The sequence below is a fragment of the Eretmochelys imbricata genome, chromosome 1 (assembly GCF_965152235.1).
Source record: "Eretmochelys imbricata isolate rEreImb1 chromosome 1, rEreImb1.hap1, whole genome shotgun sequence".
NCBI lineage: Eukaryota > Metazoa > Chordata > Testudines > Cheloniidae > Eretmochelys > Eretmochelys imbricata.
The window spans coordinates 266302938-266373828 of NC_135572.1; the positions used below are offsets into that span (position 1 = coordinate 266302938).

A 70891-nucleotide genomic window follows, 5' to 3' on the forward strand; every position below is an offset into this window, starting at 1 on the left:
CTGCAGATCAGGAGTGAGGTGTGCTGGCAAAGCTGCTTTAGGGGTCCCAGGCTTGTTGCTGTGAGTCAGGAGCAAGGTGGATGGTACAACTGCTTTGGGGAATCCTAGAACTGGAATAATAGAGGATGTTTTGGGTCAGAATTTAGGTACATCATCAATTCTGGGGTGGGGTTCCAGCACTGGAATAGCAAGGGGTGCTGATGTCATGCTAAAGGTGCCATGGAAGAGTTATTCAAGTACCTGCACTATATGATACCTGCCCCTTGCACTACATAGTTTCTGCTGATACTGCACTTTACAGAATGGGACAAGTAGGAATCAGAAGTGTGAGAGAGGAAGCTGCATCTTCACTCCGTTCCAAATGAGCTTGCTAGCAACTTTCTAAGCCAAATGGGTATGGAGGATTTCAATCTTTTTGAAGAGTTCCTTAACCCTGGGAAACCTTCCTGCAGGAAATTCACCTTTCCAGTGATGTATAGCACACAAAGCTGGTTCCATCAGGAAAGCCAAGGAGGTAAATAGAAGGGAGAGCTTCCCGGATTTAACCAACCCTGCAAAGCTTGCAATCACAAACTTAATGCAACAGGCAGTGGGACCCAGACCATCTTGTGGGTGAGAGGCCAGCACTGGGGTACAGGAGTCAAAGAGATGCCAGTTTTCTCTTTTAAATCTTCCTTTCACCTAGGAGATCTGGGGAAAGGAGAATAGATAACTCAGGGGGCTGGGGCTAAGATGTGAAGCCCTTCGTGGCCATGTCAGCAGATCCAACCTGGGCCCAGGTCCAGGGGGCTGGATGGCACCAGTGGGCACACACAGAGCCCCATTTTCTTTACACACATTCCTCTGACTCAGTATCACTTCCCTCCCTTTCACACTTTTCTTTCTAACACAGTCATACATTCTCTAGGACACATGCACACTCTCTTGAACACATACACACAGAGCTGCTGTGGAGAGAACGATGAGTTCTCTGCTTGCTCATGTCCCGTGGTGCAATGGTTGCCTAGTAACGGTCTCCAGCTGACGCTTTCGGCCGCCCCAGATTCTGACAATGCTATATTTCATTCCTTGGCGCTGCAGTAATAACATGGCCGATAGTAAATGCACAGGTCTTATTTCCCCCTTTAGTCTCTGCTAAAGACATTAACTCTTAAGTGCATCCGTGTTCTGGGCTCACATGAGCAGAGCTTTCCAGCAAAATGACTGACTTCAAAGACCTGCTGACCTAGCCAGGCAGCAGGGAGTGGATAAGGCTGAGGGACTGGGGAAGGGCTACAGAGCCCTTCACAGGGCAGCCACTGGTTCCAAGCTGGCCCTGGCCTGGGGGAACAAAGTGGCTCAAAGGGATTGCGGATGGAATACAGACCCATTAGGTTCCTGCTTCCCAAAACCTTTTACCACCATAAGCTATTCAGTGGCTTATGTGAAATGAGTTGGTCACTGCTTTGTGAACGGGGACCCCCCACAACTGAGCAGTGGGGTTATCTCCTATGTCACAGGGCCAGGTCCGAGCTGGGTCGGTGTGTGGGGACCCCACACCTCCCCGGGTCACAGAGCTGGGTTTGGGGTCAGTCTGTGTGCAAGGATCCCATACCCAGCTTGTGGGCTCATCATCATCATCAGTGTATGTGTGGGAGCCTGCCCATTCACAAAGATCCCAGCCTTACACGAGAAGTGTTCAAAACCCTCATCCCTTGTGACAACAGTGAGTTAGTGTCACAGTGGGAAGCAGAAAGGAGGCTGGGCACGGCGCTGGCAACCCTCAGGCTCTGCATCACTTCAATGCCAGCATTAAATATTAACCAAAAGATTTTTCATGGAGTCAGGTCTGAGCCTGCAGCGAAACGAGAGATGGAGCGCTTCAAAGCCAACACTCCTCATCTGGCTGTGTAGCAGTGCATCTGGTTGCCATGACATCATTGCAGGGAAGTGATCAGATTCATGCCTCCCATCCCCTGCCTGCTGGAGTTGAGTCACCCTTGGGGCAGGGAGTCCATGATGGTCATTCCCTCTGCGACCTTTCCAGTGCTTTCAAGGACTCAGGGACTCCCCACCATGCAGTCCAATAGCAGAACGTTATGGATCCCTGCTCCCCTTCGCAGTAAAGTAAGTCACAAATGATTCACTGCTTATAATTGGATTTTGAAGGATTGTGGCCTTTCCCAACTGGCAGATAGGAAGGGTCATGCTGGTTGGTGCCGACACATGCCACCCTGCAGTTTTCCACCTCCCTCCCCACCTGTGACTCAAGCACTGTTTGATGGTAGGATGATGGTAACAGCACATGGACTGGGTGCCAGAAAAGTTACACTAGGACAAACCTCTCCTCTCCCTGCCCCTTAACACAGGAGAAACACACTTGCTGCCAGCCCAATAGGCATCTCCTTGAAACTCCATTGCTGACGCACTCATGGAACACGTTTGTAAGGTACGCACTCCAGCCAATAGTGAAAATGACTGTGGCTACTCCCAGAACAGGGTAGGCCCCAGAAAGGCCCAAGATTGCTGTCTGTAGAGGGAAGTGTTTGTTGGGAAAGGCATAGAAGAAGATGGGAACCTCCCAGATTCCTAAAGCAAGTGCAACTGGGGTAACTGAGGGGTTTTATCTTCCTGATGTGGGGTCTAATTGCTGGGGACCAGCCAACTTCAGCAGAATGTGCTTGTTTTGTGCAGGTCACAGAGACATGGCTGCAGCCACATGACCACTGGCCAGATAACAGATGGCTGGTGGGGCCAAGAGATTGTTTGCTGAGGTAACCCCCCTCCCTCTGTCTGATCTCTACAGGTCAACCTGACCCTAGCATGGGCACCCATGACCAGGATGCGTGTGTGTGTGTGCACACGTGCACAGCTATTAACTATTCATTAGCATGAAAGAAATAAAATTAAAGAAACTAAAGTGTCATTTCAGAAACACCATAACAGCTTGCAAACCCACAAGAGGCAGGGCCTTCCAGAGTCACTTGCCTTACTTACCCTCTGGGCCCTAAGGAACGTAAACATAGCACTGAGGAGGATGGAAGACTTAGAACAAAAGGACCAAGATTTTCATTGGCTAAATGTCTGGATCACCCTGGAGCCCTTTCCAGTAGCACTACGTTTGCTTAAAAAAAGGGGGAGCTGGCTCATTTGTGGGATGCAGCCTGTAATTCCTATGAGGTAAGAGAAACGGGAGTAGATGGCTCAGGGGATATGGGGATTTGGTACTCTAAGTCCCCACTTCCACATTGGCAGGAGGGGAAAATTTATTTCCCATCTGACAGGTGAGGCCTATGTGAAAGGACACAGGGCCTTTGCTCCTACTGCAAGTGGCATAGATAGTCTCATTTAAAAAATAAATTCTGATGGCTTTTGTAATACTAGATTATTTGTTTACAGTAGAACCCATGGTATGCCAAGCATTTTTCAGATGTTCAAGAAAGGATGGGCCCTGTCCTTAGAGCTCACAGTCTAAAGTAAAACAGAGATTAGGGGACAAATGGAGATTTTTTTTTTTAAAATGCAAGTCAATTAGTTCCACTTTTTTCTTTCCAAAGGCCTTGTGGATAGACAAGACCTGGCATGGACTGTAGCATTGTTGGGCTCTCGTCTGAGAATGCCAACAATTCAATGATCCACAGAGACTCAAATCCTCTTTAGAGGTTGCCCCTTTAGATCAGGACTGAGGCAGATTGGCAGAAGGTGTGGAGCGTGAGTAGTTTGCCCTGCTGCTGCTCATATTGAACCTGCTCTAGAGATAAAACAGACGACTTTGCTCTCCAGCATTGTTGATCTGGCAACCTTCCCTCAGCACTGAATCCTTCCACCAGCACAAAACCAAAATTAAAGAGGACAGAACTCCTTCCTCCCACTGCTACAAGTCACCCAGCCAACAGCAGAATAGTGAAGACATATCCCAAGTCTGAACTAAGTCACAGTTGGCTGCCTTCCCTTTGGGCCCCCACCTTGATGGGTTCTAAAGAGAAAACCTCAAACACAAAAGCCACCATTGTAATAAACTTTTTATTGTTAAAAAAAATCCCCATATTCATATAAATAAGCCATATATGTAAAATACAAGTAGGTTCATTTTCTCTCTTAACACCTTCCCCACAGCTTCAAAAAGATAAAACAGACTCAAGAAGAAATGTATATTAAATCTCTGATGACTGACAAACTGGCAGCTCACATGGAGCCCCCCCCACTACCAGCCTCTAAACAAGATATGGAGTGTGCACAATACTGGCACCTATGGTGTGCAAAGAGTTTTTGCCTCTCTTAAGGATGCATTCAAATGCTGTATTGAGTTTTCACCCACTCCCCCGTGTGCCAGAAACTGCAAACATTTTAGAGCTATGCCACTGCTCAGTGGGTGTGAAAAGGAGGGGTCAGTTTGCATAGCAACAACCCACTGGGTTTGGATTTCTAAATTGTCACTTTCTTCTCACACCCAGGCAGCTCAGCTGTCATGTTCTTGTCCCAGAGAGTGGGAGAGAGGTGCAGGACAGCAGACTTAGCCCCCAGCACTGTTTGGGACAGTGGGGGAGGATCCTTCACATGACCTGTTCCAAAAGGTCATCCTAGATAGGGACAGAAAGAAAATGAGAGGGGAGGAATACTATCAACATTGATCATCACCTTTCCGTGCTGTAGGAGGGACTTCAGAGAAGAGAGAAAATAGTGTGGAAAGACAGGAGAAGAAGATGGCATGGCTGGATTAGCACCCTTTTCCCTTTCACACACACTCCTAGCTCTGATGTATGGCTTCATAAACAGCACCCCACGGGATAACCTACCCACCAGATCCCTTCCTGCCTAACCTTATTGTTTAAGCAACGAGACACACAAGATCAAAGTGAGATACCCCTTGAATTTGGATTAGATAGCTCAGCAGATTTACATACGCACAGACACAGCGTATGAAAAAGAATCCCCAAATTTTCCTATTAAAAATAAAGCCCTGCCTCAAGATTGTACAAAAACCTGTGAAAGGAATGAAGAAATCCCTTGTATGTGGTGAGCCTTGGACATGAGGAGATGTGTCAGGAGCACTTCCAGACACAAACAGCCAGGCTGCCGCCAAAGAACATGTACAGCAGGTTCTTCACCTCGTGGGTGATCTCAAAGCCAAAGCCCTCACCAATCACTACATGCCACGAAGAGCCAAACTTCTTGTCCATTGTCTCTTTGATCATCTTAGCAGCACTCTGAGGAATAAAGAGAAAGAGTCCAGGAGTATGCAGAGGGAGCAGCAGGTCAGAGAGATGGGAGGGGTGTGTTTGTGCATACAAATTCCCCACTGTTGCCCTCTCTTTAACATGACTCTCAGGAGGAGGGTGAGAGCTAGGGTGAGGTTACAGTACAGCAGAGCTCCACTGAGGAGTACCCAGACTCCTTTGCTGCAGACTTCTGAAAACCCAGTAGGAGATATTAGAGGTCTGTATTTAGAACCTGATTCTCCTCTCACTCACACTGGTTTGAATCAGGACTTGGCCCATTTAAGTCACACAAGAATGAGTTTGACAGGAGAATCAGATCATTATTCTTTATTGTTTTTGAGGAAATTCCTTTTTCCTTGCAGTGAATCAGCAAGACACAACTTTTGTGACTGGGCCAGGCTGTGAATAGCTCCTTCCCCCCACACCACGCATCAGCTAGAGAATGGATGGGAGATGTGGGGAGATGCTGGAGAGTGGCACAAGGCATTTTTCCCAGCCTGAGGGGCAAATGGAAGATATGAAAAACTCCCCCACTCTCCCTTCTAGTTCTTACTCATTCCCAGCACTGAACATGCATTGTAACAAGCAGACTGTCCCCTGTTGCTCAGCCAGAAATCATCTGAGACCAAGGGATAACGGGATGTACTAGACCAAGTATGTTAATTCAGGAGGGAGCAAAACCCCCCTACCTGTACAGCACCGCCAAGTGATACTTGGATCAGAGACCTCTCTCCCACTTCGCTCAGAATACAGAAAACTGGCTTACAAGAGCCAATGGGACGCAGACTAAGTTAGAACAGGCCTGAAGCTTCTCTCAATGCTCGGAGCCTAGTCTGAGACTCCAATCACCTTTCCTCCCCCATCCCTTTTCTCCTTGTGCCCAGTGCAGGAACAAAGCAGCAGAAAATCAGGACCAGAGTGTCTGACCTCCTTTCTGCCTCCCCCTTTACTCTTGCTCCAGAAGACTCTCCAAGTATGGAGACATATAGACAGAGTGATTGCAACCAGCATGTCCAGACAAAATAACCTTCTTAGCACTGACTGTTACCTCATTGTTGGTGGCGTATTTCTCACAGGCGGTGACACACAGCTCCATGGCCTCCACTCGCATCTCCTCTGGCATGTCTGTGTGCTGGGAAAAACAAGAGGGAGCTCAGCAACCCAAAGAGCTGGGCACAAGACAGAAGAGCAGATAAACTGGTGTCAGCTGCTCCCTCCATCATGCCACAGATGTGCCCTACAAATCACACATGCTAGCTCCTCTGATCTGTACCACAGAGGACGCAAGAGCATCACCAACAGGAGCTCAAATGCCAAGGGCTTGAGATCAGAAATAGCTCTGCCTTTGGAGAAATGCAAATGTTCAAGATGGAAGAGGCTTATTAGGTCACCTCTTGTTCATCCCTCCCTCCCAGTCAATGCAGAATTGTTCCCTTCTTATATTCCAAAGATTCAGTGATTTAAGTTACAAGTGATGAAGTTTCCAATTTTTCCTTTAGGAGAGTATTCCACAGCCTAACATACCTTGCAGTGATAGCTATTTGAGGCTTTCCCTTCGCTCAGTTTCATCCTTTCACTCCTAGCTGTACCTCTGGGATCCTCCTAAACCATTCCTTTCCCTTCTTGGTGTGCTTCATTGCCACATAGCCAAGTTAGACATATTTAGGGCCAAATTCAGGAGTGTTGTGAGCAGTGGGGAGAGTTGGAGAAGAAAATGGGTGTAAGTGACAAAGCAACGAGACTTGTAACAATTTGGCATTCCTTGTGTTTCCAAGACAAGCGTGACACATACAATGAGTCAAGGTCTGCTCTCAGTTGCATCAGTGTAGTCAATGGGAGACCAGAGTAAGTGAGAGCAGACTAAAGGGTTGAGAAGAGGGAGGTATATGAGAAAAAAATAACTAAAGGGGGAATTAAGATAAAGGGAAGGTGTGTTAGTTGTTCTCCTTCTAATGTCTTTTTCCTATACATCCCAACCTCTCCTGTATGGCCTCAACATGTCAGCTGCACTCATTTCTGCACAGCCACTCAATGCCAAATAGGTAAAAGTTATGCTCCGTTACTACTTACAACTAGTTTCTGAACAATTTATACTACTATTTACAACACTGGTGATTAGAGCCCTGACACTCCCATGGAACTGCACCTGTTTATTCCAAGCTGAATTTAAGATTTATTTATCTTAACCTTTCCTCATAGATCATAATATTTTGTGCTCATATTTTGGTAAAAGTAGGTAGGCAGCCCTTGGATATTACTGCAATAAGCAATAATCTAAGTTACACATAGTTTCCCCTCTGTTCCATTATCTCATTGCCTAGAGAGGTCTTTTTTCCAAGCTCCTCTGAAAAACCCCAAGCTGCACAGAGTACCCTGAATGTGGTGGGAGTTCTGTAAAGGCAGCATGTTCAGTGCTAAAGGAGTGGGGTCAGAAAGGGATTGCTTTCTATTGCCCTAGCTTGCTGTGGCTGACTGAGTGGCAACATTAGTAAACTTTGGAGCAGGCTGCTTCTAAGTTGCCTCACAGTAGAGTGGAACATGGGGAAATGGTAGGAGGGTGCAGTCCTCAGGCAGAATTGATATGATACGATCATATTCTTGTAGCTACTCAGAAGTTGAGGACAAACTGATTTGGAGGGTAGGTATGAATGAAATACATTTATCTCCCATCCTTGTACCTTGACATTCTCATGATCATACATGCCCACCCTTGTTCTTACCCTGATCAGCGGGAAGCTGTGAAGTCTTTTATAATCTGCCTCCTCCTTTTTCCCCTCCCCGGTGTCTGCCATGGTCCTTCCACTGTGACCCTGAGAGGGGGCAGAGGTGCCTACTTAGGACCAGCCAGATGCTGCAGTGCAGGTGGGCGAGAGGGATGGAACTCTCGAGAATCAGGGAGAGCACAGTTTCAGCAGAAGCAGGTGGTTCTCTGCCCAACTAGTTAAAAGAGGGGGGGGAAGAAAGTTTAATTTTAAAAAGGTTCAGTTTGATCACTATGAGAAGCAAGATGTGAATCCTGCCATCTCCTCCATTGCTTACTGCTTCTCCATACCTTTTCCAGGGTATATAAATTAACCTGGAGAACTCTGTTACAAGATATTACAGAGACAAAGAGCTTACAAAAAGTTGTCACTTTCCATAGTCAAGACTTCAAATGTGCTGCACTTCTCAGGGCACAACTCCATAAAGAGACATAGGGCTCTGACTTGATGGCAGCTTGGTTGCTAGTGAAGGGGCAGGACACAATGAAATTACAGCAATGCTTTCCAATAGCCGAACAGAGAGCATAGCATCAACCATCCCCTGCCTTAGGCTGTTGTCCAGTTCAGGACACAATACAGTTTGCAATGCGGCCAAAGTATGCATGCAACAGGAACAGATTTTGTGTGCATTTCAGGATGGAAATAGTTAATGGGTTGTTTTGGTTTGTTTTTTGACTTCTTTTTTCAACTCCAGGGTTTGCCAATCAGGGAAGTGCCACATCAGACTCTGTTGCACCACTTCTCTGGGCCTGTGCCTGGCCAGTCGCTCAGAAGGTGACGCAGTCCTACAGCACTCTCTGATGGGCAAATTCAGAACATTTCACCTTGGTCTCCTCTGGTTCTCCTATCTGGCATAAGACACTCCCCTATCCCCTCAAAGAAAACAGGAGCATCATAAGAGGTCCTGACAAGCTAATGATCCATCACTGGGCAATAACATACCCAGCACCTCTTTGAGGCCATAGTAAAGCCAGTCTACAGACACACTAACTGAAGTAACAAGTACTAGGGCTACAGATTCTCCCAGAAGGGATTGTGGGAGTTTTACACATCCCTCTGAAATAGCATGGAGTCACAGATGGTGGAAGACAGGATAGCAAACTAGATGGCTGGAATGAGGCAGTTCCTTTGAGTTGTTGCGGTGTTTCAGGTTTATCTCCCAAACGTCACACCCACAACCCCAGGTCCCATGACATACACAATCCAGCTCCGAGTCCTTCTTATACAGCAGACAGTTTAAACACACAAACAGGTTGGGAAGAAATGCTGTTGAGAGGCATTTCACCCATAAGTCTTTTAATTTTAAATAGAGCTGGTTTATAACAACCCCACGGAAGCGTCCTTGGAGACCCGTTCCTGTTTTGCGGCATCAGACCCACTTCTGAGCACAGCACCTCCTTCACACGCCCCCTGCTCCAGGCATCGGACCCACCTGACATGGGGGCGATGGGGGGTAGAGGGAAAAGATGGCCTGGATGGAGGAAAAATAATCACACACACACAGAGAATGTTTTGGGCCTTGGTGTTTTATGCAGGGATCCTCACTGGGTGATTGGCAAGGGCGGGTTATCAGAGCCCCCCCCCCACACAGAGCACAGGGGAGACCCCCACTGGGTGGCTAGGGCCATCAAGCCATAGAAGGACAAGAGCCTCCCCACACCCCATCACGGAGGGGCCCGGCAGATCGCACAGGCCGGGGGAGGGGTTATCACCAGAACCTAGAAGGGACTGGGGGGAGGGGACGGCGCTATCCCGGGCGGGGGCTGGACCCTGGCTGCGGCGGGAGCCCCGGCTGGGTGGGGTCCCTGGCTGGGGGGCGGGGGCCTGCCCGCTGACAGCCCTGGCTGGGGGGGTGAGCAGGGGTCTGGCGGGGGCGGGGGAGGGACTCGGTCTCACCTGCGCCTCCTCGGCTCTGAACCCCAAAATATCAGCTTCGCTCCGTTGTTAGGAAGAGAGACGTGCTTGCCTTAGCAACCAGCGCCGGAAGTCCCGCCTCCCCTTTCTCATTGGTTGGTTTGGAAAATTCGAAACGTCTTATTGGTTCCAAGGTTTGTCGATGGCGTGAAAGGGTCCTTCCTCCTCCTCAAGGCTGGGGTGGTAGGCGTCCAATACCTGCCTGATCACATGTGAGCTCAAAGTATTGGGAGGGAGCCCCTGTGTCAGTGGTTCAGGTTCTTGAGGGGTTGTGCTCAGAGCAGGCACTAGCCCCTCAGCGTCACGGGATATAGCTCCCACGCCCTGGCACGGCACCCTGACAACACAGTGCCACCCACATAGCAAAACCCTGCCTGCAAGAGCATGACACTGAGGCTGCCGTGCCATGCCAGTGGTGTGCACAGCACCACCCACACTGAGATAGCAGGGTGCGGGGAGACCGCTGCACCGTGCACTTCCACGCCATGGCACCACCCATGCCATGACAGTATAGCACCAGAGGCTGCTCAACAAAATCTACAGCCCTAGGCAACACTTCCATGTGCCCCATAACACTCAAATTGACCCGGCTGCCGATCTGTCATGACAAAGGTGCGGCCAGGCCAAATGTGATTTGCTAGGCAGCTGCAAGTGGCGTCACACCCTGGAGTGCGGTATTGCAATATCACTCAAATTGGCACGGCGGCCCCTCTGTCATGATGTAATGTTTTCGGGTTTAAAAAAACATTTTTGATATTAGGCCTCCACCCCTTTTAAATTTTAGCAGAGAGTGCAGCTGGGAAGGGTCTGGAAAATCTCAAGCTTTTGAGTTTCTCGTTGTAAACTCATTTGGGAGAAGCCTAAGACTTTCATGTTGGGGAGGAGAAAAATGCCTGTATGAATCTGGGGGGGCGGGGTGAGGAGGGGTAGGGGAAGGGTGTTATGGTTCAACAAGAAGCTGGCGTGACACTAACCACTCTCCCCCCCCACCCCCGGCCTCAGCAAAGACCTTTATACATCTCATTTCTGCTTGCTTTGAGGTTTTCTATACCTGTAATTGTCTATGAAATCCTCTACGTCCCCAAAGTGATGCATCTCTCGCTATAGAGTAGGTCTGGTAAAAAAAACAACAGAATTTCTGTCCTGTCAGAAATTCTGATATTTTGAAATTTCATTTAGTCCTGAATTGGGATGAATAGTTGAAAGCTCAGCATTTTTTGCAAAATGTAATATTCTGAAAATATTTTGTTGCCACCTTATGAAAATGTTTCATTTCAATAAGGTTGAAACATTTCATTTTGACTATAATATAATACTAAGTAATCAAACAGTTTTAATGATTTCCCATTGAAAATTTGGACAAAATCAATATGTTCCTGTGAAACATTTTGATTATGTGGAATCAGCATTTTCGGATGGAAAACTATTCCTTCAGAAAATGTTGATCAGCTCTACTGTCCAGTTAGCCAAGCATTGACTCCCTTCTAAACTAGAGGTTGAACAATTTAATAGGGCCTTTGGGCTAGATTAGCCCAAAGTCAATACATGAATGGCGTCCCCACCAGTAAGCTCCAACAGCAACACCCTGAGGAGAAATTTAGCTCCCCAAGCCCAACTGCTAGGCAGGGTACAGGCCTTTTTGTGGGATGCTGTCATTGCACTCTGCTTGCAGGCTCCATCTTTCCTATCAGCTTTTGGCTAGCATGTGTTTGAAGCTTCTGCCACCCCTGTCCAGCAGCTGGAAGAAGGAGCTCTCTCTCCCCAGAGATGAGTGGTGAGGAGTTCTTTCTGCTATTCTATCCAGGAGTGATTTCTAGAGGTAAGGGGCCACCCTAAAGAAGGCACAGAGGTAAGAGAACATGAGAGAACATGAAAGGTGTAGTCAGATGCCGCTATCCCCAGCCTCCACATGGGTCTTCTTCCCCTCTGAATAACTTCAGTGCTCATCTAGGCTGCTGGTTATGCCTTTCCCAAGCAATAGTAGAGTGCCCTGACTCTTGACAATTTAACTGCTGGCCACAGGTTTCTAAATGCAGCAGCAATGAAACTGATCAGAGCTTTGTTAATATCATTTTCCTGTTTCCTGACTGAGCAGTAGAGGCACTGGAGCTGTCTGTCTGCAGACTCAGGAAGATGATACCGCAGTGGTCTTATTTGATTCACATTAGGAAACTTTTTCCGCCACCATAAAGGATAGAAACTTAATGCTGCCTCTTGTCCTTCACTCATTTACAATCACTTCAATTCCTTTCACCACTTGATGTTTTACTCACCTCTTCCCTTTTTTTAATGTCACTGTTCTCTTGGAACGAGGCTGTAGCAGCACCCTGGCCATCCAGGGATGGGTAAAAGCTGGAGATCGTCTCTTTTGCAATGAATAGATAATTAAGAACAGGATCTCTGGGAGGAAGAAGATCTTTTTATTGCGATTTTGTTTCCAGGCAGCTGCTGTAATCTCTCCAGGGATGACATGAACTCTAGAGTCAGTTGTTTTTTAAATGCTCTAATCCCTGTGTAGTTCACCCACCCCTGTCATTAAGCAGCAAGTTAGAGAGGATTTCTTCTTCTTTTTTCCCCCCTCAATCTTTGATGCTGCCGAGTGAATAGATCCCACTGTATGAAGGTTCAGGATATGACAGATGGGACTAGGCTCCTTTGGGCATTCAAAGAAAGTGGCCAGAGAGGATGCTTTTCAAGGTATCCTGGGGCCTACTTGCAAGGGTTAGTCATTGGCAGCCACAAAATATAGGTGCTTCTTTGGGAACACGTGTACTTACATGTGCATGTTTCCAAGTGGGGTGGGTGGAGTGGCCACATCTAGAGGGAGACTCCATTTCTGAAATGTTGGGGGTTTTTTGGGGTGTGTGTGTGAGGGGACTTGGGGGTCACTCTGGAGCTCAGGGCCTAGATCAGCTCCTTCATTCCACCCAGTCTTAGTTCAGACCAAAGTCTCTTACCAATCTGTAGATAAAGTGACATTCAATAAAGAAAAAATCAATATATTCTGCAGCATGGGAGGTGATTGTATCATGGTGTTTGTGGAATTGCTTTTTTTTTAATGGGAAATTTAACCATTAATTGCAGTAAATGTTGATTTAAAAAAAAATTTTCATGGCCCCTATAGAAAAATAGTCACTGCCTTTTGGCATTGCCTGCTTGTCAGCTCCTAAATTATTAACCCCACAGAGGGTGAGTTCTGGATCCTCCAGCTAATGGGAGTTTTCTTTCAATGTTCATGATATCCTCCTGATCAATGGCTGTAAGCAAAGGCTAGACTTCTGTTGGTGTCTCTGTTCCAATGTGGAGGGAAATCCTAAAGTTCTCTCGTCTTCCTGAATTTGGCCTCTCCTATAGCCTGTGCTGTGCAGGAGGTCAGATTAGATGATCGCAGAGGTCCCTTCTAACCTTATAATCTTTGACTCTATAAGCTCCACAGGAGCTTCTCGAACTGTGTTTAGTTTGGGGCAATGGAAACCTTGGCTGGCTCAAAAAGGTGCTGGCCTCTCTTTTCATTTAGGGAGCATCAGCTCTCAGAGGTGTGCTCTCTGAGCTAGAAACACGTTTTGCATGGCGCAGTGGGAGCTCTCGAGCCAGTCAGGATAGGGCACTGTGATTTAGTGTTTCCCACACCACGCACTCTCAGCTTGGCAAGTGGGAGGTGCTGTGATTCAGTCATGCATAGGGCAGCAGGATCTCTCCAGCCACTTCAGAGCAGGAGCTGTGATCTTGGTTTACTTGGGACAGCAGGACCTCTTTGGCTAGCTGACAGAAATGCCATAGTCGAGTTTCACTTGGAGCAGAGGCAGCTCTGAAGCGGGTGGATAGGGAGGTACTGTGTGAATCCTCCAGCTCAGGACATTGGGAGCTCCCTGCCTAGATAAATGGGCTGGTGGGATCTTGTCTCACAGAAGGCCTGGAACACAGCGTAATGCCTGCCCTCCCCTGCTCCCAAATGGAAAGTCATCTACTCCCTGTGCTGAGCACTCCCTCTCTGCTTCTAACAAGTGCCACAGAGATAAAACTGACACCACGCCAGAGCAGAGAGGTTACTGTAACCTCAATTCATATCAGACTACTGGTTATCTAGTCCTGTATCCTGTCAACAGCAGGGGTCAGTAGCAGATGCTCCAGAGGAAAGTCCAAGCAAGTCTATAATGAATAGCCGGCCCATCAGCTCTTCAGGACAGGGGCAGCCTATTATGTGCATGTGCAGAGCCTAGCATAATAGGGCTCTAGACGCAGCTGGGGCCTCTAGAGGCTGTGGCAATACTGATAGTAAATAGGGGATGTTTCTTCTAGCCCCCTGCCAATTAGTGGTTGGCTTATGCCCTGCATCATGAGGGTTTATATCCCTTGTATTTGTAAATGTAGAGTCTCTTTATCAGAGCTTATAAAGTCAGCAAGGATGATTGTCATCATCTAATTTGTCCTCCTGTATAACACGGGCCATAGGACTTCCCAGAATTAACTCCTCTTTGAACTAGAGCAGATCTTTTAGAAAAACAGCTGATCTTGATCGAAAAATTGCCAGTGATGGAGAATCCACCACGACCCTTGGTAAATTGTCCCAGTGGTTCATTTCCCTCACTTAAAAATGTGTTAGTCTGAAATCGTCTAGCTTCAACTTTCAGCCATTGGCTTTTGTTGTACCTTTGTCTGCTAGATTGAAGAGCCCATTATCAAATTTTTGTTCCCCCTGTAGGTTCCCGTATGGTCTGTGATCGAGTCTAACCCTTTGTTTGATCTAATCCTGAACTCTTGGCCTCAGTGATATTTGTGGTGATGAGTTAGCTATGTGCCAGTATACAAAAATGTTTCTTTTGATCACTTTTAATAGCGTTGCCTCTCATGTTCATTGAATGACTTGCTGAGAGAAGGTAAAGAAGAGAGTTCACTTTATCTTCTCTATACCATTCCTTGTTCTCTCTTTCTCTGTCATGTCCTCTTTTAATCACCTCTTCTCTAAGTTAAACAGCACCAATCTTTTCAATCTCTCTTCATGTACAAGTCTTTCCACCAGCCCTCTGAGCAGTGTCCCAGCTCTGGATTCTTTTATTTCTGCCATGGCTTTTGATTTGGGGTGACCAGAACTGAAGCCAGTATTCAAGGTGAGCGTGTGCTGTCAATTGATATAGTTGCATCATAACATTTTCACTCTGACTTTTTTATTCCCTCCTTTATGCATCCTGATATTTTGTTTGCTTTTAATTTTAATTTTAATTTTTTTTTTTTTTTTTTTGGCTGCTGCCGCACAAAGAGCAGAGGTTTTCACTGAGTGGCCCACAGTGGCGCTCGGATCTTTTTCCTGAGTGGCCACATTTAATTTAGAACACAGCAGTGTGTACAAGTAGTTCCAGTGAAGCCTTCCAGTGTGAGTTACCTTGCACTTATCTGTCACCATGCTGTCCAATCGACTATCTTTTTTGGTCCCTCTGGAATTTCTGTTTTCAATAGCTTGACTAACCAACAAAATGTTGTGTCATTGGCACATTTTGCCACTTCACCCTTCACCTCCTTTCCTGATCACTAATAAATAAACGAACAACACTGATTCTAGCACAGCACGTTGGGGCACCTCCTAGTAACATTTTGCCATGTTGAAAATTGACTATTTGTCTTCTGTCTCTCAACCAGTTTCTAGTCCATTGTAGGATTTGATCTCTCATGCCATGACTATTTATTTTCCTTAATAGCTGCATAGAGAGGACTTTGTCAAAGGCTTTTTGAATAGCTAGATAAATTATATCAACCAGGTCGTCTTTATCCACCTTTTCGTTGACATCCCCAAAGAATTCTAAAAAATGAGAGCGATACGGCTTTCCTTTGCACAGCCTGTGCTGGTTTGTCCCTAGCAGACCATGTTCATCTAAGTTATATTATAACGCTACCTGGTAGTGACATGAGTGTAATTTTGGCCGGATCACTCATAGCACCTTTTTCAAGAGAAGTACACGTGCAAACCTCCAGTCCTCTTGTGCAACGGCTGATTTTAATGAGATGACATCCGATGAAGTGAGCTGTAGCTCACGAAAGCTTATGGTCAAATAAATTTGTTAGTCTCTAAGGTGTCGCAAGTCCTCCTTTTCTTTTTGCGGATACAGACTAACACGGCTGCTGCTCTGAAACCTGCCATATTTTTGTTAGCAGCTCAATGTCACTCCTCCATTCCTTCAGAGATCCCTGATGAAATATCATTGGGTGCTGGTGACTTGCTTTTCTTTGGTTGATCAGTTTGCCCCAGCCCCTCCTTTTTCGACACCTCAGTCTGATTGCGCCTCATCTTGGTTACCTGAATAAAGTAGGTCTGGGTGAAATATCTCTGCAGCACTGGATACAGTGAAGGATGATGGCAAAGAAATCAAGGCTGCTCTGCCTTATCCTCCTTAGTTGCTTCCCTTACTCTCTGGTAATACAACAGATGCTCCTGATCTTTTGCTGGTTGCCTGTTCCTAATACTTAAGGAATTTCTTATTGATTTCTATGCCTTTGGCTATTTGCTGTTCCACTTGCTTCTAACCTTTCTAATTTCCACCTCACATTTTACTTGTGGCAGTTTTTGTTCCTTTCTATTGTTTTCCCTTAGTTTGGATTTCCAGGTCTGAAGGGATACCTATTTGGCTCCAATAACCCCTACAACCTCGCCAGTTAACCAGACTGCTTTGCTCCTTGCTTTCCAGCATCCTTTTTTGTCTAGGAGCTGTGACGGGGTCCACTCACTACAGGGGCAACTCCTTGTGGCTGGGTCTAGGAATTAGCTCTCTTCCTGTCCGGCGCCCCCATTTGTCAGTTGCTCATGCTGTGGCCCCTCTCCATGACTTGGGATGCTCCCTCTTTGTGACTCAGCCCTCCGACTAGGTCATGATGTAGTCCCACCAGACATACTGTCCAGATGCTGCCTCAGACAGTCCTCCAGTTCACATTTCCCAGCCCTGGACCCCTTTGCCAGTGTCTGGTAGGGGAACCTGGGGCTGCCCACTATTCCGAGTTCCAACCCAGAGACCCTATGACTAGCAGACTCAGACCCTGTTGCTGTTTACTGGGTATCTTCCTATCCCACCTCTCTATATCCTAGCCTATCCCTGGTTTATCATCAGCGATTCCTCTGCTCTCCATGGCTACTCCACCCTTCTCAGCCTCTTGCCAGACTTCCCAGTCCAGGGCAGGATCTAGGTCTTACGCTTCTGCTGGATCTCCTTCTTGTCCCTGACTAACTCCTTTCCCCCTCCAGGGAGTGACTGCAGTTGTCCTCCCTGCAGCCTCTTCCTGTACTCACTTCCAGGCTTATAATGCTAGCCCAGCTCCTCCCCCAGCTCGGCTTCATCTTCCATTAGGCCCTGTCAGTCTCTGGTTCCCCTCCAGGTGCAACATCTAAGGTTAATTGGCCTCTCCTTGCCCACATTAATCTGCTCAGGGTTTGTGTGGGGCGGACACCCCAGCACAGGGGCATGCATGCCTTCTGTGACTTTGATGGGCAGCTTGCCGTTGACTTCAGTGGAGCCAGGATATCATCCCAGAAGCCTCCAGGATGAGTCTAAGGATTGTAGTGTCCTGGGGTTTTGACTATAGTGTCTTTTTACTGGTTTCCTCTTTATTTCTTTAAATCCCCTTTTCTACTATTTAGTACCACAGTGGTCACTTTCGGATGACGTCTCCCTAGAAGATGCTGCTCTAGTTATATGGAAGATCCCTATTACTTAATGGCTCAGTTATGGCTACGTCTTGAACTAGCTTCTGTGGGTTGCTGAGGAGTAAGACTCCAATTCAGCAAAGCACCTAAGCACATGCTTACAGGCCAGATCCTCAAAGGCATTTAGGCACCTAATGCTAATTGATTTCAATGGGAATTAGGTGCCTAAATCCCTTTGAGCATCTGGGCCTAAGTGCTTCGCTGAGTCAGGGCCTAAACCGAGAATAGCCTCTCCTTGGCAGTGGCTGCCACAGACGTAGCCTTAAAATTTCCCACCCGAGCTAGCACCAGACACAGCTCCATGAGCAGAAGCAACAGTGGAGAGCTTGGGCAGACTGGCTGCCAGTATTTTAACCACCATCTCGTCTAGCCCTGCTCAGAGCAGGTTGGGGTGATACTATGGGTAAAACTCTAGCAGATGCCAGTGCCTCATCTCTACTAGCACCCCCGCTATTGCTACCCCTGGTGGAGCTGTGCCAGTGACAGCAATGGTGAGAAATATTAAGGAAAAAAGTTTAGCGTGGACCCAGCCATTGTTTGCTTTCGAACTAGCTGTTCTAAGAAGTTTCTCCTGTCAACCTGGTCCCTGGTACGACCGGTTTACTTGTGGGTAGCTAAAAACACCCGTTATTACTGTTTGATTAGATTTCTTGCTCAGCTGAGCTCCCTCAGCGTGGGAGCACATGAGCACGACATGTACACACATACTCAATGCTATTTTCTGATCAAGAGGCTGGTAGCACCATCCTCCTCGTATATTTGTATTCTAGCATTTGTATTCCTACCGCTTTCATCAGATAGTCCTCTCTGTGCAGAAGTGTTCTCTTTTGATCCTATAGAATCTGTTCCTCTTCCACCTGGGCCCCGAGCTAGTCAGTTCTTCCTGTATAGTTTATACCAAAGCACGACAGTATCCCATTGATTCTGTTTGTTTCAGAAATGTCTGTTATAACAAGCGCCTCTCCCATCTAGTTCAAGTCTGTTTTGTCTTTATGCTTTCCACATTGGTCTATGGATATTTATAGCTTTTATTTGTGACAGTGCACCTATTTTTAATTAGCCCCTTTATCTGACACCCTGTTACTTTTCTAGAAAGTCCCTCTCTTTGATCCAGCTCTGCTTCTCCTCCATGGCAGCTGAAATTTCTGTCCTAGTATCAAATAGAGAGTCAACTTTGTAGGCCTGACATCCCCAACAGACACCTTGTTCCAACCTGAATGCGCCTTGACAACTGTCAGCTTTCTCTCTGCTTGTAGGCTAAATAAATCTTGGCATTTTGCTGCACCAGCAATCTGGTTCCACTTTGGTTAAGGTGAGGCCCACCACTTCTATAGCAGCTCTCTCCTTTCTCAAAAGTGCCCTGGTGCCTTACATTTAGATGAAGTGAGCTGTAGCTCATGAAAGCTTATGCTCAAATAAATTGGTTAGTCTCTAAGGTGCCACAAGTCCTCCTGTTCTTTTTGCGGATACAGACTAACACGGCTGCTACTCTGAAACCTTACATTTAGACTGTGAGCTCTTTAGGCAGGGATCCTCTCTTTGTGCTGTGTTTGTATCGCATCTAGTACAATGGGGTCCTGGTCCAGGACTAGGGCTCCCAGGTGCTACCCCAATACACATTAGCCCCTTCTTCTTTATAATGTTTTCTCATCCATGTGTTGAGTCCCGGATGGTCCTTCTGTCTAGCTTGCCCTTTGTGAGGAACTGGAAGCATTACAGAGAAAGCTACCATACCTGTCATAAAAGCCCCGGATTTAAGCCTTCGTCCCAATAATCTAAGGGCTTGGCTACACTTGCGAGTTAGAGCACATTAAAGCAGCCCCAGGTGCCCTCGCTCACTATCCAACCACACTGGCAAGGCACATAGAGCGCCCAGACTCCACAGCTAGAGAGCTCCTGGTACTCCACCTCGGCGAGAAAATTAACGCTTGCTGCATCTTGGCTGAAACGCTCAGGTGTCAGGGTGAAAGAGGTGTTGCATTACTGCAGTCTGATCAGCCTCCGGAAATGTCCCACAATCCCCTTAAGTCAAGTGGCCACTCTTGTCATTGTTTTTGAATCACTGCAGGAATGCAGATATGCCCTTTGAAAGCTCTGTTTCTGACAGCTGGCTGCTTATCTTTGCTCCGAGACAAAGCAACCATTAATGTGGAATGCTGTGTGAGAGAGAGAGAAGTCGGGGGCGGGGGGGGGGTCCTGCTACTGTCTGAACTTACAAGACAGCATACTGACATGCTCTCAGCCCCCCCCAAAACCCACTCTCTTCCCCCCACATACACACAACACACTCCCTGTCACACTCCACCCCACCCCCTCACCCCCCATTTGAAAAGCACGTTGCAGCACTTGCATGCTGAGACAGCTGCCCATAATGCACCGCTCCCAATGCAGCTGCAAGTGCCGCAAATGTGGCCACGCCAATGCGCTGTCAGCTGTCAGTGTGGACAGACTGTAGCGCTTTCCCTACTGCACTCTCTGAAGGCTGGTTTAACTCAAAGCGCTCTACATCTGCAACTGTAGCCATGCCCTAAGTTTAGCTTCCAGGACCTCTCCCTCATACCAATCCGCACCAGGAACACGGCGCTCACTAGCCATTGTCTAGGTGTCTCGGCAGCTCCACCACCTTTGCCTCAAGTTGGCAAGTCACTGGATGGTTCTTAAGCTCCCAGAGGGAATCAAACATAAACGTCACGTTTATTGTTCACAGCTTTACAAAAGAAAAATAGATATGATACATATACACGCGTGCGCACGTGGAATCTCATGTCACGGATGTACAAAAGAGAGAGAGAGAGAGAGAGCGGGAGCGGCTTGGCGTAGTTGTTCCCCCTCCCCCACCCCAGTCATGGTGCACTAAGATCACAGTGTTTTACAATTTGAACATGATTGTGTTTGAGCCCCTCCCCCCCCCCACACGTCCCTCCCTCCAGCAGGGCGTTAGCTGCATCTCAGTGTGAGCATAGGGCAGCTAGAGGAGAGGCAGGAGATCCAGTCAGAACAGACACTAGAATAATCCAGGAAACAACAATGTATTTGTCTGTCTCCCCTGCACCCCCACTTCCCCACCTTGTGTAGCTGAGAGAGAAAAGGGAAAAGATCCTGCAGGTGGAACCACCAGACATGGAAAGTGGAAGGTTTTGAGGAGGGGAAAGCAAAACACGACACGAGCAATCACAAAACCCCAAAGTAACCCCCCCCGCCCAACAGTGTATGCAGACTTCAGTGGCTTCACGCAGCTTGGAAACACTGAGTGGTCATGCACTCCAAAGGAAAATGAACTCCCACACCTGCAGCTTCAAGTCCAGCAGCTTTCAATCCCGCGCCCCCCAAGCTGCTTCCCCTCTAAGGGTGCTGGCTCTTTCCCTGTGCTCTGGTGAAAGTCCATCCTCAACTCCCCTTTCCTCCCACACCTGCTGAGCAGCTAAGAAGCACAGGCAGGCTACCTCCACATGTCATTAGCAAGTGACGGGGCTATGGAGCAGGCATGACTACTCAGACTGGACTATCTATCCCTTGGGATATTGTTTTCCCTTCCTTTCTGTACTCTGGCCCCAGGGAATTCATCTTGGATTCTTCCTGCTCTCCTTCTTGTTCTCTAATGTTGATCTGGAAAACATGCCCCAGGGAGCACCTCTTCCCCCTTTCCTTTGATTAGCTCACTACAGAGGTGGCACCCACCACTTGGTGGGCAGCGCAGGAAAGCATTGTCCTAGCTAACCCAACCATGCTGGCCCTTTCCCAACTCCCAACTGCCTTTGACCTTGATATGCAGAACCTTTTCTGCCCCAAAGATCCTCCACCAGAAGGCAGCACAGAGTCTAGCAAAGCAGGTGCAATGGCCAACCATGAGCACTCCCATCAAGGAAAATACCCTCTGCCCGCAGCCTACCAAGGGGAGTCAGTGAAGAAGGGGAAATGCAGATTGCTGGCCAAATGGAAAGAGGAAACATATTGGCTCTATTTCAGAAGAGACTCCAGTTGCAACCCTGAGATCAGGGTGTAACGGCTTGCTTTGCTTTTCCCCACTCAGGGCTGTAACTGAGGCCTTTCCAGCAGCAGAGTGGGGAACAGCTAGTTACTGACCCAGCATCTAAGTGTTCAGGGTCAGATAAAATACAAGAAGAAGCCTTCAAACCCCAAAGGGCCTGATTCATCTCTCACTCTACCAGTGACACTCCAAAGCAACTTCAGTCAAGTCAGTGGAGTTACATCAGGCTGGTGCCAGAGAGAAGAATCAGGCCCTGAACTTGTTTTAGGGGGAAAGATTTGGGATCACAGTTTGCTTTTTGTCTGCATGCTTCCCAGTCCTGGCTGCAAGTGGGACATGCCCACCCCAAATCCCTGCATGGCTGGGGGGTGGAGAAAGAAGGCTGAGCAAAGGAACACACCCAGCTGCAATCCCAGGTTTGAAAAGTTGCATTCTGAGTGGCTCAGAGAGAACACACCAGTTTCTACGCTACAGCCAATCAGATTTGGACCTGGTGCAAATGAAACTCAGTTGACTACAATGGAGCTGCTTTAACATAAGCCAGAGTTGAATCTGGCTCAATCTCTCCATACATACAGCAGATATGAAAATATATAGCATAGAAAGAGAACGCATGCTGGTGTGGTAGAGAGGCTTGATCAGCATGGGATGACCACGTTATTCCTGGGTGGCATGGCGCTGAGCGAGTTATTCAGGTCATCCTAATTCAGTACCAATAGAACACTCAGATCACCCTACCCCATCAGAGAGCCTGTTTAGGCCACAGAAAAATGCTTTAAGAAATGGTGAAGAGGTGCTAACAACATTATTGGAACTACCTTGTATCCCTCTGCTTGTAGTCAGGTTTCCTGCATACCAGGAGTCTAACTGTACATGTCTCAAAGGCAGGGGTGAAAGTAAAGGACAGAGCACAGTTCCATCCCCCCTGCGAAAAGCAGAGGGAGCGCTCCCCTCTCTCTCCTTGCCTAGAAAAATCGTGCGGCCTCCCAGCTCCCCCATCCCTCTCCTCTGGTGCAGAGAAAGCTCCTTGTGCTGTTTCCATCTACTTTTTTACCGCCCAGAGGGAAAGGTCAACTTGTGCTTTTCTAAAACCTCTAAAAGGCCTCTCTAATACACCATCACGTCATGGTTTTGAGGTCAAGATACCTCCTGATCTATTAGAGCTGGAAACAAAAACTCCTTGTCAGTGGTAAAAGCATCTGATTTTAACTTTGGTGTGTCACAAGATACTAGACCTTGTCCGTGGGTGGGCATCCTGAGCCTCCAGCTTTGTAATTTTGGTGGGGGGAACATTCCACCTCTAGAGCGGGGAGAATTAGGGAACATTTCTTGGCAGGTTGGCTGGTTTTTAAAGGCAGCTGTTTAAATTGCTTCAGAGGTTTGGAATGTTCGAAGTATTTCCAGTGGAGATGGCTTATTGGACAGAGTGCAGGGGAGGAAGCCAACAGTGCCTGATAAATGCATCTTTCATGCGGCTAGCACCACTCCCTATATAGTATAAACGTGTGTGTGTGTTTGCATTTACTGTATTCTTAGGACTAAAAAGGGTTTGCTGATGAGATGGAGTTTGAGTCATATTATATAAATATAGCTATCCGTAAAAAAAATTATCAGTAAAGTTGGCATTAGCTTTGCCACCCATTCTATTGACTGTAACTACCTGCTTTCCAAGAGGGTGTAAGATATGTTTGATTGACTAGGACTGGAGGGGGTTGATGGGTAGGGACAGTAATAGATTGAAGGCAATGCTGTCAAGTAGCTTTAGGCCCAGCATTTAAGTGTGGTAAAAGCACGGCCTCACAAAATTTACGATGACAAATGTCAGGGCATTGCGGGGGGGTGGGGTGAGGGGGGACGACAATGCTTTTCAAGGAGGACTGGACTATTGGAAACCCAAACACAACAGCCAGGGGCGGCTCTACCAATTTTGCCGCCCCAAGCAGTCGCCGCCGAATTGCCGCTGCGCCCGGAAGAGCGGCGGGCTGCTGCCCAAAAGCTGCCGCGGTGGGAAGAGCCGAATTGCCGCTGCGGGACACGGACTGCCGCCCCATTCTGAATGCCGCCCCAAGCACCTGCTTGGAAAGCTGGTGCCTGGAGCCAGCCCTGACAACAGCATCAGGCTGGGTTATGGGAATTAGGAAGTGAAACTAAAGCAGAAAGTGAAACTGACTAGGCTTGTTTCCTGGTCCCAGCTCAGTGACATGCAAAAAGCAAACAAACTGCATCAGTGAGAATAAGGCAATCAGGCTGGGATTTGCAGAAGAGCCTAAAGGAATTATGTGCCCAAATCCCATTGAATTTCAATGGGAACTGAGTGCCTAGCTCCCTTAGGTTCCTTTGCAAATCCCAGTCAAAGGCCTGGTCTACATTTAAAAGTTTTACAGGATAACCATGTTGGATGGGGATGTGTGTGATTTTTTTTAACAAAAGTAGTTATAGTTGTACCAGTATAAAGTGCCTTATACAAGCAGATCTTATTCCACTCCCTGAACCAGAATAAGCCATACCAGTACAATTACCAGTACAAGTATTTTGATACCCGTATAACTGCACCCACACTGCGGTCGGGGTTAATTTGCTTTGTTTGCTTTAACTATACGGGTACAGTTAACCCAGCAAAACTTTCTGGGGTACTCAAGCCCTTCGCATGTTCTAACTCTGTTGGCTTCAGTATTAGGAGGAGCTAGCAGGTGTAACACAGTCAAGGCTTTGGTTTTAAGTCTGTGGGACAGATTTGCCCCCTGCTTCTGCAGGCAGTACCAGGCTGAGGGGAGAGAGCACCTCCAGGAGAAGGCAATTAGTGTCCCCAATGTGTGCTCCACGGGAGGAAGGGCGGGGGGGTTCCACACAATCTGCCCGCAGCTCCAGCACACTGAGGCCGCACCAGCTGTTACCCTGTATTTTTACCCTTCCCCTACCCAGCACCACTCACTTCTGAGACTGGACTGATCCCAGGCAGGGAGTGCCTTGCATCATCCCCCCCCCCCCCCCCCCCATATTTCAGGCTGACTTCCTCCTACTGTGAGCTGTCCACCAGGGCTTGGGCCAGTGGAATGAATCTAGCCCTGTGAGTTTTGCATTGACAGTCTCCCTTTCAGGGGATTTAAAGGGGATGTGGGAGGAGTGGAGGGAATGAACAATCCTATTTTAAGAAAGGAAACAGGAATGGGACAGCTTTTGAGAATCAATCAGGGGCTTGTTCTTGTCCCCCATCGTTCAGAGGCTACAAGACTTTTTCATGTAGTGAATATTAAAAGTCTGAGTTTCTCAAATCTGCTGACAGGATGGAGAAGCCCAAACTAAATGGGATTTGAGCTTCCAAATGCCCCTAGGGCAGCTGTGAGAAACTCAGCCTTAAAGTATTAAGTTCTACCCAGGATGAGTTTGGCCCATTTGTGGGGGAAATGAACAAAACCTGTTGAGTCCTCTGTGGAACCCAGGTGTTGGTATAGCAGACGGGGGGAATCCAAGGGGAATCCCAGCTGGCAGGACCATGGAGCTAATATCTGGAAGAGGGTTTTTCACTGTGACACTCCCAGTGGAACATGCAGTTAGCTTGGGTATTCCCAGTCAGCCAGTGGCTTCCCCAGGACCAATGCCCCGCAAGCTAGGCTCTATGGCCTTTGCAGTTCCACCCAGTACCCACACTAGACTATGCAATGCTAGCAGTAGGATGTGCAGAGAGGAGAAATGTTGGCTCGGGAGTTCCCAGTGTACCTATGGCTCCCTCATCCTCACACCAGAGCCACCCCTGGTGGTGCCATTGTATGGATGGTTGGTGGAGGACCTTGCCACTCACTTGCTACGAGTCAAATAGGCCTTAACTGGCACAATCAAACAAACAGCGTCAAATTTCTTTGAGTTCAGATGGTTTTCTTGCTCCTCCCTCCTCCCTCCCCGAGTGGATTCAGAACTCAAGATGTTTCTATTTGGGAAAAAGGGGATCCCTGCCACCTCATTCCTTAGGTGACGTGGAGACAGTGGAAGTCGCTGTCATGCTCCTTTCCATAGGTGGGGGTGGAGGGGGGTTCTCATGCCTTCATCCTCTCCTCACACATCTCAAAGCTCCTCTTGGTGGCACCCCCAAGGACCTCCACTAGTTCGTCGTCCCACTGGATCACGTTGCCTTGCAGGTGGGAGGTGCAGTTGGCCAGGCCCAGGATCTCCGTGGGCGTCAGGATGTGGTCCCATATGTTGAACTGAGCTATCTCGCCGACGAAGGCCTGGGTTGCGTCAAATCGACCGCCCAGCGTATCCTGCACCAGCGCATTGGGGGTGGGGGGTATCAGCCCATTAACAGAGAAATGGTAGAAAGGGAGAGGGAGAGACAGTGAATGAGAGACATACAAAGGAAACGAGGGGGAGGGAAAGAGAGAGAGAGAGAGAAAGGAAAAGTGAGAGGAGAGAAAAGGTAAAATAGAGAGGGAAAAAGAAGAAACAAACAGAAATGGAGAAAAAACAAAGGAAATCAAATGGGAAGAGTGAACAAAGGAAAGAGAGAGCCATGGAGAGAAAGTGAGAGAGAGACAGACAAGGGTAGAGCGAATACAATGAATGAATATGGCCACTGCATTACTCGTGACTACCTCAGATTTCTCTTCCGGGGGATCCCCTTTCCCAAGTGATCCGGAGGGGCGCTGTTACTGTAAACACACACAGCCAACAATGGCTGCAGACTGAATACGGCATTGCCAAGCGAACTCCCACCCAAACTCCCAGGTGCTCTACAAGCATCCGCGGGCTATAACTGAGCTTGGACCTGGAAGCAATCAGGGAGGGGATTCCAAAAAGAACCCGGGCTCTTGCTGTGCAGGGCTGACACAGGCAACCCCTCCCAGCACCACTGAGGAGAGGATGAGAGAGGCGGATGCTGCAGCAGTCAACAGTGGTCCCTCTGATCAGCTGAGGAGCTGTCCTGACCAGCTCCAGATAGGGTGGTAACTGCAGTCTGGGGAGAGTGCTAGAGGGGACACCAGTTTTCTGCTTTTGAGGCTTACAAATACCCCAGAAGGCTGTGCATATTCCACAGAATACCAGGTTAATTGTTCCCAAGATGATGCAGCAACTGCAACCTACCTGCTCCTGGCCCAGGATTATCACCCCGTGGGGTTTGATGGGATGCCAGGCGGCCAAGCTCTCACTGGACCCGCGCTGCTCACCATCCTCATATGCCCACCACACACCATCCCGGGTGGTCCAGGCGATGCAGATGTGGTGCCATTTCCCATCCTTCAGATTTAGGGGCAGCTGGGCAACCTTAAAAAAACCCAAAACCAAACCAGGGGTGTCATGGGGCTGCCTTAAAAGCCACAGCGCACCCTTGGCATGTTGTGGGACAATCTCTCCCAGCAGTCACTTGCAGCAGCAGGTCAGGAGTCCTGCACAGACCTTCTCCCACTGGCTCTGACATGCAGCAGCCTGATTTTCAGGGATAGTGTAGAGGGGAACTGGGAGATGCAGGGAGGGGGCGGAGGAGAGATCCTCAGGACTGTGCCTGGAAAGAGGAGGATCCCCTCAGGAGGGAGGAGGTGGAGAGAAGGAAACAGAAAGGAGGCAAATAAGAGAGAAAGGGAGAGGTAGGAAAGGGGAGGGGGAAGGAGCAGGGAGAAGGAAAGAGCAAGGGTGGGTAAATAAGGTTTCTGAGTTAGAAACAATAGGGTCTGGTAGTCACACCTCTCCTCTCTCCAGGACAAGGGGAAGCATGGAAGTAATCCCGATCAATGAGAGTAGGGTGGGAGGCTCCTCCCTCTCCCCACTCCCCCTCTCCAGGAAAGGGTGGCATACACGCTTACTTCCGCCTATGCTCCCTGCTCGGAGGCTCTAACCCCTCCTGACCTTGTCGTTGATGAGCAGCTCCATGGGGTTGTGTCCCCACTCCATCAGCACAATCTCATTGGCTTGTCCAGGGGCAGAATAGGAGAAAGGAGTGCCCAGCCCAGACGAGGCCTTGGACTTCAGCCACATGCAGATTGTGAAGGCGAAAAGCTCCGGCAGGCTCTTCTTCATGCGCGCGTACATGTAGTTGGTCCGTACAGGGATGGTCACCTTGTAGGCATCTGGAGGGTTGAAGTCTGGTGCTACTGGGTGCTCTTGGGCAAACAAAGGAGAGGGGGGAAAGAAACAGGGCTACAGGTGAGTAACAGTGGGAGCTGCAGAGGGACTGTCCCACATGGAAACACTGAAAATTAAACCAATCCAACACTGAAATCAACCCTACAGAATGGAACCCTTGCTGACAAAGGCCACTGACAGCACTTGCAGCTCAGCACCATCCTCCCTCCATGTACAGCACCAGCTCAGCTGCAACTGTTAACAACCACTGTCAGTGGTGGTTCTGTTTCGTGGCATAGACAAGGCCGCATTGAAAGGGCATGGTGCAATCAAACAGGCCAGGCAGCAATAGCCCAATGAGCACAGTGCATAGGAGAGATTTGAAAGAACACCCTTACTGCTCAATGTCTGGCCCTTCAGACTCTGTGCCCTATATTTGAACCTGGCCCGAGTCCAGGTTAGATTGTAATCTCCTTAGGCCACAGGCTGTGTTTCCACTTATTTGTACAGAGTCAGATACACTGATAAATAATCGTTAGAGTGACACGGTATTTCATCTCTAGCCCAAAGCATCTACCCTTCCTCCTGATTAAGAATGGTGAGGCACCGTCATGTGCATAGATGGCAGGCGGGGGATAGGATTTTTTGAATCAGCCAGGAGCAGATCATGGTTTAATCAGACTCTCCCCTACCAGTACTGACCCTGTTCCAACTCAGAGACCCGGCTCTGGAGAACACTCAGCTCCTTCTCCACCTCTTGTTGCTGCTGGTCATTGTTGCTAGTAATGGAGGAGTGCTCTTTCTCCAGAGACAGTATCTTGGAGAGGAGCTGCTCTTCTAGCTCCTCCATCTCGGTGCGGAGCACATCTCGGGTCAGCACAGGGGAGGAGGTGGTGGAGATGTTGGCTCGTGCTGGGAGCTCCTGCTGCACTCGGAAAGAGAGGTGAAGAACGGGGAGGGGAGAGGGAAAGGAAGAAAGACAAAAATCAGGGATAAACATAACCACAAAGATGAAAACAAATTACCCAGCCCCATCTCTTCAGAGTCACCTGGGGAAAAAGCCCTGGACTTCCAAGTCAAACTGGTTGGTCTTTAAGGGCCTCCATCTTCATGTGACCCTCACCTTTAGGAGACTCCATTAGTTTCATTACAAACATATCTGACATTAAGCACGTCAACTGGTTACCCTTCATGATCCTTCCCTGTTACCTTGGGGTTGAATAGAGAAAGGGACTTCCATTGATGTCAGTTCTGTCTTTGGACAAACTTTCTCCATGGAGAAAGGAGACCATGGGGCTGTGACTGGAAATTTTGTGAGGATTTTCCCAATGGCCAGCGTTGGACACTAGATGGGGGGGCTCTGAGTTACTACAGAGAATACTTTCCCAGGTGTGTGGCTGGTGGGTCTTGCCCACGTGCTCAGGGTCCAACAAATCGCCATATTTGGGGTCGGGAAGGAATGTTCCCCCGTGTCAGATTGGGATTTTTTTGCCTTCCCCTTCAGCGCGGCACATGGGTCACTTGATGGTTTAAACTGGTGTAAATGGTGAATTCGCTGTAACTTGAAGTCTTTAAATCATGATTTGAGGACTCCAGTAACTCAGCCAGTGGTTAGGGGGTCTATCACAGGAGAGGGAGGGTGAAGTTCTGTAGCCTGCGACGTGTGGGAGGTCCGACTAGATGATCACAATGGTCCCTTCTGACCTTAAAGGCTCTGAGTCTATAACAGTGGCTGAGGCTGAGCAAGGAAAGATCAGAGGTCCTCTCCCTCCCTGCCGCTCTCATCTCTGACTTTCAGGCGACTGTCATTGTAACATCACAAAGTGGTGCTGTAATCCTCTTAGCTCAGCTCAATCGCTGCTCTCTCTCTGTGTTTGTGTGTGAGGTCACAGCAGGTAGTACATGGCAAAGTGTGGGGAGGACCCCAACAGGAGACAAGGCCCCAGCTGGTAAAGCTCCCCACCAGGGTGTGTATTAACTTGTATAACAGAATCTTGGGGTGCAGTGGCCGCACCTACAGTGTCTCCAGTTGCTGGGAGTTTAAATCCCAGTGCTGAGATTTACAGATCATGCCTGCGCTGTCCACCCCAAACTCTCAAAGTCCTACCTCCCCATGGACCAGGCTCAGAGTAAAACCTGCACTGGACTCTTTGAGGCAGGCTCTGCTTTGGCTATTGCAAAGCCCTGGTCAGGAACATTGAGGGCATGTCCCAAGATGTTACGGCATTTTCAAAAGACCCAACCATCATCCTCCAGGCTCCCTAGCGGACACCAGGCCAGATGGGAGAAGGGGATGGTATTACTCAGTGGTGGTGGAAGCTGTGGTGAGAGGGGAGAGCTGAATGAAAGGGTATTGCCCTTGGGGGGCCCTGCTGCACAGCCTTTGTCTATGCCCCTGTCCATTCTGACAGAAGGGCTCAGTTCAGCCAGAGAAACCCTCCTATTCAACCCCATCCCCAGCTGACACTGTTCGCAAGGACAGGGTATTGTCTTAGCCTAAAATGTGCTGCCTCCTGCACGTAATCAGTTCGGTGATGGCAGATGGTGCTGTGGGAGTCAGCGCTCGACACCATCCCACACGCCTCCTGCTCTTAACGCCAGCATGGTGAAGGCGAGGTGGCTGCTGCTGGGATTCATTCCCCCTCCAATATCAGCTCTTCTCTGGACTAGCTTACACTCTCTGCCTCCCTTTGCGCTGGGCTTCACAAATCCTCTCAAGGCTACTGATGCCAGGGCCGGGGTGCCTGTTTGTGTGTGTGTTTGTAACTGTGGTCACCTTCCACCCTCTTCCCGTTCCAGCCCTCCTCCTGCCCATGCGGAATTGAGGAGCTGCCTCATGCTATCTCCCATTCTCTTCCCCCAGAGAAACAAACTTCTTTTATTTCCCCCGTGTATCCCTCTTGCTATGTTAAGCTTAGGCTCTCCTACAGACGCAGGGTCGGGTGGGAAAGAACAGCTGTGACGCTCAGCCTTTGCCCCCCAGAGCTGGCCTGAGATGAGGTCATGGCACTCAAGGCTTCTGGATAATCACTGCTTAATGACTTGGGGAGAGGGCATTTGGGGGTACGACCAGCTCAGGTGAGCGCTGATATCGGCTCAAAGTGGCAAGCGAGGAAGGAAAATGTGCCAGGGGCAGGGAAACTGACCTGAAAGATCAAACACTGTCTCTGTCTCTTGCTTTCTTTCCAGGTGTCTGGAGTACAGGTTCCTCCCCCACCTAGTTTGTCTGTTTACAGGTAACCAATCCATCTCTGCCTGCCTGTCCCGCCCCTGCCTGTGGCGTATTGGTCTGTTTTTATACACATGTACATCTGTCCTGCTTTTCCATCAATGCCTCCTGCCTCTTTTCGAGTTGGATTTGCAAGAAGTATTGATGGTTGGAAAAACCTTCCTCATTGAGACATCCCTCAATTGATAATTCCTGCTACAGACCTAGACTAGAGAGAGGAAGGATACAAAACACCATTCACTGACCAGCTGGGATGTTAAACTGAGCGTCTTGCACCCACCTCCAATGAAGCATTACATGAAAGTCCCTTCCACCCATCTCTAGTGAGATGTTACACCAATGTCGCTTCTGCCCCTCCCCAGTGGCTTGTCCAGTTGGGAGTGAAGGACCCTCTGGCCCTTTTGGAAAAATTCGGGGGCTAATTCTGATACCCACGCAAATCTTTTCCTCACAGTAAAACAGGCTCCATTATCCCAGGCCATGTGCTCGCTCTGTCAGTTGCTGTGCTCCGAGGTCTGACTGGGGATAGGGCACAGCAGTGGGAGTGGTGAAGCTCTCCCCATGCCCCACCAAAAATCCCCAACTCCACCCACAATCCCAGACTAGCTAGAGATCTGATAAAAGGACCAGACATGAAATAGTTCATAACTGAAACTGACATCTTTAGGGTTAGAATCAACTCCCCAGTGACAGGAACAGGAGCTCTTAATGCCACTCTCAAGACCAAAAGTCTGCTTTGTGCATAGGATCAACGAGCAGAGGGGAATGGAAAAGGAATCTCTGTACACACCACATGGTGGGCTGGGCCACAGCTGCTCCTCTGCAGGGCTGTGATTGAGGATGAGACCCCTGGGCATGCAGTGCTGGGGTTCTTGCACTGTCCTCTGAAGCACCTGCTGCTGCTGACGGTCAGAGACAAGATACTGGGGTAGACGGTCTGGCAATTCCTGTGCTCCTATGAATCTGCAGGCCACTTCACTGCACCTCCACCTGCCCATACCTTGACATAGGGTCACTGTACATGACCTGCCTCCCCACCCCAACACACAGCGGAACCCACAGCAGTTAGTTCCACTGTACTTAAGACCATCAGTGCTGACAGGATTGGGGCAGCATTTGCAACATAAGAGTAGCAGCAATGTCTAATGTTCTTCATCAGTAGATCTCAAAGCACATTACATGACTGTCCCCATTTTACAGATGGGAAAACAGAGGCACAGAGATGTGAAGGGATTTACCCAAGTCACCCATCAGGCCAATGGCAGAGCTGGGAATAGAACCCAGGTGTCCTAAGTCCTTGTCCGTGCTCTAACCACTAGGCCATCCCCCCACCACATAGCATTATCATTTCTCTCCAGACTGCATTGGGTCTGTGTTCTGAAGGTCTTTTCCACAGCCCTAAAGACTAGAAACTGAATGCTAATGTTCAGTGAGAGTTTCAGTGTAGAGCTGGTTGAAAAAAAAGGAAATTATTTTCCATACATATTTTGAATGAAATGAATTTGTTTTAATTTTTGTGTGTGTGGAATTTTCCACTTCATCAACCAAATGACTCAGAATGATTTTTTTCTTTTAAATTCTTTAGTGGGAAAACTGGAAACATTTCAAACACATTTTTCACACTGTTCAAAAATCCATTTGTCATCAACAGAAAAAACCTTTTAAACAAGTTATTTTCCTTCCACCCTGCTTAGATGTTAAAGAAACTGATGGGCCTGCAGGCTGTTCTACTGCAAACTGGCTTGGTCTGAGCCCAGACTGCACTGCCAACAGGCACCTCACCACCACGTGGGCTAGGAAAGGGATCCAGAGAAAATTCTCCATTTTCTGCTTTGCTTCATTGGAAACTGTCACAGGGTGGTGACTTCCTGTGTTTTCACAGCCTAGAAGCTTCTGCAAAGGCCAGCAAAAGTGTATTTCTGGCTGATTTCTATTATCACTGCCAGCAGCACTTCCGGTTCCCTAGCTGGGAAGAACTGGTATTGCCCAGAATCCAAATGGGGCTCTCCAGCAGTGCCCTCTAAGCCAAGCATTTCTATTCACACAGAAAGCGGGTCCCACCCAGGCTAGCTCCATTCTGTGCTCCACTCCTCCAGCACCCAGAGCTTAGGGAGGAACACTGAGACTCAGAAGTGTGGCTAGTAGACACCATTGTGTGACGCATTAACATGTTGAAATCCATCTTTCCTTGGACTCCAGAATCCAATGCCAGCATAATTTCATCCACGCTACAGGACAGTTTCTATTTCCCTGTCAATGCCCTGAGGATTCCGCACCATCATTTATCTCTGCTTCTTGGAATATATCAACACAGCAAACCTCTCCCGACCCTCCAGGGGTAGCAAGTCTCCAAGCCTGGATCAATTGACTTGGGCTCATGGGGCTCGCACTGTGCGGCTAAAAGTAGCAGTGTAGATGTTCCGGCTCAGGCTGGGGCTCAGGCTCTGAGACCCTCCCCAGTCGCCAGGTTTTGGAGCCGAGGCTCCAGCCAGAGCACAAACATTGACACTGCTGTTTTTAGCCCCACAACCTGAGCTCCGTGAGCCCAAATCAGTTGACCTGGGCTCTGAGTCTTGCTTCTGTGTTTCTTTTTTTTTGCTGTGTAGACATACCCTTTACTGGCCAGAAGGGGATTGGCTGTTAAGGGGACACGAGGCCCTTTTCCTGCACTGGGGGCTAAGAACACTGTTCCACAGTATTTCAGCCTGTGGAACAAAGACCAGAGCTGGGAATTAAACCAAGGTCCACTGGACCGCTGTGCAAAGTGCTGACACTTGGATAGACAGATGTGTTGTTTGACTTGTGCCCTATTTATCTATCTAATCTATCTATCAGCAGTTATATTTTTATAAGGGTGACATACATTGCTGTGCTGGGCCAAAGAGAGATCCCAGCTGGATTCCCGTCCTAGACCTCTGGCTCAGGGGGAAGGGGAAGGAGGTTCCTTCACCCCTGTAGTGGCCCCTTTGGCTAATATGGGAACAGCTCTCTCAGGGTTCTAAGAGAAGTCTATTCAATTTGATAAACAGGCACAGAAGATTCCAGGCCTGGTTCTGATTTCCCTCACATTGGTGCAAATCAGGAGTCCTGCTGCTGAGCTCAGTGGAGTCACACTGGCATAAAGCCAGTGTGAGTGAGAGGAGAGTCAGGCCCTCTGTCTGGAAGTCTAACTGGAAGGTTTAAACAGGTAGGAGACCCTATCGGGGAATGTCTTGCATGCAGCTTTCCCACTGCTGGCAACAAAAGTAACTCCCAAGGGAATCACAGACTTGGAATAGGAGCTATTCAAGCTAAGCAGCAACAAAAGAATTCATTAGCATGCCCGGAAATTTAAAACAAAGCAGCTCTGTGTAATTAGATTGAAATAAGCAAACAGGCTGTAGGGTTAAAGTGGACTCCATTCAAGCAAACCTATACAAATGGAACAGCTCCTCCTCCTCCCAGCTCTTCCCTAAGCTCTCACTAGCATGCTCAGGTACATATTGAATTTCCTCACTCCTGCTCTCTTCAGTTAGTGGTGGCTAGAATAGTCTCTTCCTGTAGTTAATCCACACACGGTCTTTTTCCCCTGAAAGGGAGATCAGTGTTTGGCATTCTCTGCCCCCCTTCCAGGTTTTGGTGCAGGAGCTGTTGCAGGTCTCAGATCATGTATGTTGTGAGCTCTCAGATCTTGACTGAAGTGTTGGGTGGTGTTGAAACTTTAACAAGGATGTTCCTTCATCAAAATCTTCATTAGTCATAGGAGTGATGTAGGTGTCCAGATAAACAAACTAAAATTATAGAGCCAGCTCTTCAGATGATGGTCTGGTCCAAAGGGTTTTTAAACAGTCTGACTAAAATCGCCTTCTCCTCTCTACTGGCTGTGTGAAGTCACTAGTTCAAGAGTTTTCCAGGGCAAACAAGACCTGAATTTTTAAGGTAAACAAACAAGCAGAAACCTCTCACACGCACACTTTCAGGCCTTCTTTATTCATCATCAGTAGAGCTGGGTGGAGAAAGGGAGTCCCCTTTCACACAGGCTTTAGATACTTTGAAATCTGGTGTCATTCCAATTAGGAATGAAAACAAAATTCTTTGCAAATGACGCCCCTGCCCCGGGGAAGTTCGCCTTGTGTGTTGCCATGGAGCCATGGGCCCTGGAAGCCCTGGGCTTCCCAGCCCCAAGGCAGTCTGGCGAGCTACCCTGAAGCTGCAGACTCAGGAAGTACTGGGGTCTCCAGCCCTGGGCAGTCCAGCAGGCAGGCTGCTGAGGAGCCAGGAGGGGGCAATCTTGTGGGAAATGAGGCAGTTTTGAAACCTACCTGGCAAAACATTTTGACTCAATGAATGAGCAAATTCTGACGAAAAAATATTTGGTCAGAAATTTGCCGACCGGCTCTGATCCAAAAGAAGCAAAGAAAGGGCACAAGCTCATTTTAATATTAAGTTTTGCAGGTCACCTTAGTAGATCATTAGATTCATTGAGTTTAAGGCCAGGAGGAACCTTCATGGTCAAATAGTATGACCTCCTGCAAAACACAAGCCAGAAAACCTCACCCAGTAATTCCTGAATCAAGCTCATAACTTCCGTTTGAGAGAAAGATATCCAGTCTTGATTTAAAGACTTCAAGCAATGGAGAATCCACCACATTCCTTGGTAATTTATTCACTGGTTAATTACCTCACTGTTAAAAATGTGGACCTTATTTCTAGTCTAAATTTGTCTGACTTCATTCTCCAACCACTGGGTCTTGCTCTGCCTTGTTCTGCTAGGTCAAAGATCTGTCTCCTCTCAGACCAGAAGTCAGGATGGAGTCCTGCCCGTCAGCATGTTGGGTATGTCTCCTTTCTTTGGAATGGTGAACTGGGATGGTCTAGGATCAGAAAGGCATATTCCACACAATCTATTTCCTGAGAAAGAGCAGGGAGGGCTACTGGTGAACAACTTTCTTTCTCATCTTCTTTGCATTAATAATAACAGCATTAATAATAGAGCAATAATTCCAGGACTGTCCGGCAAAGACTCATGCAGAGAGATGGACTTCCTAGCAACCTAGTAGGTGGGAGAAGACCAGCTGCCTCTGCTGTGCTTTTTTAGCTAAGCCGGTGATAACGGAACCTCTTTCTGAATAATAATCATTTAAAAAAAACCATCACAAACTGCATCACTTCTCTGGTTATTCTATCAAGGGAAAAAACATCCCCACTGTGGGTAAAATGAGGCATAGAATATACTTTTAAAATACAGATGAATTGACAAGAAAATGATCCCTCAGCAAAGAGGTGATAGTTAGAGGGGGGTGAATTCTCTCTTTAGTCAACTGCCTGCTGAGTACTTCTCTATCCTGGCCTCCTTCAGGGCAAAAGATGCTTTAATTGCAATTACAGTCATAGAATTGTAAGCATTAAAGATGAAAAAGATCTATTATGCTATCTAGTTCCACCCCCTGCCACCAGCCAATGCAGGATTGTCCTCTAAAATCTATTCCCTGGTGGTATTTCCATTCTAGCTTTAATTGTCCCAAACAACAGGGCTCCCACCACTTTCCTTGGGAGACTATTCTATAGCCTTTGAAGTTCTCACTGTTAGGAACACATTTCCTGATCTCCAGCCACATTTTCCCTTTGCTCAAATTTGTGCCATTACTTCTAGTTACTCCCCATGGGGCACATGATGCTTTTGGTGTAAGCAGAATGACACATTGATAAAGACACAGAAAGGAGAAGAGAAAGCTGAGGAGAGGAACATCAGGGAAGGGGGATGGATGGAGAGGAGGGAAAGCTGAATGAGTCATTTACATGCCCATGAGAGGAATAATTAATGATCAGGTGTGTGTGGGGGGTGCCCTGCTTTGTTTTGGTGGGGTTATTTACTTGTGCTCCCTGTTGGTTTTAGCTTTTATTTATTTATTTACTATTACTGTTGCTGCGGATTTTGAGGGCTTTTCTAATCCATTTAGGCTGCTTGGATATTACAAAGGCTGCAGAGATACTGTCTGCTACACCCTTTGATTGTTCTAGCTCTGGATTTAAATGCCATGTCCCTGTTTATATGTTCAGCTCCACCTGTTAATAGAAAAGAGCTCTTGTCACTGTTGTTAGCATCATGACAATCTGCCCTACACTGATCAATAAAGGTTTGTTTCTCTCCCTCATTCCCTCTGACTGACTGCCTTTTCTTTCTTTTCCTTCTTTCCTTTCTTTCTCTGTAACGTCCTTTCTTTCTTCTGGCAGCTTCCTCCATTTCTCTCTCTCTCTGAAATTTTTCTCTCTTTCTCTAGCTCCCTTCATACCACATTCTCTCTCTAATTATTTTTGTCTCTCTCCCCTACCTTTTTTGTCTCTTTTTGGATTGATCTGTCTAGCTCAGTTTATCTGTTCTCTCCCCTGACTCCGCTGATTCCTGGATGGGTCACAAAGATGATCTTGTATCCGATCTAAGGAGAACCAAACTACAGTATTGGCTTTGGCACTGCCAGCATATGGAACGATGAGCCCTCGTAACCTGCCCACACACGGAGCCTTCACTTGTCACCACTTTCCCTGTGTGCTGACTGAAAGGGACAGTAAGAATGTCATCCCACTTCCCTAGCAGAGAACCTCAATCAACCCTAGCAGGGGGCGGTGCAAAATCAGACCTGCAGAGCCCCAGACAACTTCAGAAAGCAACAGAAGTCAGTGGTGGGTGGAAAGGGCTTGGCAACTGGGCAGGAGACAGTGGAAACTGTCACTGTGGAGCAGAGCATAAGGTTTTGGCAGCTGGGAGGGGGTTTGTCTCTGGGGGGCGGGGAGGGAAGATTTCAGAAGCTGTGAGAGGGTCAGTTTGGGGCTGCAAGGAGAGAGGGCTTCAGAAGCTGGTTGGGGTTTTGGATGGTGGTGCTTGTCCCTGGGAGTGTTAAAGAGGGTTCCGCTATACATCACCTTTCACATGGAGGTGGGGGGGTCAGCCAGATGGGAAGGTTTGTGCTAGGTTGGGAGATGCCAACAAGGGCCCCTGCACCTCAAAACTTGGCTTGTGCTTGGGGTTGGCAGCAAAGAGCATGATTTTTGGACAGGCTCCTCTGGGTTAGCTCATCTTCTAGGAGAGGGTGAGGAGCAGTTAGGATTGACTAGTGGGATCTGTCTGGCCATTCCTATAAGGACTCTGCTTGGCCCAGGTGGGAAGCAAGACAGGAGGTTTACAGAGTATGAGGACACCATTTACAGCTCTCCCTGGAACTATCATGTTAGCCTCACTCTTTGTGGGAAGAGACAAAAATGTATTTGCCAAACGATTGGATGGTGAATGGTTCCCGCAGCCTTTCACCTCCAGGTCAGCAGTTCCAGCCTGGTCCCAGGCCAGTGGACCAGGAAATAAATACCTCCTGACACGAGGTAAGTGGCTTGTGCAGAATTAGCTGAGGGGTGTTTCAATCCCATTCCTAGTGGGACAGATTTTCACAGCACAAAACCATCATCCCATCGGGGGCTTAATTGCCCAGCTCACCAGAGAGGCCCAGGATTGACAGGGCCATGGACACTGAACTCCCCACATCAAACATAAAGGGCTTCCCCTACAGTCAGCATTAAGATATAGTGGAGTGATGGAAATTTTCACTGCCGCTGGCTGAGCTGTGCCCTGTGCTGGCAATTTCAGTTTCCAGGGCTGCCAGTCTAGCACCTTTCCCCTCAGACCAAATGACTTCAGAGCCGTAACTGCTGCACTAATGTCATTTTCCACTGCCCTTTTGGTAGGAGGGAATGTACAGAATGAATTCTGAAAAGCTGTTCATTCAGCTCAGTGCTACCCACCTGCCAAAGCGAAGGCAGCAAGCGGGGGGTGGGCAGCGGGGGCTTCGTTATGATTTTGTGCTGCCAAGCCAACAAAAAGATTGAAATTTGCCAGTTAATATTAACCACATTAAATGTCAACGTCTGGAGTGGTGGGGGGAAGCCAACACCTTGGCAATCTGTGAGTCTTGGGACTTGATTGGTTTCTATTCGTTGTCAAGCAAATGCACTTTCATTTATATAAGGAGATCAAAGCCCCTCGTTTAACTAATGCATTACAAAATCTGTTCCCACTGCTTTTGTTACAATCTCCCCCCCCCTTCCCTTCCTCCAATATGTTCACCTTAACTGCTAAGATAAAGAGGACAGGACCAAGGACTAATGCCCCGTATACTCATGGGAAACCTCTCAGTCTAGATTGCATCACTTGGGAGCCATGGGACCAGTCCTCCTCCTGTCTTTGCAGAGACTCCTCTGGAAGCAACACCATTGTGGTTCCACTGTGCAACGGGGTGTAGCAGAGGTCCATAAAGGGAGCTCAGCTTTGTGGGGACCCATGCACACTGGCATGCAGGGGGCAGGTGGGATTGAAGTGGTTTGCGGAAAAAATGGGGCTGGAGAATTCTTGTTATCACAGTAGGACCTAGAGGCTCCAGCTGAGACTAGAGCTCCATTGTGCTAGGCACTGTACGTACACATAGCAAAAGAGATTCTGCTCCTACATGGATTTCCCCCCCCCCCCCGTCCTGCCAAGCCTCACTTCCTCCTCTCCCCCATGGAGATGGCCATAGGTGCTACTGTAGCATTAGGACTGCATTAGCCTGAGCACAGCCTTTCTACAGCCACTCTGCAGCCTGGGGCTGGGCACTGCCTCAGTACACTTGCTCCATATGAATGACAAGAAACCATTCCTATCGGAGAGGCTTGTTAGACTGCAGACCAGTCTCCCAGGGGAAGAGGTAGAAAGCCCTGGTGCTGAAGTCACTTAAAATTCACCAAGACAAAGCCACTACAGATGTACCATAGCGAACCACCTTACAGTGGAGGTGGGGGTGGAGAGTGGACCAGATGTGACAAAATAGCCTTTTTCCACCTAGGATCTTTTTTTCCTGGTTAGAGGCCCAATGTCTCTGCTTTGCCATGAACTGAAATGGGATGGATGTGCCTGTTTTTCTCCATAGCAGATTCTCTTAGACAAAGGTACACTAGTAATTTATGTAATAGGCCAAAACATTACAGTTTACAACAATGACATGGCAGTTACTGGGTGATTAGTGTAGAATAGTATTGTGGTTTAATAAGGGTTAGTTCCTTTATAAAACTCTGGATTGGCCTGTCCGTTTCCCTTCCACCTTTACCCATTTCAGATGGGTGCTGGAGTGGAGAAGGCTCCACAGACTGAAAGCAGCAAATTGGGTTAAGGTTAATTGTTTTCTCTTAAGTTTGGGGCTTAAAATAATTAACTGGTACCTCTGGCATCACTGGCTTTGCAAGCCAAGAACAGATGCCCAAGCATAGGTATGCGTGTGTGTGTCTAGAGAGACATGGAGAGAACGTGAGAAAATAGAAAAAAATACTGCACAGGAAGAAGAAAGGAAGACTCGCTTGGCAGACTGAGCGGCTGGCGGGATTAAGCAATTGGTTATAGAAGCTTTTATCTCTAGGCACCTGTTTGAATTTAGCCTGAGTTCGGTAGTGTCGGAAGAGTTGTTCCCATCTGACGATGACTGTCTGATGGCCTATGTGAAATGAGTTAGGTAACCCATTCCATTTCCATAGTGGACAGGTGTCCACATTCCACACACAAATCCAACACAACGGACGCTGTTCTTCCCTTCTCTATCTGCAGTCTCAGCAGGAAGGCTGGGGACTGAAAGGCCCAAGGATACCCTCAGCTGGTAGGGGTCTCTTCAGAGTGAGCTGGGTGCACAGTTGCTGAGGGTGGTGTGCCTGGGAAGTGTTACTGGTTCTGTCTGTTGTGCCCCTGTTCTTTGGGGATAGGGGATTCCAGCCTCCAGGATTATCAAGCCAGCCTGTCTCACCACAGCTAAATCACTTTAAAAAAATTAAGAACGAAACTACTTAATAGGGGTTTTTAAAGCACCAATAAATCCTATTATGTCTGACAGCCACACTAACAGCATCCAGATTATATTAATAATCTTCTTTCAAATCCCTCCCAAAACTCACTTCTCCTGCAAAACCTGCATATGTTAACCCATGTCAATAAAAAGACTGTCGCTTAATGTGCTTGTTACCAGATAGATGCTCTAAGACAGAACCTTCCTATGAGTCTCCCAGTGCATTTGGTTTTGTCTGTCTATTGAGACTAAGCTCCTAAGGGCAGGGAACAGCTCTTTTTCTATTCCTTATTTAGTGCCAAGAGCTCTGTCAGTCCCAAAGAAAGACTTCTGACATGACAGATCCCCACCAATTGATCCTTTCCCCCCACTCTATCCCCCTCCCACGCACAGACAGAATTTTTATCTTTAAAAACATCCTTAGCAGAAAGCAAATAAAACTGGAAGCTGAGGTGCACAGACACAACCCGGCACCACAATCTGGATCAAAAAGCAAAGAAATCATAATTAGAAGAGACATATTAGGCCATATCTTGTCGAACTCCCCTCATCTCCAACTACTGCAGAATATTCCCCATACAGTTTATTTTCTAGAGCTTTGTCCAATCCTATCTAAAAGTGCCAACTTGCTAGGGCTTCCACTCCTTCCCTTGGAAGACTGATCCACAGGCTAAGAAATCTTTGCCTTAAGGAATGTTTCTTAAGATTCAGGTGAAGTTTACCCTTTGCTCAATTCCATCCTATTGCTCCTAGTGATACCCACATTGAACAATTCCTCCCCCTCCTTAAAAGCAACACCTTTCAAATACCTGTGGTCTGTTATGCGCTCAGCTCTTTTAATCTTCCTTCTTTGGTCAATCACTCCCATCCCCAATAATTTTGGTTGCTTCCTCCAGGTTGCTGACAACTTCCTCTTCCTCTGCCCTCTTCTTGGCATCAGGTACCGAAAACTGAATGCAGTATTTTAGAGGCTGACTAATCAAGCTGTGTCAAGAGGGACTATCATATTTCTGCTTCATAATGGGATGTTTTGTCTTGTATTAGGTGTAGGGTGACCATATTTCCCTATGCTGAATACGGGACACCTGGTAACCATTACTCGTATTCAAGCAAGTTCAATGGCAATCAATTGTACAAACGTTCAAACTAACATCAAGTTGACTGAGCCCCTGTTAAAAAGAAATACTGAGTAGTTCGATTATTTTTATTTACCGTCTTATCTTTAAGGCTTTAAGGTTCACATGGGGAGGGGTGACACATTACCATTACCCTCTGATCCCACTGAGAGTTACCAAAAGAAACTACAGCATTTGCTCAAGAAACTCCCTGAAAAAGCACAAGATCAAATCCGCACAGACACACCCCTGGAACCCCAACCTGGGATATTCTATCTACTACCCAAGATCCATAAACCTGGAAATCCTGGGCGCCCTATCATCTCAGGCATTGGCACCCTGACAGCAGGATTGTCTGGCTATGTAGACTCCCTCCTCAGGCCCTACGCTACCAGCACTCCCAGATACCTTCGAGACACCACTGACTTCCTGAGGAAACTACAATCCATCAGTGATCTTCCTGATAACACCATCCTGGCCACTAAGGATGTAGAAGCCCTCTACACCAACATTCCACACAAAGATGGACTACAAGCCATCAAGAACACTATCCCCGATAATGTCACGGTTAACCTGGTGGCTGAACTTTGTGACTTTGTCCTTATCCATAACTATTTTACATTTGGGGACAATGTATACCTTCAGATCAGTGGCACTGCTATGGGTACCCACATGGCCCCACAGTACGCCAACATTTTTATGGCTGACTTAGAACAACGCTTCCTCAGCTCTCGTCCCCTAACGCCCCTACTCTACTTGTGCTATATTGATGACATCTTCATCATCTGGACCCATGGAAAAGAAGCCCTTGAGGAATTCCACCATGATTTCAACAATTTCCATCCCACCATCAACCTCAGCCTGGTCCAGTCCACACAAGAGATCCACTTCCTGGACACTACAGTGCTAATAAACAATGGTCACATAAACACCACCCTATACCGGAAACCTACTGACCGCTATTCCTACCTACATGCCTCCAGCTTTCACCCTGATCACACCACATGATCCATCGTCTACAGCCAAGCTCTGCAATACAACCGCATTTGCTCCAACCCCTCAGACAGAGACAAACACCTACAAAATCTCTATCAAGCATTCTTACAACTACAATACCCACCTGTGGAAGTGAAGAAACAGACTGATAGAGCCAGAAGAGTTCCCAGAAGTCACCTACTACAGGACAGGCCTAACAAAGAAAATAACAGAACGCCACTAGCCGTCACCTTCAGCCCCCAACTAAAACCCCTCCAACGCATTATTAAGGATCTACAACCTATCCTGAAGGATGACCCAACACTCTCACAAATCTTGGGAGACAGGCCAGTCCTTGCCTACAGACAGCCCCCCAACCTGAAGCAAATACTCACCAGCAACCACATACCACACAACAGAACCACTAACCCAGGAACCTATCCTTGCAACAAAGCCCGTTGCCAACTGTGCCCACATATCTATTCAGGGGACACCATCACAGGGCCTAATAACATCCATCAGCCACACTATCAGAGGCTCGTTCACCTGCACATCCACCAATGTGATATATGCCATCATGTGCCAGCAATGCCCCTCTGCCATGTACATTGGTCAAACTGGACAGTCTCTACGTAAAAGAATAAATGGACACAAATCAGATGTCAAGAATTATAACATTCATAAACCAGTCAGAGAACACTTCAATCTCTCTGGTCACACGATTACAGACATGAAAGTTGCTATATTACAACAAAAAAACTTCAAATCCAGACTCCAGCGAGAAACTGTTGAATTGGAATTCATTTGCAAATTGGATACAATTAATTTAGGCTTGAATAGAGACTGGGAGTGGCTAAGTCATTATGCAAGGTAACCTATTTCCCCTTGTTTTTTCCTACCCCCACCCCGCCTCAGACGTTCTTGTTAAACCCTGGATTTGTGCTGGAAATGGCCCACCTTTATTATCATACACATTGTAAGGAGAGTGATCACTTTAGATAAGCTATTACCAGCAGGAGAGTGGGGTGGGAGGAGGTATTTTTTCATGCTTTGTGTGTATATAAAAAGATCTTCTACACTTTCCATAGTATGCATCCGATGAAGTGAGCTGTAGCTCACGAAAGCTTATTATCTACCTTGTCATCTCATGATGTTCAATGAGATGAAATGTAATGCACACCCACCACCATATATACTCACTCTCTCTCTCTGGGTTTCTGTGCGTTGTACTGTCCTTCTGTGTGTGTGTTTGTGTGTGTGTGAAAGAGAGAGAGAGAGACTTTTCCTCTCTACCCCTCTGTGTGTGTCCAGTTGTGTTTGTGTGTTTCTCTCACTCAGTCTTTGCATCTTTCTGACCCTCTGCCCATGTGTCTCTCCATTCTGAAGGGTTTCTTTGGGTCTGGTGTGTCTGGCTCTCTCTCTAGATGGGTCTTTGTCTCCTTGCATGTGTGTCTTTGTGTGTCTGTCTCACACTGTGTGTGTGACAGTCTTTTCCTCGGTTCCTATGTGTACCTGTTTCTCTCCTCTGTGTGCATGTTGTTCTCTGGGAGCTCACTAGTTCTTCTCACTCTGTATGTCTGTGTGGATCTGTAATTCCATGCGTGTTTCATAGTCTGTTCCTATGTGTGTGCACTTGCCTCTCTCTTTGTCTCGCCATCCTGCATATCTGTCTCTCTCCGTGTCTTTGTTTGTCTCTATCTCTTCTTGTGTTTTTCTTCATATCTGTTGCACGGATAATCTGAGTGGCTTCATGTATTGTGTTAGCTCTTTCTCTGTGTGTGTGTATCAGCCTCTCTCTCTCTCACTGTATGTGCCTAAGTGTGTTTCTCTCCTTTTCTCTCTTTCTTGCACACAGAAAGTTATTCCTGATGACATTGTCTCTGGGAGAGGGATCATCCCTGTCCACCCATCTCTAGATTCCATGCTTATAGGATTCCCCCAACATATAGCTCTCCCCCTTCCTATGTGGAAGATGATGAGCTGCCTTCATGGCATACTCTTCTCCCCCGTGAATCCACTGAGAGCCCTCCAGGGGTTGAGAGACATTGATGTGGACAGGTGAGTCAGGACAGGCCCTGACATCAGCCTGGGTTAACTTTTCACTCTCCCATGCTGAGAGCCCCCTTTTCATTCATAGATAGAAATGGGTGGGGAATCCCTTGCAAGGGAGTCAGATGCAGGGGGATGAGTGGGCCCTGGAGTCAGTCATGACATCCAGGTTTCTATACAGATGGCCCTGGCCTCTGACAGATCTCCTGAGATCCAAACAGATCTTGGGAAGATCCTTGGGTTCTGAGTAGCAAACTCATGCTCATTCCACAGGGAAGGGGCAACCCTTTACTCGCTATAAGAAACATGTCTCCTCATTAAGTACCCAGATGACATGCTACCCACCTTGAGTAAAATCCTGACCTCACCAAAGTCATGGACTTCAATGGGGCCAGGATTTCACCCCTTGAAGGTACACAAATCCATCAGTATCTCCCAGCTTGAGATCTAGCCAGAGGGCATTCCAGAAAGAAAAGAGACATTTAACTCACTTTGCAAAGGTGTATATCATCTCTGAGATTGCCACCAGCCACTAACAACATGAAAATTCAGTTTCCACACACAGACCCTCCCACACCCACCCACCAAGGGGAACAGCGGTTGTATGTCTTTATGTAAGGCTGGCTTTCATCCCCTTGTAACCAGACTGGAGACTGAAACACTGGCAGTGACCCCAAAGCAGGGACAAGAAGAGGAATAGCACTGCAGGCAAGCAGAAAATGACACAGAGCCCTTTCTTGAATGTAAACAAAAATGTCCATGGCCTCACTTTCATAATTCATTATTTCTTATGTAAGCAATATTTATTATTGTTAGGAAATATTCTGCCACCTTTGCTCCCACTGAGCAGTACAGAGCCTTATTCTGCAAGCAGTCCCATTGCAGTCAGTGACATAACTGGATAACTAAGGAACTACTCATTATGTGCGAAGGCAGCAGAATCTAGCCCTACTAACTCCATGGTGCTACCCTCACCCACAGCAATAGGACTATGGGCAGAGTGAGGTACTGCTCTGTGGGAGCATTGGCGGCCTGCTCTGGCCCTGGGCAATTAATAGTACAGATATGTAGGGAATGGAGAAAACATGGGTTCAAAATAAACTCGACGGTGGAGTTGAAAGGGACACACGTCCGCATTTATGAAGAAGAGATGTCTACAAAATGTTTCAATGGATACCTATAAAATGTCCTAAGGTCTTTTACATAAGTAATAGTCTTTGAAGGGAAGTGATGAAAGCCCCATCCCCTGAGAGTCAATTAAAACTAGGCTGGAATATTCTGTGGGGAACAATCCAACATTGGTGGGGCATCTGGAAGCGTGAGAGGAGGGCATGAAATATCCATTTTTATGTATTATATATTGTATATATACACACACGCAATATCCCTATAATTTCCATCTCTGAATTCTATGAAAGCTACTTGTTTTATTTCAATGAAAGCTTTTTATCAGAGGAAATCTCACATCGAAGAGTAGGGAGAAACCAGAGAAAAGGTGGCAAGGAATCAAACACACACTCACAGGTATTCAATCCATTATACTGTGTCCCCATTTCACCACCACCGCCCACACAGCCAGCCACCCACCCATGGGCCCACAGCTCCCAGAGCCAACAGTCAGGGCTTGCCTGGCTGGGTCTGATTTACCAGAGTACATTACACCTCTGATTTAATTACATGAAGTATTCAAATACACTAACCCCCCTCCCCCCAACCCCTCAGGCGTTGGCAATCTAGGAAAAGCCTGGAGAGGGCCGTGCAAAGCAGGGGAGGAGAAGGCTCAGCCGTGGGAGCTGACAGGCTGAGGGGCACGGAGTGGGGAGGAAGGAGAGGAGGGGGAAGAGGGGAGATCGGCAGGGGAGGGCGCGGGGCTGCGGGGGGACGGGATGGGGGTGGGGGGTTTCACGTCTTGCCTCTATCTTGTCGATCCTGTCTTTCAGCGACCGGACAGCATCCTCCATCTCCTGGACCATGGCCGGCGAGTCCCAGGGCAGGTCGCCCATGGTGTCTTTCCGGGGCCCGCCCCAGAGAGAGGCGCTGTCCTGGAAGCTCCGCTCCAGCCCGTTCTCGCACTGGCTCAGCTTGCCCGTCAGCTCGCGGATGGTCTCCTGGTCGCTCAGGATCTGGTCCTTCTGCTGCAGCGCCGTCTGCCTCAGCTGCTCGGCCGCGGCGTGCAGGAAGAAGAGGTCCCCGGCGGGCGCGGGGCCGTCCCCCGGCGGGGGGCTGTCGGAGGGGCACTCGGCCGGCAGCGGGGTGCAGAGGAAGCGGCTGAAGAGCTGCTGGCGCTGCTGCTGCTGCTGGCGGGGCCGGGCGCTGCTGGAGAGCAGCTCCAGCAGGGAGTCCTGGGGGCCGCCCGAGAAGCTCTGCCCAGCACCGTGGAGAGCGCCCGGCCCCTTGTCGGCGGCGGAGGCCGGCAGCAGGGCGGCGGCGGCGCTGGAGTCATTGTCAGCACCCTGGAGAGCCCCGGCGGGGCTGGCCGCAGGGTGGACGCTCGCGATGATGCAAATGATTGCACCAAGGAAAGCGAGCATCCCTGCGGCCAGGAGCACGGCCAGAAACTTCAGGGTGGCAGCTGCGAGGGGGGCCCGGCCAGGAGAAAACAAGGCGGGCGGGCGCCCCGGGAGCGAGGGAGCGCGAGGCGGAGCGGGCGCTGCCTGAGGAGCCCCCGCCTGCCTTGTGCCGCTGGAACCAGCGCGGCGCCGAGTGTCTCCGGCTGGGGCTGGGGCTGGGGCTGGAGCTGGAGCTGCCGGGGGGGGGCTGATGGGCACGTCACTGACTCTGCCCCTCCGGGTTCCCTCCCCGCCCTTCCCCGCACCCGTTCGGCGCCGGCCCGGGAGCGCAGCCCGCCTCGCTCCGGCGCTCAGAGGCGCGAGAGGGGAAAGAGAAGAGACCCAGCCCGGGAGCTGCTGCTGCTGCTGAGCGCCGCAGCCCCAGCCAGCGCAGGAGATCAAATACAATCCTCGGAACCCTCCCACCCAGCTGGGAGCTGGCATCGCCCCCTCCCTGGGCAAACGGGGGCTGCCACTTCATGGATTGGGGCCCCACTCCCAGAATCCACCACCTGGCCCCCTGCACCCCACCTAGCCCGGGCTGTTAAACACGTTTCTTTAAGCAAGGGGGTAGGGTTGCCAGTTTCGGTAGGTTTCATCACATAACGTCGTCTTTAATTAAAGATTAATCTTTAATGCCTGGAGACTCCAGGACAGTCCTGGAGGGTTGGCAAGCCTGCAAGGGGGTGGAGGTGGGGAGTCATACAATAAGAATAATTTTAAAGCAACAGCTAAGGGCTGCCAACAGGAACCCATCAGAGCCCAACAAGAAGCTGCCAAAAAGAACCCGTAAGAGGTTTGTTCTATTTCCTCTTATTTTCTTTATTGCTATGTCAAATAGGAAAAGGCTTTGTCTTCTGGGAGGTGTTGAGCGTTTCAAAAATGTTAAGACACATGAGTGGGGTTGTTATGTGTCTCTGAGTCTAAAACGAATTGCTTTCTTCCTTTAAAAATTATTAAAGGTAAATAACTATACCCAGAAATATAAAGCAGCTCCTCCTTTAGCCAACGTTACTGAAGAGCCATGCACACCGGTAGCCTAAAGACAATTAAATAAAATCATAGCAGCCCACAGGCAGCCTTCCCAGGATCACATGTGTTCAGGAGTCTGGGAGATGTCTATGGGTAGTATTGTATATGGTATAGGAAGGATTAGATTTTTATTGGTAAATGTTGATTTTACTATACCTGCACAGACCAGTGAGAACATGTTTCCATTAAATAATAATTAAATAATAAGAAAATGCTGCTTGAGACCTTATTAAATTATTTAGACTTTTGAATTGGGCTTTCTATAAAGGGACTAGCAACTGGACAGTAAAAACAGGTCTGATTTGTTGACTTAAGGATATTTACTTTGTGTATTTGGACACATGATGTTGACAAATCTTGTTTTCACAGCTTATAAAGCTTTAACTTGTTGAATTGCAGCATCAGCTGTCATTAAATAATGATCTGATCCCACTCCCAATTTCCTGCATTTGTGAACATTTAAACTGATAAAAATTAAAAATGCTTTAAAATAAACCTTGCTCTTTTCAGTCAAAATTATATGGTCAAAAATCAAACTCTGCCAAGGTTGTTTATGTGCCTGACCCAGAGCCCAGTGATGTCAGTGGAAAGACTCCCATTGGCTGCAATGGGCTGAGGATCCAGCCCCATCTGGTGGGTGCCTGAGGGTCTGTGTGTCCTCTTGGTGGGTGGGCGCCAGCATGAGTGTAGATGTGTCATGTGAGGAGCCATCCACGTGGCATCTTGTCATCACATGGATGCAGGAGAGTGTGTTGGCATGCTTGGGTGTTGGAACCTCGAGTGTGATGGGGTCTAGCTTTTGGATGTCAGTAGCTGGATGGCTCTCCTTGCTTTATTTGACTGTAAACTGTTGGCCTGTCTTCCCAGCCCAGGAAAGAATCAGCACCATGTCCAGATCTCTTTCAGGTCCTTCCCTCAGGGAATGGTTTATTAACTCAAGCAAAAACTCACAAAGAAACACATGACAAAGTTATTTTGCTAAACAACAACATCCATAGATACCTAGAGGCCTTTCACTCTGCCTGCCTCCCTCTGCTCCAGGGCCACTCACAGGAGCTTACCCCCATCCCACAGCTCTTCCTGAGCTCTCAGTCCTTTATAGGGATCTCCTGCCTCCTTCCCAGCTGGGTGTGATAATAGAACAAGGCTGGCTGCTCCTAGGCCCCCTGACCCTTGATGGGGCAGACCACCTTGTTACATCTACACTCTCCAGCTCCTTGCTTTTCTTGCTACACCCTCTCTTTCTGCCCTGTTGGAGTGTAAGTTCATCCACTTCAACCAGCTTGCGCTGACTTACCAACATGTAATCTGCTACATCATTTGTCATCTTTGAATTTGGCCTATTAGGATGATGAGGGTTTACAGGTATAAAAGCCACAGTCAACATTAACAGAGACAAAAGGAGAGCAAGAAGCCTCAATTCCCATGGAGAAGCAGCCGCCAATGGGATGTTCTAAACATGCATTTCTCTATATTCTTCCCAAATTGGTCACTAGTTACCGAGGAATTAAAGTCTTAAGTAGTTCAAATATAAATGAAATACCCAAATTTTAGAACCTCGGGGAAGATAAGTTATCAGAATTCTCAGTGAAAACTTGTGGCACCAATTATCCTTAACATAAAAGTAAATACGCCCTCAGTCTTTTCCTTTAGAACATGAACCATTTCCCTGGACTAGACAATAGGTTTTGGAGGAATTTGACTTATGAGAAAAGACTAAACTACTTAAATATGTCTAGATTTGCCAAAGTTTAGTGCTTTCCTGAGGGAGGATCCCAATGAAGATATGATAATTCCTTTCAAGTATATGAAAGGTGTAAACACCAAGGAGAAATAGGAATTGTTCAGAGTGTTCTTCTTTGGTCCACAAATGAAAGGGGCTGGAGATCTTGTGAGATGCATGTTTTCCCCTCCCTGCAAGAGTGCTTGTTCTTCCTGATTTCAGCTGACCCATAAAGCCTGAGTTAGAGGTCTAAACTCCTATACAATGAATAGGGAGAAATAGGCACCTTAGTTCATGACCCATAAAAGCCAACATGCTAGGTAGGGAGCCACCTAAGCTAGCCAATGGGGGGTGCTGAGGAGAAGAGTGTGTACTAAGGAGGTGCCTATCTCTGCTTAGTTATCCATGAATGGGGAGACACTGCCTGGAGTCCGGCTGCTCAGGCATCCAAGGCATTTCTTGTGGCAATGAGTTAGGTGCCGGCCTTGCACCACAGTATGTCTAGAGGAGGAGGTAGCACTACCCATGTTATAACTTTAGCCCAGTGTTTAAAGCACTTGCTTGGGATGTAGGAGATCTAGGTTCAATTTCCCCCTCTCTGACAGAGTGGGAGAAGGGAGCCCCCATCAAGGCTGAATCCTCACTCTGGCACTTTGAGTGGAGAAGGTGGGGGACTGCAAGGATTTTAAAAATTAATACTGGCCACTCCAGGCTTGTGTTAAACTCCCAAGGTTACAGGTTTTCTCTGACCTTGGCGTGGTAAACGCTGCCACCACCCAAATGCAAAAAAACCCCTTAGACCCAGGAAGGAGCACTTGGGAATTCCTCCCTGTGGGGTACCCTAAAGCCCTTTCACACAAACCCCCTCCAGGGAAGAGCTGAGAAAGAAAACAAAGGAAATCAGCTGTTGCTACTAGCTAATCAAACAACATGTACAAACCTCTTAGGACACCAAAATTCAATCCTGCTCTTAAAAAAGGTAAATTTTATTAAAAACAAAAAAGAAAGAAAATACATCTGGAATTTAGGCTTTCGCTAGATTTTAAAAAGACCAATTCCAAAAATTAAGCACCCAAAATAGCTTTCTTGGGGGGTTCAGATTAAAGGTTACAAGCAAACCAAAGCATCTGGGGTTAGCACAGAGGCATCCATTAGCCATAAGAAATAAACAGAAATAACCCTAATCGCGTCTTTCTAAACATTCCTGATCTACTTATACATTTGGGAGTTTCAGATAAGTAATTCTAAATATGATCTGATAATTTATTATTATACCTGGCTTAAAGCTGCTTACAGCATTGCTTCTTTGTGTGTCTGCTCTTCGGAGAACAACCACAGACACAAATGGAAAGCTTCTTTTCCAATTTTAAAAAGTTCTAGCCTTCCCATTGGCTCTTTTGGTCAGGTGCCTTTTCTTTACCTGGGGGACTTTGTTAACCCTTTACAGGTAAAGCAAGCAGAGAACAGCCACCAAGAGGGACTTTATACTAGGGTGAGCAGATGTCCTGTTTTTAAAGGGACAGTCCCGTATTTAAGGCCTCCTGTGGGTCTCCCAACTTTTTCTTAAAAGCTGGCAAATTGTCCCATATTTTCTGTCTCCCCTTCCCTTCAGTATTGGTGGGTCCCATGAGCAGTGGGGAGAGGGGTCCAGTGGCTGGCGATGGGGGTGGTTGTGCAAGGCTGGTGGCGGGGCAAAGCTGCAGCGCGCAGGGCTGGCCGCTCCCCTTGCTGCTCCATCAGCACACCCCCCCCGCCCCCGCATTCTGTTTCTGACTGGCACTGGCTATGAGCTGCGGTAGCTGGTGAGTGCGGGCAGGCGCCAGGTGTCAGCCAGTTACATGTCGCCCATCAGCCCTTTATGTGCTCCCCCTCTTGCTGTCCTCTTCCTGCTTTGCCCTTCACTCCCCCCAACCCCACTGTCCTCCATATGCCTCCCATCCCCTGTTGGGGCACCTCCCGCTCCCAGCGCTGTGTGGAGAACCAGCCCCTGATCGGAGCACTCAGCTCACCAACAGCCTGGCTGGCAGATGTTATGACTCTTTCCTTCCCGCAGTGCCTGTGGCTGGGTCGGTGACCCAGAAAAGCCCAAGACCCTCCGGCTTAGGGTGCTGGGCAGGAGGAGCTGAGTTCTGCATGTGCGAAAGCCCTGCATAGTACTGACACAAGGAAGCCTCTTTGCTCCTCAGCTAAGCTCTGGAGTGGTAGGGGGAGCAATTTCCAGCCTGTTTGCACCCCAACCCTGCAGACTCCACAGCAGCCACCTGGGCAGCGGCTTAGCACCCTCTTCACTCTCCAGCCCTCTGCCCTAGGTCTTGCCCCCAGGGAGCGCTGGACTGCTCTGTCCCCTAGATACCCTCACCTGCTGAGCCACCTCTCTGGCCGGATTCGCTGAAGCCCCTGCAGTCAGGTTTCCTGAGCCCTGGTGCACAATGCATCCTTAGGACTTAACCCCTTCCTGCTGTGCTGTAGCTGGGGGACAGGAGGTGGCTATGTATGTTGGTGGCCAGCAGCAGCCTGGAGGTGTTAGCTGCCTTTCAACACTGTTAAGGTAGGAAAGGACAAGCTGCTTCCAGCCATAGGAGAGTGGGAAGGTGGGGGGAAGAGATGAGCTCTGCAAAGCACAGGCCAAGTCATCCCTTCCCCTGACTCCCCTGCGGCTGGAAGCAGCTCCCGTCCCTTCCCTCCCACAAAGTCCCGAAAGGCTGCTGCTGGCCACATTCTGGTGTGAATCCTGGCAGAAATCTGGGGAGGGGGGCATGTGAACCTGTGTGCCCCCTGCCCATGTGTTGCCTCGAGAAGACGTGTTGCCAGGCACCAGGAGAGGCGGGTCCATCCCGGGTCCCCAGCAAGGCATGGAGGGCAGAGAGCACCAGGCAGGGAGGGTCAGGTCGGTTAGTTACCTCCCTGTGTGAGAGAGGTGTACGGGAGTGTGTGTGTCACATCTCCCTGTGTGAACTCTACAGCCTTAAAGATAAAAGGTAAATAAAAAGAATCCAACTACACGGTATTTCTTTTTAACAGGGGCTCAGTCAACTTGATGTTAATTTGAATATTTGTACTGCAGAATTCTGATTGCCATTGAATTCACTTGAATATGAGTAATTTTACCAGGTCCCATATTCAGCATCGGGAAATATGGTCACCCTATTTATAGCTAACTGGCTGGCTGGGTGTCCATAAACGGGAGCTCCCGCCCCTTCATTTATCACTTGGCCTCCTCATTCAAATCCTATCACTAACTCTAAGCACTGAGCTATGGGGTAGGCCGATGTGAGGCTCCCTCAGCCTCTCCTGCCAAAGCTTATTTACAGTGGAACAATTAACAACTCCTGGAGCAGGAGGACTGGCTGCCCCTGGCTCTCCTACCTCACAGGTGGGTGGGCTAAACACTGGACTACAGAGTCACTCTCTCTCTCTGGCCTATTGACTGTTCCACTAGGGATAAATAGTTAAATAGTCACTAGACCAGAGAGAGAGAGAGAGAGAGAGAGTGGTTCTGTAGTCTGGTGATCATGGCCCCTACTTAGGAGGTGGGAGACCCATAGTCCAGTCCCCCCTGCTCCAATCTCTCTTTCACTATTTATCCAGAGCTGAATGACTTCAACAGGAGAGACTGAGGGAACCCTACATCAGAATGTCCCCTAGCCCAGTGGTTAGACCAGCTCTCTGCTGAGAGACAGTATTTGAACGAGGTGTCTCGTCTCCTCATCTGGCAGAGTGGGGGGAACTGAACCTGGGTCTCCCACATCCCAGGTGAGTTCTCTAACCACTGGGCTAAAAGCTATTAAGTGGGCAGCACCACCTCCTCCTACTCCTCATCTTGAATGGTAAGTAACACACCTACCGGATTGAGCCCCATGCAACTTAGGTGGCTGAATGCCTGTCTTCCCCAGGTTTGTGAATAGCTCTGGGGCCTAGGAAGGAGATAGGCACCTGGACAGCTAGTGTGAAGCAGCTGTGCGTATACCCACAGGCAGAAACTTAAGCACCTAGGGAACTTTTACCCTGCAAATTAAGGCACCAAGTGAGTTTAGGTGCCTATGGCGTTTGGCAGGATTTTGTGGATGTAGCAGAGCTTAAAATTGTGACTTCGGCATCAATAGCCTAGACTTAGGCACTTAAGTAACTTTGTGGATCCTACCCCCAGTGACTTGACTCATTTAAAAAAGGATTGAATGGAGCACTGGAGAATATACTATAGGGAATAGACCTGCATTAGCCAGAGGTGGGGAAGTACAGACAAGACATGACCTACATTAATAAGTATTTTCTCTAACTCCTGTGAAAGAGAGAGCATAATGAGCAGAGCTCTCTTCCTTGGAGGAAAGATGTCAGGGCAACTTAACAGAGAATATCAGACTGACAAGTTTTTATTCAGAAATACAAGGAAATCTGCTACTATCTTGAGAGTAATAACCCTGTGTTAATGTTCCCCTTATAAGTGTTCTTTACATTAAGTACGACTTTAAAGTCCTTTGCACTGTAGTGTTTGACTTATACAAAGCTACACATGCTTTTCCAGTCCCTGTACTGCCTATTTCTATTCTCCCCTCTCTGCAAGTACAAGAGAAGCAGTAGGTGCAAAGTTTTCAGGCAATTTATCCAAGTGATTTTTTTAATCAGAAAAGCCTATTCAGAGATTGCCTCCTTCTGCTAGTTTGATGGCTACCACTCTGCTCTTGTGCTCAAGACTTACGCCACCCGGAGAAGGAGTGAGATGTTTTTTCTGTATTTGAGAAATAAAAAACCACCACCATCACATTACAGTGGACCTAAACAACATGCTCTGTACCCATGGTTTCTTTCTCCTTGATAGCTTCTCTTGTAGCAGTTACTGTTAATAACCAAGCCTGCTATAGGCCATGAACACATACACTTCCCCTCCTCGACAGGCTGATATCACCAATATGCCAGTATACAAATGAAGAACTAAAGCAGAGAGAAGAGATGGATGGAAACCAAATGAAATTGATTTTAAGCACCACTCAATAACAGCATGAAATATTCTTCCAGTTGGCAGAGGGGGTGAAAACAACTCTAACAGTGGACATGAAATATCAAAGTCTACATCTTCTAGTACCACAAGCAGTAAGTGCCCAGCCTTGTTTTACTGGCTATAAGCAGAATGAGGAGGCACAAATCCTCCCCAGGGCCAGCATGACACAGCCCTGGTCTACACTTTGGGGTTAGCTCAAATTTAGCCATGTTAGGTCAATTTTAAAATGAATGCGTCTACACAACCAACCCCTTTCCGTCGACCTAAAGGACTCTTAAAATCGACTTCTGTACTCCTCCCCGGTGAGGGGATTAGCGCTAAAATCGACCTTGCTGGGTCGAATTTGGGGTAGCGCACACACAATTCGACAGTATTGGCCTCCAGGAGTTATCCCAGAGTGCTCCAGTGTGACCGCTCTGGACAGCACTTTGAACTCTGATGCACAGGTACACAGTAAAAGCCCTGGGAAATTTTGAATTTCATTTCCTGTTTGGTCAGCGTGTCGAGCTCAGCAGCACAGGTGACCATGCAGTCCCCCCAGAATTGCAAACGAGCTCCAGCATGGACCGAAAGGGAGACACTGGATCTGATTGCTGTATGGGGAGAAGAATCTGTGCAGGCCGAACTCCAATCAAAAAGAAGAAATGCTAATATATATGCCAAAATCGCACAGAGCATGGTGGAGAGAGGCTACAACAGGGACACACAGCAGTGCTGCATGAAAGTTAAGGAGCTCAGGCAAGCCTACCAAAAGACAAAGGAGGCAAACGGTTGCTCCGGGTCAGAGCCCCATACATGCCGCTTCTATGATCAGCTGCATGGCATTCTAGGGGGGGACCCTACCACTACCCCACCACTGTCCATGGACACCTGCAAGGGGGAAGTCTCACGCAACAGGGAGGAGGATTTTGTGGATGAGGAAGAGGAGTAGTAGGAGGAGGAGGAGGAGAATGCGCAACAGACAAGCAGTGAATCTGTTCTCCCTGGCAGCCAGGACCTTTTCATCACCCTGGAGCCAATACCCTCCCAAGGCGGGATCCCCGATCCTGAAGCCGGGGAAGGCACCTCTGGTGAGTGCACATTTGTAACTACAGTATAGGGTTTAAAAACAATAGTGTTTAATATTTGATTTGCCCTAAAGAATTGGGATGCATTCGCAGCCAGTACAGCTACTGGAAAAGTCTGTTAACGTATTTGGGGATGGTGCGGGAATCCTCCAGGGACATCTCCATGAAGCTCTCCTGGAGGTACTCTGAAAGCCTTTGCAGAAGGTTTCTGGGGAGGGCTGCCTGATTTCGTCCTCCACGGTAGGACACTTTACCACGCCAAGCCAGTAGCAAGTAGTCTGGAATCATTGCAGCACAAAGCATGGCAGCGAATGGTCCTGGGTTTTGGTCGCATTCAAGCAACATTCGGTGTTTATCTTTCTGTGTTAGCCTCAGGAGAGTGATATCATTCATGGTCACCTGGTTGAAATAGGGGAAATTTTGTAAGGGAACAGTAAAAGGACCCTGTTCATGATGGGTTGTCTGCGGTTGGCTAAAAGGAATCATCCCAGAGAATAGTCATGTGGTGGGGTGGGGGAAGGTGTGTGCTGCACATCCACCCGAAAACCGTATCCCTTCCTTTTAAATGTGAAACCCAGCTGGCATTGCTTGCTATGGGAAAGGATGGCGCTGCAGTTTGAAACCATTCCCACATGTTATGAAGGTGGAAGAAGCCAACTCCGCATACCAAAAGGCTTACCATGGCTGCCTGGAAACCGAATTCTGTTGCCCAGCCTTTGTGATGTGTCATCATACCAGCAGGCGCTCAATATAAAAGGCAAAATGCGACCTTGCACCTAAAGCACATGTGCTGTCTTTGGTGAATTGCTTGATTCACTGTGAAAGAGTCTCCCTTTTGTTCTCAGAAATGTATCATCTTAAATTTTACTCTCCCTTTTTATCTGCCCCCAGGTGCAAATGTTTCTATGCTTCCCCTATCATCTCTATCCCTGAGGTTATCACAGATTAGAAGGTGAAAAAAATGCACTCGCGATGACATGTTTTCTGAGCTCATGCAGTCCTCCCACACTGATAGGGCACAGCTTAATGCATGGAGGCATTCAGTGGCAGAGGCCAGGAAAGCATTAAGTGAGCGCGAAGAGCAGAAGCAGGAGGCGATGCTGAGGCTAATGGGGGAGCAAATGGACATGATGAGGCATCTGTTGGAGCTGCAGGAAAGCCAACAAGAGCACAGACCCCTGCTGCATCCATTGTATAACCACCTGCCCTCCTCCCCAAGTTCCATATCCTCCTCACCCAAATGCCCAAGAACGTGAGGTGGGAGGCTCTAGGCACCCAGCCACTCCACTACAGAGGATGGCCAAGCAACAGAAGGCTGTCATTCAAACAGTTTGATTTTTAGTGTGGCTACAATAAGCAATGTGGCCTTGTCCTTCCCTCCTCCTGCACCACACCCCACCTGGGCTACCTTGTCAGTTACCTCACTTTTTCTTCAATTAATAAAGAAAGAATGCATGGTTTCAAAACAATAGTTACTTTATTTCCTTTGCCAGCTGTGATCGAAGGGGGGAGGGTGGTTGGCTTACATGGAATTAAAATCAACAAAGGGGGCGGGTTTGCAGCAAGGAGAAACACACACAGCTGTCACACTGTAGCCTGGCCAGTCATGAAACTGGTTTTCAAAGCCTCTCTGATGTCCAGTGCACCTAGCTGTGCTCTTCTAATCGCCCTGGTGTCTGGCTAATCAAAATCGGCTGCCAGGCAATTTGCCTCAACCTCCCACCCCGCCATAAATGTCTCCCCCTTACTCTCACAGATAGTATGGAGCACACAGCAAGCAGCAATAACAATGGGAATGTTGGTTGCGCTAAGGTCTAACCTAGTCAGCAAACAGCGCCAGCGAGCTTTTAAACGTCCAAAGGCACATTCTATCACCATTCTGAACTTGCTCAGCCTACAGTTGAACTGCTCCTTACTACTGTCCAGGCTTCCTGTGTACGGCTTCATGAGCCATGGGAGCAAGGGGTAGGCTGGGTCCCCAAGGATAACTATTGGCATTTCAACATCCCCAATGGTAATTTTCTGGTCTGGGAAGTAAGTCCCTTCTTGCAACTGCTCGAACAGCCCAGAGTTCCTAAAGATGTGAGTGTCATGCACCTTTCCTGGCCATCCCACGTTGATGTCGGTGAAACATCCCTTGTGATCCACCAGTGCTTGCAGCACCATTGAAAAGTACCCCTTTTGGTTTATATACTGGTTGGCAAGGTGGTCTGGTACCAAGATAGGGATATGTGTTCTGTCTATCATCCCACCACAGTTAGGGATCCCCATTGCAGCATAGCCATCCAGTATGAGCTGCACATTTCCCAGAGTCACTACCCTTGATAGCAGAACGTCAGTGATTGGATTGGCTACTTGGATCACAGCAGTCCCCACAGTAGACTTTCCCACTCCAAACTGATTCCCGACTGACCGGTAGCAGTCAGGCGTTGCAAGCTTCCACAGGGCTATCGCCACTCGCTTCTTAACTGTCAGGGCAGCTCTCATCTTGGTATTCCTGCTCTTCAGGGTGGGGTAAAGCAACTCACAGAGTTCCAGGAAAGTGGTTTTACGCATGCGAAAGTTTTGCAGCCACTGTGAATCATCCCATACCTGCAACACTATGTGGTCCCACCAGTCTGTGCTTGTTTGCCGGGCCCAGAATTGGTGTTCCACTGTATCAATCAGCCCCACTGCCTCCATGATGTCCCAATTGCCACAGCCCGTGCTTTCAAGAATGTCTGTGTCCATGTCCTCATCACAATCATCCTCGTCGTGCTGGTGTCTCTTAGCCCGGTTCTGCATATACTCCAGGATAATGCGTGAGGTGTTTACAATGCTCACAACAGCAGTGGTGAGCTGAATGGTCTCCATGCTTGCCGTGGTATGGTGTCTGCATGGGTAACCCAGGAAAAAAGGTGCGAAATGATTGTCTGCCATTGCTTTCACGGAGGGAGGGAGGGGCAACTGATGACATGTACCAAAAACACCCTCGACAATGTTTTTGCCCCATCAGGCACTGGGAGCTTAACCCAGAATTCCAATGGGCAGCGGAGACTGCGGGAACTGTGGGATAGCTACCCACAGTGCACCACTCCGTAAGTCGACGCTAGCCACGGTATTGAGGACACACTCCGTCAACTTGATGCGCTTAGTGGGGACATACCCAATTGACTGTATAAAATCGATTCCTAAAAATTGACTTGTATAAAATCGACCTAATTTCATAGTGTAGACATAGCCACAGAGTCAGTGTTCATAGAATCAAAAGAGATGGAAACAGAATATTGAACTCTGGCTAGTGCAGAATTGTTCCCTACAGAACAAGTACATCCTTTCTAGCTACTGTAAGCAACCCACCCCACTTCTTGCATTGTACAATACCCATAGGAACTGCCAGACCAGTTCAAACCAGATTTCTATCTAGGCCAATACCACTTCTCAGACAGCAACCAGGACCACATGCTCCAGAGGCAAGAAATCCTATAGGTTTCAGAGTAACGGCCGTGTTAGTCTGTATTCGCAAAAAGAAAAGGAGTACTTGTGGCACCTTAGAGACTAACCAATTTATTTGAGCATGAGCTTTCGTGAGCTACAGCTCACTTCATCGGATGCATACTGTGGAAACTGCAGAAGACATTATATACACAGAGACCATGAAACAATACCTCCTCCCACCCCACTCTCCTGCTGGTAATAGCTTATCTAAAGTGATCATCAAGTTGGGCCATTTCCAGCACAAATCCAGGTTTTCTCACCCTCCGCCCCCCCCTCCCACCACAAACTCACTCTCCTGCTGGTAATAGCCCATCCAAAATGACCACTCTCTTTAAAATGTGTATGATAATCAAGGTGGGCCATTTCCAGCACAAATCCAGGTTTTCTCACCCCCCCACCCCCCTCCAAAAACCACACACACAAACTCACTCTCCTGCTGCTAATAGCTTATCCAAAGTGACCACTCTCCTCACAATGTGTATGAAAATCAAGGTGGGCCATTTCCAGCACAAATACAGGTTTTCTCACCCCCTCCACCCCCCCTTTTCTTTTTGTTTTTTTCAAAAAAACACACACACAAAAACTCACTCTCCTGCTGGTAATAGCTCATCCAAAGTGACCACTCTCCCTACAATTTGTGCTGGAAATGGCCCAACTTGATGATCACTTTAGATAAGCTATTACCAGCAGGACAGTGGGGTGGAAGGAGGTATTGTTTCATGGTCTCTGTGTATATATAATGTCTTCTGCAGTTTCCACAGTATGCATCCGATGAAGTGAGCTGTAGCTCACGAAAGCTCATGCTCAAATAAATTGGTTAGTCTCTAAGGTGCCACAAGTACTCCTTTTCTTTTTGCGAATACAGACTAACACGGCTGTTATTCTGAAATCTCCCTACAATGTGCATGATAATCAAGGTGGGCCATTTCCAGCACAAATCCAGGTTTTCTCACCCCTCCCCCCCCCACCCCCCCCCCCAAACTCACTCTCCTGCTGGCAATAGCTCATCCAAACTGACCACTGGGCCATTTCCAGCATAAATCCAAGTTTAACCAGAACGTTGGGGGAGGGGGGGTTAGAAAAAAACAAGGGGAAATAGGCTACCTTGCATAATGACTTAGCCACTCCCAGTCTCTATTTAAGCCTAAATTAATAGTATCCAATTTGCAAATGAATTCCAGTTCAGCAGTTTCTCGCTGGAGTCTGCATTTGAAGTTTTTTTGTTGTAAGATAGCGACCTTCATGTCTGTGATTGCGTGACCAGAGAGATTGAAGTGTTCTCCGACGGGTTTATGAATGTTATAATTCCTGACATCTGATTTGTGTCCATTTATTCTTTTACGTAGAGATTGTCCAGTTTGACCAATGTACATGGCAGAGGGGCATTGCTGGCACATGATGGCATATATCACATTGGTGGATGTGCAGGTGAACGAGCCTCTGATAGTGTGGCTGATGTTATTAGGCCCTTTGATGGTGTCCCCTGAACAGATATGTGGGCACAGTTGGCAACGGGCTTTGTTGCAAGGATAGGTTCCTGGGTTAGTGGTTCTGTTGTGTGGTATGTGGTTGCTGGTGAGTATTTGCTTCAGGTTGGGGGGCTGTCTGTAGGCAAGGACTGGCCTGTCTCCCAAGATTTGTGAGAGTGTTGGGTCATCCTTCAGGATAGGTTGTAGATCCTTAATAATGCGTTGGAGGGGTTTTAGTTGGGGGCTGAAGGTGACGGCTAGTGGCGTTCTGTTATTTTCTTTGTTAGGCCTGTCCTGTAGTAGGTGACTTCTGGGAACTCTTCTGGCTCTATCAGTCTGTTTCTTCACTTCCGCAGGTGGGTATTGTAGTTGTAAGAATGCTTGATAGAGATCTTGTAGGTGTTTGTCTCTGTCTGAGGGGTTGGAGCAAATGCGGTTGTATTGCAGAGCTTGGCTGTAGACGATGGATCATGTGGTGTGATCAGGGTGAAAGCTGGAGGCATGTAGGTAGGAATAGCGGTCAGTAGGTTTCCGGTATAGGGTGGTGTTTATGTGACCATTGTTTATTAGCACTGTAGTGTCCAGGAAGTGGATCTCTTGTGTGGACTGGACCAGGCTGAGGTTGATGGTGGGATGGAAATTGTTGAAATCATGGTGGAATTCCTCAAGGGCTTCTTTTCCATGGGTCCAGATGATGAAGATGTCATCAATATAGCGCAAGTAGAGTAGGGGCGTTAGGGGACGAGAGCTGAGGAAGCGTTGTTCTAAGTCAGCTATAAAAATGTTGGCATACTGTGGGGCCATGTGGGTACCCATAGCAGTGCCACTGATCTGAAGGTATACATTGTCCCCAAATGTAAAATAGTTATGGGTAAGGACAAAGTCACAAAGTTCAGCCACCAGGTTAGCCGTGACATTATCGGGGATAGTGTTCTTGATGGCTTGTAGTCCATCTTTGTGTGGAATGTTGGTGTAGAGGGCTTCTACATCCATAGTGGCCAAGATGGTGTTATCAGGAAGATCACCGATGGATTGTAGTTTCCTCAGGAAGTCAGTGGTGTCTCGAAGGTATCTGGGAGTGCTGGTAGCGTAGGGCCTGAGGAGGGAGTCTACATAGCCAGACAATCCTGCTGTCAGGGTGCCAATGCCTGAGATGATGGGGCGCCCAGGATTTCCAGGTTTATGGATCTTGGGTAGTAGATAGAATATCCCAGGTCGGGGTTCCAGGGGTGTGTCTGTGCGGATTTGATCTTGTGCTTTTTCAGGAAGTTTCTTGAGCAAATGCTGTAGTTGCTTTTGGTAACTCTCAGTGGGATCAGAGGGTAATGGCTTGTAGAAAGTGGTGTTGGAGAGCTGCCGAGCAGCCTCTTGTTCATATTCCGACCTATTCATGATGACAGGATGACATGATGAGCACCTCCTTTGTCAGCCTTTTTGATTATGATGTCAGAGTTGTTTCTGAGGCTGTGGATGGCATTGTGTTCTGCACGGCTGAGGTTATGGGGCAAGTGATGCTGCTTTTCCACAATTTCAGCCCGTGCACGTCGGCGGAAGCAGTCTATGTAGAAGTCCAGTCTGCTGTTTCGACCTTCAGGAGGAGTCCACCTAGAATCCTTCTTTTTGTAATGTTGGTAGGGAGGCCTGTGTGGATTAGTATGTTGTTCAGAGGTATTTTGGAAATATTCCTTGAGTCGGAGACGTCGAAAATAGTATTCTAGGTCACCACAGAACTGTATCATGTTCGTGGGGGTGGAGGGGCAGAAGGAGAGGCCCCGAGATAAGAGAGCTGCTTCTGCTGGGCTGACAGTATAGTTGGCTAGGTTAACAATATTGCTGGGTGGGTTGAGGGAACCATTGCTGTGGCCCCTTGTAGCATGTAGTAGTTTAGAAAGTTTAGTGTCCTTTTTCTTTTGTAGAGAAGCAAAGTGTGCATTGTAAATGGCTTGTCTAGTTTTAGTAAAATCCAGCCAAGAGGAAGTTTGTGTGGAAGGTTGTTTTTTTATGAGAGTATCCATTTTTGAGAGCTCATTCTTAACCTTTCCCTATTTGCTGTAGAGGATGTTGATCAGGTGATTCCGCAGTTTCTTTGAGAGGGTGTGGCACAAGCTGTCATGTACATTGGTCAAACTGGACAATGTCTACGTAAAAGAATAAATGGACACATATCAGATGTCAGGAATTATAACATTCATAAACCAGTCGGAGAACACTTCAATCTCTCTGGTCACGCAATCACAGACATGAAGGTCGCTATCTTACAACAAAAAAACTTCAAATCCAGACTCCAGCGAGAAACTGCTGAATTGGAATTCATTTGCAAATTGGATACTATTAATTTAGGCTTAAATAGAGACTGGGAGTGGCTAAGTCATTATGCAAGGTAACCTATTTCCCCTTGTTTTTTTCTACACCCCCCTCCCCCGACGTTCTGGTTAAACTTGGATTTATGCTGGAAATGGCCCAGTGGTCAGTTTGGATGAGCTATTGCCAGCAGGAGAGTGAGTTTGTGTGGGGGGGGGGGGGGAGGGGGTGTGTGAGAAAACCTGGATTTGTGCTGGAAATGGCCCACCTTGATTATCATGCACACTGTAGGGAGAGTGGTCACTTTGGATGAGCTATTACCAGCAGGAGAGTGAGTTTTTGTGTGTGTGTTTTTTTGAAAAAAAAAAAAAAAGGGAGGGGTGGGGGGGTGAGAAAACCTGGATTTGTGCTGGAAATGGCCCACCTTGATTATCATACACATTGTGAGGAGAGTGTTCACTTTGGATGGGCTATTACCAGCAGGAGAGTGAGTTTGTGTGGGGGGGGCGGAGGGTGAGAAAACCTGGATTTGTGCTGGAAATGGCCCAACTTGATGATCACTTTAGATAAGCTATTACCAGCAGGAGAGTGGGGTGGGAGGAGGTATTGTTTCATGGTCTCTGTGTATATAATGTCTTCTGCAGTTTCCACAGTATGCATCCGATGAAGTGAGCTGTAGCTCACGAAAGCTCATGCTCAAATAAATTGGTTAGTCTCTAAGGTGCCACAAGTACTCCTTTTCTTTTTAAGAAATCCTATAGTGGACAATTATAGAATCATAGACTTTAAGGCCAGAAGGGCCATTGTGATCATCTAGTCTGACCTCCTGCTTATTGCAGGCCACATAACCTCACGCACCCACTCCTGTAACAGACATCTAACCTCTGGCTGAATTACTGAAGTCCTCAAATCATGGTTTAAAGACTTCAAGTTACAGAAAATCCACCATTTACTCTCATTTAAACCTGCAAGTGACACGTGCCCCGTTCTGCAGAGGAAGGCGAAACCCCCTCTCTGCCCAGGCACTCTGCCAATCTGACCTGGGGGTCAATTCCTTCCTGAACCCAAATATGGCAGTCCATATGAAAAGTTCCTTTCTAACCTTATCAGTCAGCAACTGGCTTATGCTCTGATGCATGAAGATTTATGCCTGTGAGAGCCACCAGGCAGGGATTCTGTTTGCCAGTAGTGAGCCAAGGATGGATTCAGATCCTAGCCCGGGCCCTGGCTTACCAAAATGCAAGATGAACTCTCACTATCAAGAGCTATTTCCTGCTATTCTTTATAATCCCATTTGTTCTGTTCCATTACTACCAGATCTCCTTTGGCCCTGCCATACAGAATCTCTTTCATACCTTAGGATTCACACCCTTCAGATATAATTGCAGAGAGTTAGTCATTGTTATCCAGGTTTTTGGCACTCTCTCTGCTTTTGGAAATCCATCCTCACTGGAAGAAAGCCTCCTGGGAGATGCACTCATGGGATGGAATGAGCAAAAACTGCAGTCCTCCATTATCAAAGAAGAGATGAGGTTGTTGTGATCCCAAGGGGAAGGGTAGAAAGATGAAGTTGTCAAGTGAAGAGACTGGCAGGAGAAAGGATTGGGAGAATGGGACCATGGAGAAGTAGACAAAGCAAGGGGAAGAGCAATACACAGCACCACAGAGGAGAGGAGCAGGGAAGCAGGATGGAAAAAGGGAAAGTCTGGTGACTAAAAGAGAAGATGGAAAAAGATGTTGGGGCAGGGGGTGGGGGGATTAAAAGCCAGAAAGAAGGGAGAGACATGAGGAAAACTTCAGGAGAGAAACGAGAGACATGGAAATAAAGAGAAAGGATGAAAGGAGCTTGGACTATAGAAATGGGAGGAGAAAGGCAGAGTGAAGATGTACCCAAATGAAAGGTTGTATACTCATCGAATATTAAAACCCGTTGCAATGAAAGTTGTATCATTGGCAGAAAAGGGGAGCTGAGAAGCAAGAGGTGCACTGGTTGCAGCTGCTGCGTGTGGGTGGAACATCTGTCTAGAGCCTTGGGATGTAGTGGGGGAAATGTAACCGAGTGCTAGCAGCTGCATCCGGATCGCCGACGTTGCTGCAGTATGAGGTTGGCTTCAGGCTCAGCTGTGAGCAATTAAACCCTCTGTTGGGAGATTGCCAGCACCTGAGTGGTAACTACTGGGGCTAATGATGTCATTGGGAGGATCTAAGTAGAAGGAACAGGAAGGAAGGGGCAGTTCAGAAGCTGAGCTGTGCTGGAGAGGGAGGCTGGCTGTGTGGAAAGTGCCAGTTACATGGTCAAGGTGTTTAAAAAAAAAAAAAAAAAGCAGAGGAACAGAGGAATAAAAGACACACACGGTGCAAGGAAACCAGCTGTGAGCTGACAGAATTGGGCTATACTGTAGAGCACACTGGGTAGCTGAGAGAGCCCCCTGTGATAGGAGGGATGCCAGCGTCTTAACATTTTTCAAAGGCTGATAGGTAATTTCATCCTGACTTCAGCTGGTGATCAGCGTGTGATGCCCTGAAGCATGAGGGTTAATAGCCCTTGTCATCTGATCCTAGCTAATGTTACTGCAGATGCTCAGGGTGACCATAGATCCCGTTTTGGCCAGGACAGTCCCTTTTTTAAGCCCTATCCTGACTTTTTTGGCAGAAGTGGGCATTCGTCCCATTTGCTCTGGCCAATTTGATCAGTTGTAAGAGCAACCAGGACAAATGCCCACTTTTGTCAAAAAAGTGTGATGTAGTGCAGAGGAACGTGCGGAAGAGGGGTGAGTGGCAATGCCAGCCCTGTGTAGTGGGGGAGGCAGGCAGGGCTCGGGCCAGCGACCGGGCAAGCCCCACACGGGGTGGGGGATGGAAGGGCTCAGGCCAGCCCTGCGCAGAATCCTGTTTTCCCTTTGGGAAATATGGTCACCCTACAGATGCTGCTTTTAGTCTTAGAGATGCCTGATCTTTTTGAAATTTTAACTAAGCTATTTGCCTTAGTTTCCTGTAGCAGTGAGTACCACATGCTAATTCTATGGCACATGTAAAAAAAAATCTTTGTTTTAAAGTGGTCACCTTTTCATTGCATCAAGTGTCCCCATAATTTTTGTATAAACAAGAAAGGACATGCTTGTTTTGGAAGGGAAAAAACATATTTATAGTCAGGGGAGACCTGTTTTAAAACAAATTTGAGACTATACTTTAAAATCCCTAGGCCAGCTCCTCAGCTGGTGTGAATCACTAAAGTGCCAATGCAGCTTGCTGATATACACCAGCCGAGGACCTGGCCCATTATTTGAAAGGTAGAGCTGAGCAAATGTGACGGGAAGGAGCAAAAAAGCCAGTGGAGCATTCTGCTCTCAAGCCTGCTCTACACTTAAAAGTTTTACTAGTATAACTCTGCTAGGGATGTGATGTATTTATTATTTTGCAAAGATAGTTATGCAGGTATAAGCCCCGGATATAGATGCAGTTACTGTTACAAAGATACCTGACAGGTTTCAGAGGGGTAGCCATGTTAGTCTGTATCAGCAAAAACAACGAGGAGTCCTTGTGGCACCTTAGGGACTAACGAATTTATTTGGGCACGAAAGCTTATACCCAAATAAATTTGTTAGTCTCAAAGATATCTGAGTGGTTCCTAAATTGGAATGAGCTAGACTGTCTAAGAGCTCTTATACTGGTATAACTGTCTGCACTAGGATTTGATTTGCCACTTCAACTATACTGGTACAGTTAAAGCAGCCAGCCTGTTAAGTGTAGACAAGCCCTCATTCCCAGCAGCCTTGAGAATGGAAGAGAAAGGAGAAACACCCTGCTGTGTCTCATTAGCCATGGAAAGGGCGAATACAGAGCTAACAAGATACATCCTGTGATTATTGTGTGGCTAGAGCTTTGCTGATCTACTCACTGTAAACAAGTTATGCTCTGAATCCGGCCCTCCTTTCTGTTTACTGTGAGTGTATTTGGTGTCCATAGGTATTTACTGAACAGCTTTCAACCCAGGGATTGTTGATGTTCTGGTCACTTTTACTGGCTGTTCATGATGTCTGCGTAGCCAGCTAAATCTCCATGCTATTGTTTCTGCCCACTGACTGGATGGCACTTTTAAAACAGAAAATACTTGTTTGTGCACAAATACTCTTGTTTGTTCATATGAACAAACCCCTGTTCCCAAGTCACCATCCCCTAGACTGAAACCCCTTGAATAAGCATTCAATAAGAAGGGGCAGGGACATAGCCAAACCAACAGCCATTTGCAATCCCCACAAATATTCAAATGCTCTTTTTGCACTAATCACCCAGCTCTGATCACGACAGTGCATGTTGCATACAAAGGTGTGGCTAACTGTAGAGAGAGAGCAGCACAATCTAATCACTAGGTCTGGGGCTTGCGAGTCAGGTGACTTGAGATCTGTCACTAACTCACAGTCACCCAGGGCAAGTTACTTTATGTCTTGGTGCCTCAGTTTTCCTATCAGTAAAATGGGGATGAAACATCTCACCTACCTTTGGAAAGCTGTGGGAGGCCCTTCGATGAAAGGCGCTCTAACAGGACTGTACTGTTGTTGTTTCAATGCTGGATAACACTGAACATCATTACAGATTAATGCAACATCACTTGAGGGGCAGAGACCACCTCTCTCTGTTTTTGTACAGAACCCGGCACCAGTGGGGCTCTGGTCCATGGCTGGGGCTCCAAGGCACTACAGTAATAAATAATAATTATAAAATAATAGAAGTCACTGCAACATCAGGCAATTAGGATGAGTGTGATTCCTGTCTTTTTGCAAGGCTATTGAATGACGAAGAGCATCTCCAGCTGCTAAAGGCTGGGTACCAGCATCTGAATGCCTTTCCTTCTGAAGGAACTGCAAGTGTTTTATATATATCTATATAAATGTGTGTGCTGTATAAATCTGTAGATAGGTGCATCTCCTTCTCCCTCTCAGTGATGCTATGCAAGCATCAAGTAGGAGGAAAATGAGGAATAGCTCGATAGAGAGGAAGGATGGTCTTACGATTGAAGAAGTGAATAGGACCATAGGCGCCGACTCCGTGGGTGCTCCAGGGCTGGAGCACCCATGGGTAAAAAATGGTGTGTGCGGAGCACCCACCGGCAGCCCCCTATCAGCCCTCGCTCCCTTCCTCCTCTGTGCCTCCTGTCCATCAGCAGCCCCACAGATCAGCTCTTCCCCCTCCCTTCCAGTGCCTCCTGCCCGCCACAATCAGCTGTTTGCTGCATGCAAGAGGCTCTAGGGGGGATGAGCAAGGATGCAGCATGCTCGGGGGAGGGGTGGGAGTGGGAGTGGGGTGGGGTGGGAAGAGGCAGGGTGGGGACTTGGGGGAAGGGGTGGAGTGGAGGCGGGGCCTGGGGCAGAGCCAGGGTTTGAGCATCCACCGGAAGATTGGAAAGTCAACGCCTATGGATGGGACACTGAGATTTAGGTTCAATTTCTGGGTCAGACACAGAGTCCCTGCGTCACCTTGTCCTAGATCCTCAAAGGTATTCAGGCTCTTAACTTCCATTGAAATCAGTGGAAGTTAGGAGCTTAAATACCTTTACCTTGGCCTTCATCTCTCTGAGCTTCTGTTATACACACACACAAAATGGAGAAAGAAAAGGAGTCCTTGTGGCACCTTAGAGACTAACCAATTTATTTGTTAGTCTCTAAGGTGCCACAAGGACTCCTTTTCTTTTTGCGAATACAGACTAACACGGCTGTTACTCTGAAACCTGACAAAATGGAGATACTTCCCTTGTCATCCATTTTGTCTATTTGGATTATGAGGCTCCCCAAGGCAGCAGAATGAGGACAACAGACTTCAAAAAAGCAGACTTTAACAAATTCAGAAAACTGTCAGGTAAGGTCTTATGGGAAGAAAATCTAAGGGATAAAGGAGTTCAGGAGAGCTGGCAGTTTCGCAAGGGGATAATATTAAAGGCACAACTGCAAACTATCCCCATGCAAAGGAAAGACAGGAAGAATAGTAAGAGGTCACTATGACTCCACCAGGAGCTCTTTAATGACCTGAAAATCAAAAAGGAATCCTACAAAAAGTGGAAACACGGACACATTGCTAAGGAGGAGTACAAAAGAACAGCACAAGCATGTGGGGACAAAATCAGAAAGGCTAAGGGCATGTCTACATGTACAGCGCTGCACTGATGCAGTTGCACCGCTGCAGCATGTCTGGCGAAGACGCTCTATGCTGACAGGAGAGAGCTCTCCAACTGGCATAATAAAACCGCCTCCGTGAGCTGCAGAAGCTATGTCGATGGGAGAAGCTCTCCTGCCGCTGTCCACCCCGCCACTTATGTCAGTGTAACTTATGGCGCCCGGGGGTGGTTTATTCACATAGATTCACAGCAACATAAGTTCTGCCGACAGAAGCTGTAGTATAGACATAGCCTAAGACACAAAATGAGTAACACCTAGCAAGGGACATAACAGGTAATAAGAAGAGGTTCTTAAACACATTAGAAGCAAGAGAGAGACGTGCTTATTTTGCTTCAGTCTTCACTAAAAAGGTTAATGGTGACCAGAGACACAATACAAGTAATATTAGCAACAAGAGGCGAGGAACACAAGCCAGAATAGGGAAAGAACAGGTTATAGACTATTTAGATAAGTTAAATGTATTCAAGTCGGCAGAGCCTGAATAAATTCATCCTAGGGTACTTAAGGAACTAGCTGAAGCAACCTTAGACTCGTTAGCGTTTATCTTTGAGAACTTCTGGAGTATGGGTGAGGTCCCAAAGGACTAGTGAAGGGCAAATATAGGACCTCTCTTTAAAAGGGGAAACAAAGAGGACATGGGGAATTAGAGACCCAACAGCCTAATTAGATATCTAGCAAGATACTGGAACAAATGATAAAACAATAAGTTTGTAAGCACCTAGAAGATAACAGGGTTGTAAGAAATACCCAGCATGGATTTGTCAAGAACAAATCATCCCAAACCAACCTAATTTCCTCCTTTGACAGAGTTACTGGCCTAGTGAATGGGAGAAGCAGTAGATGTGATATATCTTGATTTTAGTAAGGCTTTTTAAACAGTCCCGCATGACATTCTAATCAGCAAACTAGGGAAATGTGGTCTAGATGAAATTACTATAAAGTGGGTGCACAATTGGTTGAAAGACTGTACCCAGAGTAGTTATCAATGGTTTGCTATGAAAGTGGGAGGATGTACCTAGAAGGATGTACCTAGAAGGGTGCTGCAGAGGTCAGTCCTTGGTCTGGTACTGTTCAAAACTGGCATTAATGACTTGGATAAAGGAGCGGAGAATATGCTTATAAAATTTGCAGATGACACCAACTGGGAGGAGTGCAAGCACTTTGGAGGACAGGATTAGAATTCAAAACAACCTTGAAAAATTGGAGAATTGCTTGGAATTCAACAGGATGAAAGTCAATGAAGACAAGTGCAAAGTACTACACTTAGGAAAGAAAAATCAAATGCACAACTACAAAATGGAATAATTGG

At 47.8% G+C, this 70891-nt stretch overlaps 2 protein-coding genes across 3 annotated transcripts; both read right to left on the reverse strand.

Annotated features, from left to right (window-relative positions):
* Positions 1–3983: 3983 nt before the first annotated feature.
* Positions 3984–9958, reverse strand: DNAL4 (dynein axonemal light chain 4). 2 transcript variants are annotated; one of them, XM_077830058.1, is made up of 5 exons: positions 9857–9919; positions 9393–9431; positions 7919–8135; positions 6247–6330; positions 3984–5186 (listed from the first exon to the last, which is right to left on the reverse strand). In XM_077830058.1, exons 3-5 carry the CDS (start codon positions 7988–7990, stop codon positions 5022–5024), a joined length of 321 nt encoding a protein of 106 aa, XP_077686184.1. In that variant the 5' UTR covers positions 7991–8135; positions 9393–9431; positions 9857–9919; the 3' UTR covers positions 3984–5021. The 2 variants fall into 2 exon arrangements, with proteins under 2 accessions (XP_077686184.1, XP_077686176.1); XM_077830050.1 differs by lacking the exon at positions 9393–9431 and having other exon boundaries at positions 9857–9958.
* Positions 9959–25580: 15622 nt separating this feature from the next.
* On the reverse strand, positions 25581–48557 carry NPTXR (neuronal pentraxin receptor). Its single transcript, XM_077833935.1, has 6 exons — positions 48536–48557; positions 46712–47370; positions 28303–28525; positions 27385–27629; positions 26626–26805; positions 25581–25805 (listed from the first exon to the last, which is right to left on the reverse strand). The coding sequence occupies exons 1-6, from the start codon at positions 48555–48557 to the stop codon at positions 25581–25583; spliced, it is 1554 nt and encodes a 517-aa protein (XP_077690061.1).
* Between the last annotated feature and the right edge of the window lie 22334 nt (positions 48558–70891).

What these genes read in the sequence shown, in the direction of transcription:
- NPTXR (XM_077833935.1), bottom strand. Translation starts at nt 48,557, where the DNA reads ATGTTCTCACTGGTCTGTGCAG. An exon ending in GGTCTCTGAGTTGGAACAGG is followed by an intron (nt 27,630 to 28,302) that starts GTCAGTACTGGT and finishes AAGAGCACCCAG; the next exon opens with TAGCACCAGACTTCAACCCT. An exon ending in AGCTGCTCATCAACGACAAG is followed by an intron (nt 26,806 to 27,384) that starts GTCAGGAGGGGT and finishes GGTTTTTTTAAG; the next exon opens with GTTGCCCAGCTGCCCCTAAA.
- DNAL4 (XM_077830050.1), bottom strand. Translation starts at nt 7,990, where the DNA reads ATGGCAGACACCGGGGAGGGGAAAAAGGAGGAGGCAGATTATAAAAGA. An exon ending in ACAGCTTCCCGCTGATCAGG is followed by an intron (nt 6,331 to 7,918) that starts GTAAGAACAAGG and finishes TGTTTTTCCCAG; the next exon opens with CACACAGACATGCCAGAGGA. An exon ending in AATACGCCACCAACAATGAG is followed by an intron (nt 5,187 to 6,246) that starts GTAACAGTCAGT and finishes TTTATTCCTCAG; the next exon opens with AGTGCTGCTAAGATGATCAA.